Below are 72,089 nucleotides of genomic sequence, written 5' to 3' on the forward strand. Positions count from 1 at the left end.
AGAAAAACTTGTCTTTCATAGTTTTTGGAACCCTAACATGCATATGCGTGCCTACGTATGCATGCCCTAGGGTTTCCGTGGCCTTTATTTTCCAAAAATAGTTTTATTCAACTCATAAAAGAGTTATATTTTCCATAAAAACCTTTTCCAAGTCAATTTCAATTTGATCGGGCCCTAAACCAACCTTGGGCTTCAGAATTTTACCATTATTGGGGAACGGGGGCCCAAGTTGTAAGGGGTACAAAATGTGGTGTCTATAGTGGGTTGCATTTGAGAGAAGGCTTGAGTTACTTCCTCCTTTAGCCTTGAACTCCTATTAGCAGCTTGGCGCTAATGTCCTCTATTATCAAATTTTCCCTCTACCCTTTGTAGTTTGTTTGTATTCTAAGGTTTAGAGCTAGTAAAGATATCACTAAAATATTTCGTAACTATTGATTTCATTTTACTTCACCCCCCCCCCCCCCCCCCCCAAATTTGTCACACCCTTGAGCGTCTTTGCTCCCATGGATAATGAGTGTATCTTCTTTTTCTTTGATAAAATTGGGTATTTTGTCCCCTTCCTCTAGCCATAGCACCCATGAACTTTATCTCCATATATAAATGTTGCTCTAGTTGTGTTTCCATGCTAGGTCCCAATGATTTGAAATACTTCAACCTATTCCTTTTTCCTGCAAGTTAGTATTAATTGTACATTCCCAAACACTGATTTGTTTATTACATTACACCAAGTAATACGTAATTAAAAGTTTCTTTGTTGCTAAGAAAGGGGTCTCTCACTTTCTTCGCTATAGAATTTTGTTGTCCCTTCTTGTAAGGCTTAGTGTCCCCCAGGGTAACACAATTACCGATAGGGCTAGTGGTTTTTTCTTTTGGGGGTTTTGGAAACACAGAGTGAGGAAACATGGATAATCTAACGAAACATCAGAGCAATCTTTCTCTAAATGATAAGGAGGGAGGGAAGATGTGTTTGAAGAAAGAAAGAAGCTCTAATGAACATACAATCGCAGCGAAGTTTCTTACGAAATGAGCCTTAAACACTGATGCGATAGTAAGGACTTTCAGTCCCCTCTGGCATTCCATAAATGGCTTCAAGGTTCGCAATATAGGAGATCATACAATACTATTTGTTTTTTATAATAATGAAGAGGTGGAAAAAAATTTGGCTAGTGAACCTTGGAGTTTTGATAGGCATCTCGTAGTTCTCCAAAGGCTAGAAATTGCTTCACTTGTTTGTGGCCTTGCTTTTAATATAGTTTCGATATGGTTCCAAGTTCACAGTATTCCAGTCAGTTATTTGAATAGAGGTGTTACTGAGGAACAATGCGAAGTAATAGGAGAAATGGATCGAACCTCAACCAATGCTGAGGTTGAAGGAGGCAGTTTCATTAAGGTTCATGTTCGAGTCAATGTGTCTCAACCTCAGTGTGCGAGTCTTGTTCTCTCGATTGAAGATGGCAAGGAAGGTTGGGTCTCTTTTAGATACAAGCGTCTTCCTAATATATTTTACTGGTGTGGATGCTTGTATCATGCCAATAGAGATTGCAACTTGTGGATAGAGAGCGATAGCACTTTAGATATTAGTGATCAGTAATATGGGGCCTAGATACGTGCCCCCTCAACCATGATGATTAAAAAATCCGTGGTAGTGGTACCAAGTTTCTATAAGTCTAGGAAGAAGGGCGGTTCGAAGGTAAAAATTTCAGAGGTTCAAAAACTAGCTCCGCTGTCTTGGGTGAATCCAATCAAGTCTACTCCAATGGGGCAAACATCAGATAAGGAAATCGCAGATTTTGGGGAGCATATCATGGGAAATTCAAGTGCTTCCGAGTCAACTATTTCAAAACTGCTTCCTTTTCAAATGTGGAAAATCCCGTAAATCATAGAGATTTACTAAATAGCCAGATTTTAGAGATTGATAGAGAGCTGAATAAATTTGATATCTCAGAAGGCAAGGAGAACTAGGAATGGCAATTTTGTCCCACCCCGCTTGACCCACCCCTCCTCGCTTCGCCCCGTGCGAGTTTTCCCCGCCCTGCAAAGGTGTTGGGGTGGGGATGGGGCAAGATTTTAGACCCGCACCACGGGGCGGGGTGGGGATGGGTTTACACTTTTTAGATCCACCCCACCCCGCCCCACCCCACCCCACCCCACCCCACCCCACCCCACATTAATAAGGATTCAATTGTAATTTTTTTATACCCTAAAACCCTACTATTTAAACAAAAATATCATTAGCTTATTTTATCCTACCTAACGTGGCTCTACCTCTTTTTTCTTTCTAGCAAAGTTGGAAATAAGGTACCAATTTTAATGTTTTTTTTTGTCTTTATTAGAAACAAATTTATATACTATTGAATTACTGGTTTCATTCATGATTCATACATCTTTCTCAACTTACTTTTCATCATGAACATAATATAATTTATTTTTTAATGAGGTACGGGTCTGAGGCTCTAAATATTTGTGTCTGTGTCATTGTTTTTGTAATTTTGTGTGGGCATTTGGCTGTTTAACAACACTGCTTCTTTATGCTCGTCAAAATCCATATCTATTTTACAAGCTGGGTTTTTGTTTTTTAATTTTTGGAGAACGAGATAATGAGGAATATGTTTCCCTATTGGTTTGATTGCAGATATGATGGCATCAATCATGTACTAGCTCTAGCTGATTGTTCTTGTTCTCCACACAAAAATTATATACAATTTAATTTAGTTTTCTGTATTTTTATTAAAAAACATAAGGTACAGGTTTGAGACTTTGTCCCATTTTCTATGAAATAGTCACAAAATGGGAGGAATTAAATAATGCACACTACTTAGTATAAAGGAGATTTGTTTTAGTGTTTTTTAGGCCAATGAAATATAAACATTTAGATAATATTATTTAATTTTTGCTAAAAATTAGTTTGATTTGATAGGATAAATTTATTTATAATTTCAAGTATATTTTTATTATTGAAACATGTCATTTTTTTTGAAAAAATGGTAATAGATGTAGGGAAAATTAATAAGAAATAAAGTTTTATGGTGTAGGGCGGGGCTTCGTGGGTCTTCGCGGGGCCTTAAGGGGTGAGGATAGGGCAAGAAATTTTCCCTGTCATGTGGGGTGGGGCGGGGATGGGGCAAGAAAAATCCATGCGGGGCGAGGGTGAAGATCTCATCCTTCGGCCCCGCCCCGCCCCATTGCCATCCCTAAGGAGAACGGTGAGATTGGTAATCCAAAAAAAGGCAAGTGAGAAGATTATTATATAGATAAGTTTAAAAGTCTCCCACTCAAATTGAAACTACTACAGGGGCACGTGATGGTCACCTAGCGAACTTACTTGACCCCCCATCAGTTTTATCAGATATCCAATAAGCAACCAAGCCAAGAAGGAAAGGATGTTCCCCATACAAAATCATGGACAACGATTACTAGAACTGCAAACAATGGAGAGGGTGGCTCTTCGAGTGAGGTTTGTTCTTTCTCTAAACGAACTCACATGGAAGTGGATTGTTGTGACTTACCTAATAAAAGAATGGTGGTTTCTCACAATAATGAGAATTTCTCAGTGGTGGAGGTTGCATCCCAGCCCCGCCTAAACCAATGAATCTCTTATGTTGGAACTGTTGGAAGCTTGGGAACCTTCAGAAAGAACAGGAGCTTGGTCATTTAATCTGGGTACAAGATCCTTTAGTTGTGTTCTAAGCTGAAACATGGCTAGATAAAGAAAGGCTAGAAGAAATTCAGGGTTGTTTGAATTTGGGTGGTATGATTAAAGTATCTCATGAAGTAAGAGGGTGTGAGATTGTTATTTTTTGGAAAAAGGATGTCAATTTCTCTCTAGGCACATTTTCTCCAAATCATATTGATGGACTCTTAAATAAAGCAAAGGAGGATGAATGGCGGTTCATAGGGTTTTACGGGGAATCTGATACAAGTAACCATCACCTGTCATGGACTTGTTTGCGAAGATTAAAAGCTAGAAATTCTATCCCTTGGCTATGCGCAAGGGATTTCAATGAGATTACTAGAAGTCATGAGAAACTAGGTGGGAGATTAAGGCCGGTTAGGCAGATGCAAGAATTTAGAGATGTGTTGACGAATTTGGATTTCGTGACCTTTGGTTTTGAAAGGGGGAAGTTTAAGTGGTGTAATGGTTAGCATGATGGTTTCACAGTATGGGAAAGATTGGATAGGGCGGTCGTTATAATGGACTGGTTAGAAAAATTTCCAACAACTAAGGTATACCAAAACATTTCTTCGAATCACAGACCAATCTTCATCTATCTCAATGGTATACCAAAAATAGACAAAAGTCGTGGCGCTTTGAACATATGTGGCTAGAAGAAGAGGGGTGTAGGGACATGATTGAATCAACATGGCTTCATGATGTTCCCAGTCATCCTATGGCTTGGTTTGAAGGTAAAATTAGTCAATGCCAATCCAAACTAAAATGGTGGAGTTGGGTAGCAATTGGGAACATCACACGCCTGTTGAAAGAGAAGAATGAGTGTTGTGTAAGGCTGAAGATGCAACTATGGCTTAGAGATCCATGAACCGGGTAATAAGGTTGAAAAGGGAGATAAATGATTTATTACCTAAGGAGGAAAAAATATGAAAACAACGTTCAAGGGCACTGTGGTTGCATGAGAGTGACAGCAATACTATGAAAGTAACGTGTATTGCTGTCACCCTCATATTTCTATGAAAGTAAGTAAATTTTTATCAGCATTTGTTTTAATGAAGTTCCAAAATGTGTTGATGAAGCTAGTATTGCAAACATTTTGGTTGATTTTTATTAGAATTTGTTTACTTCTTCTACCCTAGACCAGATTGATGTCACATTGGAGGCCACCCCTGTGGTTGTCATGGAGGAGATGAATTTGGAACTTTCTACAACTTTTGTGAGGGCTGAAGTGGATGCAACTTTGTAGCAAATGGAATCATTAAAATTGATAGGACCAGATGGAATGCCTCCCCTATTTTTTCAACAATTTTGGTCAACCATAGGTGATGAAGTGGCAGATGCAATTCTTACTTGTCTCAACACAAGTTCAGTCACCCCATCCATTAACCGAACTTTTATCACTCTCATTCCTAAAGTAGAAATCTCAATAAGAGTTTCAAAATATCACCCAATTGCACTATAATATTCTCTATAAGCTTATTTATAAAGTTTTGAGACCTTACATCATATAAAGACTCAAAAATCAAAGAAGGTGGGCTTTATGGCCATGAAGCTAGATATGAATAAGACGTATGACCAAGTTGAGTGGAAGTACTTGGTGAAAATTATGGGGAAATTGAGTTTTTGTGAAAAATGGGTCTCTCTTGTCTTTGAGTGTATTAGCACAGTGTCTTACTCAATTTTGGTGAATGGAGAACCTAAGGGAGATATTTAGCCATCACGAGGAATTAGATAAGGGGACCCATTGTCTCCTTATCCTTTCTTATTATGTTCAGAACGTTTGAATAGAATGTTACGAAAGGCAACTGCTGATGATCATATAAGAGGGGTTTTTCTCTATCTAAAAGGGGTCCAAGAATCTCCCATTTATTCTTTGTAGATGACAACTTTCCGTTTTGTCAAGCTACTATGTCAAATTTACAAGTGATACAGAGTATCTTAACTTTGTATGAGCAAGCTTCTGGCCAAATGCTTAATCGGGAGAAAACCACCGTCTTTTTCAGCAAAGCAGTGAATGAAGAAACAAAAGACTCAATCTCAAATTTTTTTAGGAATGCTTGAAGTGAAAGAATATGAGAAATACCTTGGCCTTCCGGCTATGGTAGGGAGGAATAAAAAAGCAAGTCTCAATTATATAAAAGAAAGAGTTTGGAGTAAACTCCAAAGATGGAAGAAGAAGCTACTATCTCAAGCGAGTAGAGAGGTTTTACTAAAGCTGTGGTACAAGCAATTCCTACATTCGCCATGAGTTGTTTCAAGCTACCATTAGGTCTCTGTGACGAGATTGAGTCATTGATTAGAAAATTTTGATGGGGACAAAAGGGTGAGCAACAAAAAATTCATTGAAAAAAATAGGAGGTCCTATGTAAGCCAAAATCAGAGGGAGGGATGAGGTTCAAAGATTTGGTGAAATTCAATGAAGCAATGCTGGCAAGACAGGTTTGGAGATTAATGAATGATCATAGCTCTCTTTTCTATCGAGTCTTTAAAGCTAAATATTTTCCAAGGGGATCAATTTTTGAAGCCTCAGCATCCTCGGGATCTTATGCTTGGCAGAGCATATTGAAAGCCAGGAATGTGATTTCGGCTGGAATGAGGAGGAGATTAGGAGATGGAAAGAGGATAAAATTTTACAATGAAAATTGGCATCCGGGTAATGAGTCTACTAAGGTTATATCACCATGTGTGCCTGCTTTAGAAGGTGCCGAGTCAATTTTCTGATAAATTTTGATACTGGTATATGGGACTGCAATCTGAATGACCAGCACTTCCTTTGGTTTGAAGCCCAACGTATAAAAGCTATTCCGCTCTGTGTGTCGAGACAAGTGGATAGTATTATCTGGCCTCGGTGTAAGAATGGCGAATATTCGGTTAAAACTGGGTATCAGCATCTGTGTGAGGATGAAGGTAGGGGTGACGAGCTCGAAAGTTTTGAATCAAAAGAAATTTTGGAATCTCATTTGGAAGCTTAGAGTGCCAAATAAAATTAAAACTTTTCTTTGGCAAGCTTGCTCTGAAGCTCTACCTACTAAGGAGAATTTGAAGAAAAGAAAAAATCTGGAGGATACTAGGTGCAGTGCTTGTCTCACGGTTCAGGAGTCTACATTCCATGCCATTTAGGGCTGTGAAAAACTTCACCAAATCTGGAATCCGTTCTTCGGCTGGATTCAAAAAGATTTTCCAGGTTTACAGGATTTTCAGGAGCTAATTCATTTAGTTGGCCAACAATCTCGAAGACTGGAATTGTATGCTAATGTGGTGTGGTTCATTTGGTTTCGCAGAAACTGGGTGAGAGACTTAATGAATGTGCTTGGCCCCTAACAGAATCTTTAAAGCAGCATGTAGCTACCTATCGGAATTCCAGCAGAAGTTTCCAATGCACACAACTAAGCCATTACCGGGGGTAATTAAATGGAGACCTCCATCGAGTGATATATATAATGCAAATTTTGATGGGGCTGTGTTTGAAGACTCAGATGAAGCAGGAATAGGGTTGTAGTTCGCAATGCCAATGGGGAAGTACTAGCGGCCTTATCTGAGAAAATCCCCTATCCATTTTCAGTGGAGGTTCTTGGGGTTTTAGCTGCAAGAAGGGAAGCTCAGTTTACTGTGGAATTGGGCATTCAACAATCTGTCTTTGAAAGGGATCCTGAGATTATGTGTAACGCTCTGAAATCGACTGATTTTGATCATTCCTCAATTAGCCAATTTGTAAAAGACATTTAGTTAGTCTGGATGGAGCATGTTCCACCTGACATTTCTAAGTTTGTTGTTTCTGATTCTTCAGCTTCTTAATAATAATGCATAGTCTTTTTCTTAAAAAAAATAAAATTAAATAAAATTAAAAACTGGTCTGTTTGAATCATTTAAAGCTTTTTATGTAGCATCTTATATTCTCATAGAACCTGAACATGTAAGCACTACCCTCCTAATAAGCTTGTTGGATTATTAGATGCATAAAAAAAAAATTTTGATAGGATATGCTTTGAACATGCATTATATTGTTACATTTAGTAATAGCGTTTTTACTTCAGACCAGATTATTTTATGATTTGTTTGGATGGATGTAGTTTAATAGAATAATTTAGATATCAATTTGCGTTTAAAATTACTTAAATTGAGTATGAAATAACAAATTATTTCTCCAATCATAACTTGTAACAATTTATATTCAGTCATTTATAATAACAATTGTTTTTGGGAAAAGCCAAAAAAAAATAATAATAAAAAAAAAAAAAAAAAAAAAACTCAAATCATAACGTGTAAAATCTATTTTTTAAAACTCAAATCATAATGCGTAAAATCTTTCCAGGTGCCACCGATCTGACCATCACTCTCTCTAATCTTAAAATCTCATTTCTGCTCAAAATCTTACACCTGATCTGACCATGCATCATGGTAGTGGCTTCTCTCTTGACCAACGACGAGCAGATCAAGGGGCTGATCTTCAAGGTTTTGATTATGGAGGCCATAGAGTCTTGATGCAGAGAAAACGATGTGAAATTTTTCTCTCTTTGGTCTCTCTTGGGACAGTTGGGTCCGTTGATGATTTTGGCTTGGATTCTTGTTTAATGAATTTGGACAGTTGGGTTATGTTGATGAAGCTGGGCAATTGTGATGAATTTGGGTTTGGACAATTGGGTTATGTTGATGAAGCTGGGCAATTGTGATGAATTTGGGTTGATTTGGGTTGCGCTGATGAAGCTGGGTGATTGTGATGAATTTGGGTTTGATGATTGGAACGGGTTCATTCTTCCTACTAGTATTTAATTTAATTCTTTTCTCCTTTCTTTTTTCATTTGTGTTCCTGTGATCTGGGAAGTTTGAAGAACATGAAGAACAAGATGCAATATTCTTACGAAAGAATAATTAAAAGTAACCAAAAAAAATTTAATAATTAAATTAGATTTAAGGTCTTTTTAATTTAATTTATTTTGTTGTTTAAATTTTCTAAGATGGCTTTTTTAAAAAAATTAAAATGCTGACATGTCATTTAAAAATTATCAACTAAAATATCTTATTATTATTTTATTAACCACATCAATATTTACTGTACAGATAGGACGATCCATTTGCCATGTAAGATTTTTCTATTGACAGCAAAAACCAAAACCAAAACGTTTTTTTGATTTCAAGGATTGAGGTAGGCACAAAATCAATTTAGGGCCAAAATAAGAAAATGTAGAGACCAAAAGTGTATTTGCATCATTAAAGAAATCATGCATCAAGAGCATATAAAATGGGTTGTGTTCATGCATCTTTCCGACGTTTGGAGCCTATCAGTGAGAGGTCAAACAGTCGATCCAAGTGAATTTGGTTTCCAGCTCTAGTCCTGATTCAATGACCATCAATTGTTTAAGGTCCCCCCCCCCCCCCCCCCCCCCTCCCCCCACCCCCCAAAAAAGGAATCTAGAGCATTCACTGAAGCACCTTAGTCACAACGTGATAAATTATTAAAGTTTAAGTTACTTTCTATCCAAAAAGTGAAAGTCAAAAGGTTATGTATAATATGTCATACATTGAAGACAGCTCACTACTAGAACTTCAAAAGGTTATGTATAATATGTCAGACAACTGTGTTTAAAAAGACACAGATGGGAGATACATTCTAAACTTCCCATGGAAAATGCTGCCAGCTTCAAGTAAATCACGTATGGCTGTCAACCCTCATATTATAAGATACATTCTAAACTCCCCATGGAAAATAATGCCAGCTTCAAGGAAAACATGATAGCCCCGGCAACCATCTTCTCAGAAACACAATTCAAACACACCCTAGAACTTGAAATCCTTCTTCTTCGACTTACCTTCCTTTTCTTGCATCTTCCGCTTCCTTTTCTTCTCATTCTGCACAAATAACATCTCAAAATTAAAAATTAACGGAATAAGAATAAAAATCATAAACCTCTCATCCTGGTAGGTACATCTTACCCAACCCACCCCTCCCCTCCCCTCCCCTCCTTCCCCCACGTGGGGGTGGCACCACAGCCCAATAAGGCACCTTTTTGTCAAAATTTCCCTTGAGAAGCCCCAATTTTCAAATCAAATTAGTAAAGACATAATAGGCTCACCTCTGCAACCATGTCACTGAAATCCTCCCGCTGACTCCGCTGCTTCTCTTCCTCCCTTGCTTCCTCATACCTATGAAATGAAACGAAGTTGGGAACTCGTTATGCCTTTAGGGGACATTGACATTAACAATAACATATAGGAAAATGTTACTTACTTAGCCGGCAAAACATTCTCCATGGCTTCCAACTCTTCTGGTTGTAGAGTTACATCCACCTTATCTGATTTCTGACCTCTAAGAAGATCAACCTGAAAGAATATGACCATATCAGGCATCAGCAAATTACGCTCCTACATAGTGATAAATCAAGACCTAATTGTTGGAAAGTGAACCAATTACCGGTGTTCTAGTGCAATTACCAAATACTCTACATCAAGTTTACACATCTATCACTGAAACCTTCCAATTAGGTTGCTCTGTAGGTAACTAGAGGCCAGGGTTCTTGTACCATACAATTCATGTGCAAAGGCATTGAAATAAAAGTAAAAAATTCAGAATTCAACCATTTCATGTAGCCCTTTGTTTTTCAACATTAGTTACTATTCTCTAGCTCACGTAGAGTCATAGTACAAAGCCCATTCCTTCAAGGATAAGCCTTTCTAAAAGCCTTCTATATGCAGGGTCTCCATAGGTTACACCTATAAGAACCTGCATATATACTTTGCTTGTGCTACTTATAATCGTTATTGGTTTAAGCAGATATCTCATTCTCAATCTCAAATTTTCACATCTTATATCACTACAATACAGGAAAATTAATTTTTGACCGGACTCATAAACTTAAAGAATGAGTTATCATTCTATGCGCTTTTCTTTATAAGAGTTTTCATCATTCTATGCTGCTAAAGCTTAAATCAAGCACACCAGCTTCTTCAAGGGGGGAAAAACCAAATGATTAGTTTGGAAAAGTAACCATTTGTGTTACCAATATCAACAACTTGCTTGCAGAAGACACATTCTTACCCTTTTGGCAGTTGCCTTGTCTTGGGTGCCAGAGTTAACCACATATCTGTAGGCACAAAGGTAGATCAAAACAAATTTAGAGACAAAATCAATAAGATAAATAAAAAATACAACCAAAAAGAGTGATGTAAAACAAGAAGATTGCATACGTGTGTGTTGTTCCAAGCAAAGTACCAGGGGCAATTTTCTCTTCTTTTTCTTCAAGTACCTTCATAAAACACAAAAATAAGACAAAGTTCAGATAATGTCATCCATTGGAGCATTAAATACAAGGAAAAAGTTAATATAAGAACCAGAATCTTGAATCACAAATACTAACTTGGTAAAGTGGCCGCTCAGTGTCCTTTCTCTGCTGCTTTCGAAGGTCGATAACATCAGGTGTCTCAACACCAGTAGGAGTGCTGGTAAAGAAGAAAGGAATTAAAACATGGAAAATGCAAAGTACAATACACGAGTCCAACAATGATCTATGTTACAAATTTGCTTCAAAAATGTGTAGAGCCCTAGCCAGAAAGAGCTGAGGAACCTAACCATAAAACCTTCGAGAACACGCTAATGTGAGAAAATGCATGTCATGAACAGGAATCAAGAACACTGGTATTGAGAGAAAAAAAATACCTTGAGAGACTATCTACAGATTGAATGCCAGCCTCTAAGTCCTCTTCCTCAATCAGTTCTTCCTCTTCCTCTTCCTCTTCTTCCTCTTCCTCTTCCTCCAAATCACCCCAATGCTTGGTCTTATCAACTGGTTCTTCCTAAATGATAAAGACAGCACATAATTAAAGCAATCATAATATTCTATAATCTAAGGGTAAACCACTCTCACATCTGACCAGCCAATAATTTAAATTGGAAGCAAAAATTTGATTTGAATTCGAATTTGATGCAGCCAACATTTTGCTACAGCCAACTTTGACAGCTTCAGATATAAAAACTAAAAACACAACTGAAATTTTAATCACAATAAGAATAACTCATGTGAAAGTACCTCATAATTGGGCTGTTCTTGTTGCTGAACGCCGAATACATCTCCATACAAAGGACGTCCAAACTATATTCACAAACAGGGAGAAGTGAACTTGTTAAAACACTGATTACACTTATAAAAAAACCAACGTACATAGGGAACAAAAGGAAACAAGAGGAAGATATCAAGGTTAGGAAACTTACTTCATCAACAGGAGGCTTGCCCCAGCCACCAGGATGGTAACCAAAGCTAGCTCCAAGCGGGATAGGAGCATTAAGCCCAGGAATTTTCAGATGTGGGTAGGATGGTGGAGGACCATATCTCTGGAAGAAAATCAACCGTTAACAAAATATAAAAATGGTAACACACACACACAAACTCTACCAAGCGCAAGATATTCGGTATTATGACCTGCATATTGATGAGCCACGGGGGAGGAGCACCCTCTGGCATTCCAAGGGCTTCTTTTAGTTCTTGCGACAGCATGCCTGGCTTCATTTCCCTTAACTTCACCTGAATACCACAAAACACGCACACATACAAACAGTGTGAATAACAGCTAATATTATTAAATACCAAAAATTACACTTGTTTTTGTTTTGTCAATATTAATATAAGCTACAATTGTTACCTATCAAAAATATATATATAAGCTACAATTTTTAAATCTAGAAACTCCAAAAAATACAATTGAGAAAATAGAAAGAAAACATCAAAACACACGTATATCAATTTACTCTGTGTGCTCGCGTGTGAGAGAGAGAGAGATCAATATAAGAAATACACCTCAAACTCTTTGCCTTCATGGTACAAATCTCCAAGAGTTGTAAGCTTTGGTTTTGTTTGGTATTTAAAGAATGCATCATGGAGAACCTAACAAACAGAAATCACACTCATTGATTAGACAGACAATAATCATTCTGAACATAAACTGCAGCAATACATGCAGACAAAAATCGCAAAATAGTTGGGTAGGGTAAATTACAATAAATAAATAAATATTAAATTTAAAAAAAAAATACAACAAAAAAGAAAAAGTGAGACAAACCTGATAGTCAATATCCATTTTTCCCATCTTTGGCTGCATCCGCTCTCGTTGCTTCTGCTTCAACTTCTTACTGTCCTCTTTTTCAATGTAAGCCTGTATGAGACAACACAGAAACAGTACAACAGGTCATTAGCAGCATTACCAAGATGCACATTTTGGAAGATGAATCAACATAAAACTCAGACCAGAGAAAAAGAAGAAAAAAAAAACCAACAAGATTTTAGATCTTACAAATCGGTGTTAAATGTGTAGGCCTAATGAGGAGAAAATGGATAATTTATTTCTAAATAGTGATATCGCTTGGGAAATGTGGTATCTTATGTTTCACTTGTTTGGGGCTAGGTGGGTCACACCAAAAACAGTGTTTGAGTTACTGGAATGTTGGAAGGGACACTTTGGCAAACAGCATAATATTCAAATTTGGAAAGCCCTTCCTTCAGGTTGGAGTGAACAGCACACAGTTTTGAGGGGAGTGATTTTTCTATGTAAAACTTCTATTCTTAAAAGCACTCTACAATTTGAAGACAGCCATCTCTTCCAAAAATTTCATGGAGTCCTTTGATCTTTTGAGTTTTAGATTTTAATTGTTTGGGTCATTCTCTTGAATACATCCCATGTACAAGGGCCATGCTCTTCTGTGCATTTTTAATGTATTTATTACTTATCCAAGAGAAGAAAAAAAAAATTTATTTGAGACTCAAAACACCAGGAGAAGTTTCAAGATTTAACAATAGAAACACAGCTGCAAGGACCGTGGAGATGGGAAAAAAAAGTAACAGGTAAAAATAATAATAATAATAATATAAAGTCAAAAACATCCAACAATGAAAATTTGTTGACAAGATAAAGTTAGCCGTACAGCTTCACAAAGATGATTTTATTATTCCTCATTTCAGAAAATCATGAAGATGAAAATATTATTAAAAAAAAAAAAAAAAAAAAAATTAACTGCAAAGATTGCACGAAATTGTACTTACCTGTCTGATTTTCTCAATTCCTGTTGCCGCAATAAAATCAGGAAGCTGAAATGGCTGTTTCTCAATACCACGCTTGCCCTGCAAAAAAGAATACCCAATGGCCGATGAGACACAAGTAATTGCACTAGCAAAATAGAATGATAATTCTGCAGTAGTAAAAAATTTTCAAATTTAAGAGGAATTCAGCCCGAGCATTAGGCACAATGGAAAGTCATCTGTAAATTCAAAACAGATTAATTAGCAACTCAAATGTAAACAAATCCCCAACATATATCATGCAAAAGTACTCTGTTATAAAACTAAAAAAATTAATTTTTCCCCATATATGGCTTCATACAAATATCTACGCCCTCCCACCCACACTAGCAAATACATAAACAAAGAAATCATTTAAGGGTGCCCATTGCCAAACACCTACAAGTCCAGGCTCCATGATTGTCACAGCAGCTCCCCTGCAAGAACCACATATATACATATAAGAGAAACCTTATCGACTTGATCTTCCTACACCCTATTCTCTAAATCCCACAGGTTCACTATTTCCACAAGTCATGCATGCACATTTTAATTTTTAACCCATTAGTCTTCAATTCTAGTGATGCTTACTAACCTGCAAAAATTTACGTTTCTGACACCAATGCCTTGGGACAGGCACAGTGTTCCTGTATGATTTCAAAAACACCAACAACTTTGGGTCTGCAGAGGTTGCATCCCACACCTGGAAATGAATAAAATGTATATAAGCACAGAAAAATAACAAGGATAATAAGAAGAAACAACAAAGCACAAGCAAATATCCCTACCTCAACAACATCAGGCCTTGAGCAAATTTGCTTCAGTTCAGCAATCTTCATCCGCCGTTGTAGCTGAAAGACGAAAACAGAAATCCTTTAGTCTTTTAGGACAAACTGTTGCAATCATAACGACTACATGAAACTATACAAAACATCAATTGATATGTTTATTAACAAGTCATATATACCTTCTTCTTCTTGTTTGACACGCCTTTCTCTTTTTGTGGGTTATCCTGTTCTTCCTCTTCTGAGTCTGAGTCGGCCTTCTTGGTTGAGGCTGCATTTTCGGCAGACTCATCCTTATTATCATTATCCTGAATGGGTAGAATAATTAATGCATCATGTTAGGCTCATACTTCTCCCAGCGGAAAAATAGAATAACTTTAAAGTCAATATTACATAAAAAGAAGGGACGGGGAAGGATTCCTTTAACCTGAGTAGCAGTAGTTTCACGGAAACTGAATTTGCTAAAAATCTTTCTAAATTCTTCATCCATTCCATCATCAAGCTCAGCAGGCTCTGGGACATACTCCACTTCAACTTGCGGAAATGTCTACAAATTTCCAACATATAAGAATAAGAAAAACAAACATGTTCAAAACCATGTAACAGAAGTTCCTGATTTATAATTCATTGTACAACATGAATATGGGTATTATATTTATAAGATCTTAATACTCTTTTTTCAAGCTAATGCAAAACCAGCTTAAATTGAAAAGGAAATACATCTTATCTTATTCAGTTTTTCTTCTCTGGTAATGTGAAAACTAAACCTAAATAAACTCTCAATTGAACTCCATCAGAAAGAGGGAGAGAGATTACTTCCAGTTCTATCCAGATTTCAAATATCCAAATAGAAAGTTTTACCCCCATAAATGATTACACCTTAAAGAGTTCAAGCTTATATTCCTTTTTCTTCGAGTTCAAGAACAATTACTTCAGTGCTCAATTTCAAATATATTCGTGAAATATATTCTTATTCTTTAATTTAAATAGTTTTTTAACAAATCTCATCAAGTGCTAGTTTCCTATAATCTTTCTCTCGTTTTCCTTCGGTTTCTAAACAAACAAACAAAGCAGGAAATAAATCACAAAGAAAAACTCCATGCTCCACTCAATTCAGCACACATTAAAAATTAAAAAATAAATAAATAAATAAAACCCTAACTTCAACTATCAAAAACCAAAATCCACAAAACATAAAGCATTTTTGCTATCACTCCCATACAAAAGAAAAGAAAAGAAAAGAAAAGAAACCTGTTGAGGATCGTTGGAATCAGCGTCGCTGGAGGGGGCTTGGGAGGCCATGGAGTTCTTCTTCTGCTTACGGCGGCGACGACGTCGTTCGGTATCGCGGGACTTCTTGGTGGGGTTAGGGTTAGGGTTAGGGTTAGAGGACAGATCTCCATTGGCGACGGCGCCGTTGGAAAGTAGTAGAGTTTCCGCAGCCATAATTATAACTTCCTTCCTCTCCTCGCTTCGCTGCGCTTCACTTCACTTCACTTCAGAGAAACGTGAATTTGTAACGATGCGAATTCTTTTTTTTTTTTTTTGAGAAAGGATGCGAATTCATTCGTATGGAAAGGACTGCGACTTCTGTCCTGTGTCATTCATAATTCATATTCATAATAATAATAATAATAATAATAATAAATGGGCCTTTTTACGCATCCATCCGATCCACACTACGGCACGTGTCAATATCTCCACTCGCTGTTTTTTTAATCTATATATCTACGTATTATATTATATCATATTATATTATATATAATAAAAGTTGGGTTTAAACGTTGGTCAAGTGACTTCACTAAATTACAAAAATTTTAATAAAATTTTAGATTTTAAAAATAGATATATACATATTTTTTAGATAAATATGACAAATCATATCATATCATATTATATTATATATATAATAAAAGTTGTTTATTAAAAAAAAAAATATATATATATATATATATAATAAAAAGTTAGGCTTAGACCCCATAGTTACGCCAAGTGACTTTACCAAATTATAGAAATTTTAATAAAAGTTAGGCTTAGACGCCATAGTTGCGCCAAGTGACTTTACCAAATTATAGAAATTTTAATAAAAATTAGGCTTAGACGTCATAGTTGCGCCAAGTGGCTTTACCAAATTGTAGAAATTTTAATAAAATTTAAGATTTTAAAAATAGATATATACATATTTTTTGATAAATATGACAAATCATATCATATCATATCATATTATATCATATTATATATAATAAAAGTTAGGCTTAGATGTCATAGTTGCGCCAAATGGCTTCACCAAAAGTTACGCCAAGTGACTTCACCAAATTGCAGAAATTTTAATAAAATTTTAGATTTTAAGAATAGATATATTTGCAGAAATTTTAATAAAATTTTAGATTTTAAAAATAGATATATACATATTTTTTGGATAAATATGACAAATTAAGTAATGAAAGAAAGTAGTATTTCATTTACAACTATAATAGTTGTGTCTATCTAAAATGTTATCAACAAAGTCTAAAATCAATAAAATAGAATTACCTAAGGATAGAATTTAAATAAAAAAAGAGAGATAAAAAAAAAAGTTAGGCTTAAACACCGTGATTACACCAAGTAGTTTAACTAAATTGCAAAAATTTTAATAAAATTTTAGATTTTAAAAATAGATATATACATATTTTTTGAATAAATATGAAAAATCAAGTAATGAAATAAAGTAGTATTTCATTTACAACTATAATAGTTGTGTCTATCTAAAATGTTATCAACAAAGTCTAAAATCAATAAAATAAAATTACCTAAGAATAGAATTTAAATAAAAAAAGAGAGATAAAAAAATGTAAAAGAAAAAAAAATTAAATTTGCATTTTTTTTTTCATACGTCTCTTTAAAAAACGTAAAAGGAAAAAAAAGATAAGCTTGCATACCAAGCTCCCGTAGTTGAGCACATAATAAGTTGGCAAGAGAATTAACGAAACGAAGGATTCAAGCTTATCAATTATTGCTGATCCTATGGGTCAACCATCTGGTACAACCAAGCCTAAAATCATAGGCCCCAACACGTAATGTAGCCCAGTGATCTCACCAAGGAGGGAACACATCATCTTTTTTTTTTCTTTCTTTTAGTGATAAATTTGCTTCTTATGTCATCTTTTTTCTAATAATAAAGTAAAATATATATATATATATATATATTTGACTTTCACTTAAACTACTTCTTTTTATTCATATCATCTTCTTCACAACCTAAAATTCTCACTATATATACATAGAGTTTTTTTATGTTTCATTATTTCTACTACGTACTTTACAATTATTTGCTATATTCTTCCTTTCTCCCCTCTGCCCTACCTACAACCTTGCAAGTAATTTTTTTTTTCTTTCATCAAACGGAATAGATTTTGTGTATTTGTTGCCTTTTTATTGTATATAATATGATTTTTATCAACAAGTTTTATAGATAAGCTGAAATTCTATGTTTGATCACACTTTTTGGTGTTTCTTTTAAAAGTCAATATAGCAAGCAATATATTTGTATTTTTTAATTTCTTATTACATGATTATTTTTTGTTGACATCATTATTTTATAGTGGATTTAATTTGTTATAGCTTTTGTTTGGTGCTTTGTTCCATGTAATCTACATTCTTTAATTAAAAGCAAAATTTGCTGTCAAACATGAAATTGGATACGAGAGAATCCATCCGTCCAAAATTCTATGTAAGTTTATCTTTACTTAACTCTTTTTTTTTAAGCTCAAAAATTTGGATATTTTTCATTAATGAATTGAGGTTTTGGCTTAATTTTGTTTTCAACCGTTTCAATTATTGAATTCATTATTTTTTTTCATGTGTAATATTAATATTTGTGTTTTTTTATGATAAAAAAAAAATAATATGTGTTCTTAAAGGCTAAAACACAATGCAATTACAAACATTACTTTAAGTTAGGATGTTATATTTATTTATTAGTAAGTTAGAATGTTACATTAAGTTAGAGTATTATATTTTTATTTATTATTAATTCAGAATGTTACATATGGATACATATGTTGGTTTAGATTTGATATAACTTATAACCATTTGAATGAAATCAACACTAAAACAAATGATTTAAATATCAAAATAAGAAATAAAAATTAAATTTCTTTTAAGTGTACAAGTACAATTTATTTTTTAATATTAAATTTTGAATTAATTCTTTTTTCATTTTATTTGTTATTAAATTTAATTATATTATCAAAATATTTTTTTATTAAGCCGTGCATCGCATGGGCATAATACTAGTATATATATATATATATATAAAATAAAAATAAAAAAATAAAAAACCGAAACCTTTGACCTCTCCACAATTTTCCACATCAGCATTACTTTTACTTAAATAAATAAATAAATAAAACAAAAATTATGATTTTACTATAAAACCGGATTTTACTATAAATAAAATTATGATTATACACTTATACTATACTACTGCATATAGAGTCAAATTTGAATAAACAAGTTATTTACTAGCTTTGGACTTGCGTATCTGGACTATAGCTAGCCATGATATATATCTTCACGGTTGTTTAATCCAAAAGCATCTATATATATATATATATTGACTCTCAAAAAAAAATCTATATATATATATATATATATAACTCTCTTCAATTATTGACCAAATACTTGCACATATACGCATACACTAAATCTTGATAAACTCGAATTAAAAAAAAAAAAAAAAAAAATTAGTAATAGTAGTAGTAGTATGATAGGACTCTTTTAATCTAAGTTAGTATAAATTGATTAGTGTATTTTATGATTCTATCAAAATAGTCAGTCGAATTTGGGTTTAGAGTTTACACTCTTTCAGCAAAACTATATAGCTATGTAATATTTAAACGTGCTTTGTAGTCACAATTAAGTGAGATGATGTGCAATAAGTATTAAATTTGCAATTTGTTTTATTGCAATTGTGTTTACACTGTGTTTGGGGTTTCTATTCTTTTTGTTTCCCTATCTTTTTCATATACCAAGATTATGGCTTCTCCGATTTTCGGTAAACAATTTTTGGTTATTTTTATGGTTAACAACTTAACATGCATGTACATATATATATATATATATATATATATATTATTGAAAATATAATGAGATGTTGATGGTTAATACATATATATTTCAGGAATCAAGAGTAATATTCTTTTTTATTATCTGAAGCATTCGCTCCAATTAGTAAGGCTTTGGTAATGTCACTTTGTCTTGAATCTTCAAGGTGGCTATGTGTAAAACTATAAGTATGTAATTTTTATTTTTTGATGGTCTTATATATATATATATATATATATGAATTTTTATTTTATTTCTTTTTAGGCCGGTTGATAAGCAAGACTTGGAGGAGTGAATCATCTTCATTGGTAAGACAAAATACAAGGAGGGTGGAAAGTCATGTTCATGATTAAACATTCAAGGTACGAATTATATTATTCATGGGAAATTTAAATTGAATTTTCAATTTTAGAATTATTGCATGTGTTGCAAATCTATATTTAAAGTGAGAAAATTTTACATAGAAACATTTCTAGAATGATGATTAATTTTCTGTGGTTAAAATGAATCTTTGTATATAGAAGTCTAATAAATTCTTTTGTTTTAATGGCTACTTAAAATGGTTTAATTGATCTAATACGTCATTGACCATTGCTACAAAGTACAATCATATACAAAATAAACATTTTTAGATCTAAAATTATTTGTTAACCAGTAACGTTGGCCTGTTATAGTTTATTATTTGCATATGTGCAAAGTTTAAATATAGTAATTGTCATTGTATATTTAAAACTTTTATGATTGACCTCTTATAGTATGAACCCAATACAAACAATCATAATGTTCATCCACACATCTCTTATATTTTAACTTCTCTGTGTTCATGTAGAATATGAGTATCATCTAATATTCTAGATTATAGAGTATAAGAAATATATTTATTAAATAAAAAATGATATATTTGCCTATCAAGATTTGTATAGAGTTAACATTCATTTATTACATTTTTTTTCATCTACATATTTTGCAGCAATTGTATACAATTGTTTAATTTTCCTTTGATGTTTGATTATATTTCAAATGCAATTATACTTTTGTAGAATGCTTAAAGTGAATATATATAATTTTTGAAAAACTATCATGTGCATTACACGGGTTAGCGACTAGTAAAGTCAGATTTTGAACGCCCATGTACTGATCATCAATTCAGCAAATCTCAGCGTTACTCCAAAGAACATAATAGCACAAACGAGTTAGGTTGTATTTAGATATCGCTTATTTTGTTAAAAATTGAAAACTGAAAACTAAAAACACTATGGTAAAATAATTTTTAAATGTGTGAATAGTGCCGTGGGACCCATTTTTAATGTTTTTCCTTAATAAAGTACTTGTGAGAATCGTGAACAGTGCATGGAACCCACTGAACAGAACATATTGTCTCCTAAAAGCTGAAATGCGTGCATAAAAAAAAAAAAAAAAATGCAAACACAAATGCAACTGGTGAAATGCCAATCCAAACGCATACTAAGGTCCATTTGGATACTGCTTATTTTGCTGAAAACTGAAAATACTGTAGCAAAATAATTTTTAAATATATGAATAGTGCCGTGAGACCCATTTTTAATTTTTTTTCCTAAATAAAGTACTTGTGAGTCTCGTAAACAGTGCATGGGACCCACTAAACAATGCATATTGTCTCCTAAAAGCTGAAACGCATGTATAAAAAAAAAGAAAAAAAAAAAGAGGAAAACACAAATGCAGCTAGTGAAACACCAATCCAAACGCATACTTAAAGCATAGTTGTTTTGCACATGCAATGAGAGTTTTTTAAAAAAAGTTTAATATAATTTTTTAATTTAAATTTATCTATTATTGTATTAGTGAGGTTACACAGGAAGAGATTTTTAAAAAACTAAAATTTAATGAGAGATATATTTAAATAGAGAGTGTGCTAATTTTAATTTTTAGGAAAAAAGTTTCTCCTGTAGTTTTTTTTTTTTTTTTTTTTTTTTTTTGTTGAATCACAATTTTAACCCTTTTTTATTTTTTAAGAATAAGGATTATCTAATTAACTTAGGGGTATTTTTGACATTTTCTAAAAGTATAACTAACTTTCTAAATCTTCTTAATATATAGAGAAGAGATACATATGCTTTTACTTTCACATCTATACATCTATACATCTATATTAGTAGGTAAAACTGAGAGAAAATCCAATTAGATTTCAAATTGGAGTTCAATTAGAATATAATTTTGTGCCAAGTGAGTTAATTCAGTGTAAAAAATGAATTTCAATTAAAATTTAATTTTGCGCCATGTGTCCCATCTAATCAAAGTTTTTTTTTTTTTTTTAATTTTTGTGCCAAATGAGTTAATTTAGTGTAGAAAACGAGGAGTCTAATATAAATAAATCATAAAAAACATAACCATATATCTAACTCTATATATAAAATTAGAGGAAGCAAGAGTTTGAATGATTTTATATTTATGAGTCTTTTTTGTATAACTAAAAACAATTCAAATTTATAAGTCATTTATGTAATATACCATGACTATGTACAATCCATTATTAACTAGATTATATATATATATATATATATTTGCTTTTTTAAACCAAAATTTAGAGAAAATTCAATTAGAATCAAAATTGGATTTTACTTTTGTTAGCTTTCCATATAAATTAAATTGTTTAGATTTTTACTATTATTTTTTCTCTAAACTAATGAGCATATTTTTTATACTATTTCTATTCAGATATTTTATATGCGAAGATGTACGAACTGAAAATAGTAGACCGACCCCGAACTACAAACCCACTCATTGAATAGTCTCTGCTCATCTTAGCCCACTTGGCCGAGCTGAGATGGGTCGGGCCGAACATACGAATTAAGTACCCCAAGATATGCCATGAGTAAGAGATAATGCTTTGGGAGAATCTATCTACCAAGCAATAAACGGCGTCAAGCACGAGTTAGTAAGAGGTCATGTTAACTATAGGAAGTGGGTCCCCACTAACCAGTGACATGACATGAAGGGACCCACTAATATATGAAATATCCTTTCATCATGACGACCCCACTAATAGAGAGATATAAATAGGGGACGAAAGGCAGGAGTGAGGGGAGGGGAGAATTAGGGGAAGAGAGAGACATGAAAGTAGTAAGGAAAAGCACATCCCGGGGAGAAGGGAATCCTATTCGGATTTCAGGGAAGGGGCTCAACTGCCTAGTAGCCATCTCGGCCGAGCCAAAAACCAAAGATTTAGGTGTTAGAACTTCATTAGTGACCTGAGTAAACACTTCTTGGAACTCTCACTGTGGGATATGCCCAACCTAGAGTACAAGTAAATTTGGAGCCAAGCCTAAAAGCCTAAGGTTGTTGGGAAAGGACCACCACAATTGACACTATCTGTGGGAAAATCCTGCCATGCTGAAGGTCTAGAGGTGGTGGAGGCAACAACCTGATAGAGGGCTAACATGCAAGTGAAGGGTTCGTGGGCTCCAGTGGAAACCAATCTAAGGGCTTATCTCAGGCCCTTAGGTTGGTGGAGCAAGAGCGTACGAGGGAATGCCGCGGCTACGAGGGACAAGGGACTCAAGATGACTCACATGCAGCGTCGTCCCAAAGAGAAAGGATACTCTAATACGTGCTAAAGGGTTCGAACCATAATGACCAAGACTGTAAGCTAGAAAATCTATGAAGGCAGGTTAGAGAGTTGGAGCTAGAGGCAAGGAGTAGGCACTAAAGGAGGGCTCCTAAGGGGTTGTCCCATGACCATGATTCGATAAGCGGTCATATTGGGAGATCATCTCACCAAAGTCACTCTTGGTTGCCAAAGGTCAGGTTGAATGAGTCTAGGGATAGAAGTTCGGTATCACCGATGAGAGAAAGGGATGGGCACCCAATCGCCGCCATGAACGCCGTGAGCCAAGCACAACGAAAGATAGCCCAGTCACATTTTTCTGAGGAAATAGAACGCATCAAGATGCCAAGGCACTTCACTTGCCTTCCATTCACCTATTAGAACGGCAAGACGGACTCGATGGAACATGTAAGTCATTTCACCCAACTTATGGCACTTTATTCCTAGAATGATGGGCTTCTATGCAAAGTGTTCCTTTCCAGTCTCTACCCCACGATGATAAGATGGTCCAATACTCTAAAGAAGAGATCCATTCACAGCTTTCTCAAGCTCATCGAAGCCTTTGGAGCCAAGTTTGTAACTTGTAGCCGAGAACCACAACCTATCGACGCACTTTTATCGATGGCCATGGGGAGTAAGGAGACACCCTGGTCATACTCGAATAGGTATTGGGAGCCGTATCGCAAGATCGGGGGAGACAACGAACATATGGCCACAAGTACTTTCAAACTGGGGCTGCCCCTTAATTTCAAGCTGAGGGATTCCTTAACCATATAGCCTCCCTAGAACATGCATCAACTGATGAAGCAGATAAAAGAACATAAGAGACTAGAGGATGATAGGAAACTGAATAAATGGAAGGCTCTTATAGCATTTCAATACCGGAAGGAATCTCGAATTGGGGGCTTTCAATAAAGGACCGAAAGAGAAGTTGTGGGGCAAAACCACATTAGCCGAGCAGAAGGTGTAAACATCACTTTTAAGGAGCCTGTAAATAAAATCTTGGAAAAGATCAAGCATGTGCCTTATTTCTGCTGGCCTAATAAGATGAGCGGAGACTCAACCAAGAGGAACCAAAATCTTTATTGCACCTATTATCGGGATAAGAGGCATACCACTGAGCAGTGTAAGACGTTCAAGGATTACTTGGAGTAGTTGGTGAAAGTGAGGCATCTAAGGGAATATGTGGTCAGTCAAGGGGGAGTACTACAGGGCAAGTATCAGGAAGCCGAGGAGGGACAATGCCACCTCCTCTCGGCATCATCGAAGTCATACACGCCACATTAATTAGGGTTAGCACTAGCTGCCAAAGGGGGATACTTAGCATAACTCCTCAGCAGGAACCAAAGGCAGTTAATTGTCCTAGGAAAAAGCTCAAGTCGAGTAGGGAAAAGATAGCTTTTAATGACAATGACCTTGAAAGGTTCCTTGTAAAGAGAGTTATGATCGACAAGGGAAGTGGGCGCAGAGAGTATGTACCCCAATCTGTATAAAGGGTTAGGTTTGAGAGATGAAAATCACACCAAGTATAATACCCCCTTAGTGGAATTTGACAGGAAGATGGTGATATCCTCAGGACAGATTAAGCTCCTTGTAGTGACAGAAGAGAAGGAGGTGATGGTGAATTTTATAGTGGTTCACGTATTCTCGTCGTACACGGTGATCCTAGCACGACCGTGGATCCATTCCATGAGGGTTGTGCTATCTACGCTGCACCAAAAGATGAAGTTCCCTACCGAGTAAGGAATAGTAGTGGTGAAGGGAGATCAGAATGTAACTCAGCTATGCTTTGTGGCTGCAATCAATCATGAAATCAAGTAGAAGAAACATGTGGAATCAAATCCTTTATAGCAATCACAGAGCCCCGAGCATCCCAATGGGGTTGACAGTGTAAAGGAGTTAGATGAAGTCCATATTTTACCCTATGAAGACAGGTACTTTTGGGTGGGTAAAAGCCTTCCAATTAAGGATCGTGTGAAAGTATTATTGTCACTAGTCCAAAACTTTGATGTCTTTGCATTGAGCCCATATAAGGTGCCCCAAGGTAGACTTGGAGTTTATAATGCATACGCTAAATGTGGACCTCTTGTATCCCCCAAGAAGCAAAAGTCAAGGCGATCAGCTAAACCCCACATGGAAGCTGTGAAGGAGGAAATGGAGAAGTTGAAGCAAGTTGGGGCCATAAAAGAAGTATTCTTCCCAGACATGTTGGCCAATACTGTGGTGATTAAAAAGAAGAATGGGAAATGGAGGGTTTGCATTGACTTTACAGATCTAAATAGAGCATGCACTAAGGATCCCTTTACCGCCTTGAAGATTGACCAATTAGTGGACGCCACGTACGGCCATCCGAGGATGACTTTTCTAAACACCTTTCAAGGGTATCACCGAATCGCTCTGGCTCCCAAAGATCAAGAGAAGACATCCTTCATCTCTCCAAAAGGTAATTACCATTATAAGGTCATGCCCTTTGGTTTAAAAAACGTCGGGGCAACTTACCAGCAAATAGTTACATGAATGTTTAGGCAGCAGATCGGTAAAACAGTGGAAGTGTATATTGACGACATGGTAGTCAAAAGTAAGAAGTCAAGGGAGCACATGCCAGATTTGACCGAGGTATTTGAGATATTAAGGCATCACAGATTACGCCTCAATGCCGCTAAGTCTGTGTTTAGGGTGGGATTTGGGAAGTTCCTTGGTTACATGATAATGTGCTAAGGAATCAAGGTCAACCCCAACCAGATCAACTCAATCCAATAGCTCAATCTCCCAAAAAACCCGAAGGAAGTACAAAAGCTTATAGGGGTGATAGAAACCCTAAACTAGTTTGTGTCCATGTCAGCTGACAAATGTCACCCTTTTTTCCAACTGCTCAGGAAGTGGAAAGGATTTCAATGGAACGAGGAGTGTGACAATGCCTTCTAGAGCTTGAAGCTCCACCTAGCTCGCCCACCTATTTTAACCAGTTTTGAGCCTAGCAAAGACCTGTACATGTACTTTGCCATGTCTAAGCATGCAGTGAGTGCAATACTAATAAGATTTCAGAACAGTATGCAAAATCCAGTGTACTATGTCCGCAAGACTTTGGTAGACTTAGAAACCCAGTATTTTCCTCTAGAGAAGATAGCTTTGGCCCTGGTGCACGCCATGAGGAAATTGCCACCCCACTTCCAGGCCCACACGGTGTATGTTTTGATCAATCATCCCCTGCAATCCTTGTTGAGGAGGTCGGACTTCATAGGGACAATAGCTAAGTAAGGTACAAGATTGTGATCTTTCTATGTCAGGTATTGTAGACACCTCATTTTGTACCCGGTTAATAAACTTTAGTCCCTGGTCCTAATGATGAGATTAACATGTCTACAAAGGTAATTGAAGTTATTTTGATAGTTTGGAAGTAATCACAACTCAAAAGTGCTCAAATTGCTTTGAAAACGATGCTGAAAAATGACCTTTGCTCACAATTTTGACCATAAATTTTGATCCATAAAGAATATTTGAGTGAGGTTCATTTCATTGGAAAATAGACATCCTGGGCTTCAAGTTGAACACAAATTTTGCCTAATTTAGACTTAAATTGAGTGAGTTATGACCATTTGAAGTTAGGCCTTCAAAATTGTCAAAATTAATTTTTCTGGGAACGCATGCGTGCGCAGGGATGCATGTGTATGCAGCTTCAAACCTGCGTATGTAGGCCGCTTTCTAAAGGCACAAAACTTCATGTTTTAGGGCCCAAAGCCTCCCTCTTTGATGGGGCCCGACCCTTAGACCCTTTGGAACATCCAAAACCCTAAAAATGAACCTGAAAACCCTAGTTTAAACATATAAATATATCCTTATGCCGCCAAACTAAAACCCTAGCAAGAGAGAGTTTATTTTTCACCTAAACTTCTCCAAAACACTTTTCTAACTCTGATTTTCTGCACACACAACCACTATGAACGTTTTTAGGTTCTTCAAAACCTTTTTCTAGTAGTCTTAAGGCAAAAATGACTTTCTAAATCCTTTCAAAACCTTTTTCAAAACAATCTTTTCAAGAACATATTTTTATTTTGAGTTGTGATTACCTATGAACTATTGAAATAATTTGATTCCTTTGATTGTCATTTGATCTTGTTGTGTAGGCACTTTGATTGTCATTTGATCTTGTTGTGTAGGCACTGAAGGGCCAGTTAAATATCAATCAAGTTTGTGTTCCATAGCAAAGTGAGTCTCTCTTTGTGGCTTTTCCTTAATTTGGATATTTTATAATTTGTATTTTTGTTGTTCTCACTTAATTTATATGTTATTCATGCTTAGAAATATGTTTTGTTTTGTTTGATTTTATTTTATTGTGTCTCATCATGTTTTGATTGGAAAGTTGATATGATTGGATATATTAATGAACATGTTTTGATGTGCTAAGTGTTGCTCCTATTTGTTGTTATGTCCAAAGCATGTTTAGGAATAGATTTTGTTTTGTTTATCCGTATTTTTCTTGATCTTTAATATCTTTGTTGTTAGTTTAGGTTGTTTGGTTATATATTATAAGCATGCTAGGTTTTGTTTGATTGTTGTTTGTTTTGTCTCATCATGTTTTGTTTTGATTGTTCTGTGTTGCGAATACTTATGTATGCGTATGCATCCTCATGCCTAGAAACCCAGATTTAGGGTTCTTGCTATTTTGTTTGTTTTGGTTAGTTTTAATCACATGTTTAGGTCTTGTTGAGTACAGTTTTCACATGTTTAGATCTTGGGTTAGTAGAATAACATATTTCACATGCTTGGATTGATCTCCTTTAATGGCACCCAAGTCCAAAAAGAGTTCTTACATCCTCTCCACCGATGCTTTCCATCTCACTTGCTAGAATGGAGCGGTAAGGCTAACAACGGCTCCTTCCTTGACCTATAGATCACAACAACACCTTACAAAGGGTGCAAGGACCGAATCAATAAGTTTTTCAAACTTTTCTCATTTTTCAAGTTTTCCATTGATCTTCCATTATGATATGTTTTTTAGGCCTGTAAATGCTTGGGTTTTGCTTTGGGATGGGTTTAGATGAAAACCTAACACTCTAGGAGGAGTAGAAACATGTTTAGGTTGAGTTTTGGTTGAGAAAACTTGGAAAATATCAAAGAATAACCTTTTATGTTCGTTCTTGCGTGCGTAGACTTGTTCTTGCATGCATAGGCTTGTTCTTGCATGTGTGTATCTGCTTTAGTTTATGTGCTTGCAGGTTCCTCCCTGCGTATGCATGCAGAATTCTATGTACGCAAAGTCCTTCCTGCACGTGCATGGCACTAGGCAGAAACCCTAGTTTAGGCATTTTAGCTCATTTTTCATCTTTTTTCATCTGTTTGCAATTTTAACATCATCCTTCATCATTTTTGCACTCAATTGTATGTCCCATGTCACATTTCATCCTTTTGTGCATCCAATATCATTTTCTCACCATTCCCTTCACCTAATCATGAATTTAATTCCATTCTCTTTTTGCAGGTTTCAGCCCCATATTCTGGTAGGGGAGTACCAGCTAGCTCTTGGTGTGGTACAACATCTTTACTGAGGAGACTCGAGGCCATGTCCGTGCTGCGAGTTTTGAGCCTATTATCTGTCTGATGCCTAAGAGGTCTACCAGTGCTGTCTTGGTGTAGACCTTGGCTGAAAGGTGGTGGGACACTACCCACACCTTCCACATTGCTGGCTGGGAAATGATCATCACTCCCCACGACTTCCACTACATGACTGGCTTGCGGTTTGATGGGGTCCTAGTTAGTCTAGAGGACGAGTCAAGCATTCGGTTGGGTGCAGACTTGTTGGGGAGGAGGTATGCTACGAAGACTATCCGCTATATTGATCTTGAGGCGGACTTCATGCATCGTCCATAGGGGATGACTGAGGAGTGCCTCTAGATGGCTAAGGTCTTTCTACTATACCTATTCACAAATGGTGGGTAGAAGGTGTCATTGAGGTGGTTGGCCCTTTTTCAAGACTTTGAGAGGGCTCGGGCTACTAACTGGGGGTCAATGTGCTTGGCCTATTTCTACTCCTCTTTGGACACTCTCAGTTGGGGGACACTGTGTCAGCTAGTGGGGCCTTGGAAGCTCCTTAAGATCCTAAGATTAGTTTCTCTCTCTTTTCTCTTGAAGTGCATGCATTCTTATAGTCATATATCCACATGCCATATAAGTTAAGGTTATGTACCATATTCTTGTTAACTGTATCCATACCTATATCTTGGAAATTGTTACCCTACCATATGTGTCTTGTAAACTATACCATATCTAAACCTTGCAAACTATCATCTTGCAAACCGTACCATAACCTCTTGCAAACTATCATCTTGCAAACTGTCATTTCTAAATCTTGCAAACTATCATCTTGCAAATTGCTATTTCTGAATCTTGTACAGTGTCATCTTGCAAACTACTATTTCTGAATCTTGTACACCATCATATTTTTAGCGTTGGGCCGTGGAGTATAGTCTCATTGCTAGGGGGTTATAGTGGACTTGAGGAGGGTCACCTCGCTAGAGGGCCACTTCAGAATTGTACCTTTTTCTATTAAATAGTAATGGATTGTTTCACAGATCCCCACATGTTTCGCAAAAAATTGATTTTTGCATCAACATTTTGGCATCAACTACCCCCTACTAGTAAAGGGAAAACGGAAGTGCACTATTGTGCACCAACTGAAAAAGCCCCTTTCCTTTTTCAAAATAATGGTTCATAGCTCCAACCTAGACAAGGTGTTTTTATGCCCTTTTTTTAGGTTGGGTTTGCTGGATACAGGATCCTCGTAGTAGGCTGCGTTTTCTTATCTTCTTCCCACCCTAAGAGTAGGAGTAGCACAAAGAGAGGGATTGAGATTGAGGAAGAGATGCAGAAAACATCAAGAAGGTGCTCAAGTTCCAAGATATTGAGTACTATGCACTAAAATATGATACCCGATCCGTACTCGCATTCTATGAAATTAAGTAAGATGGAGTAAGTAACCGAGTTGTACTCAAGATCTATGAACTCGAGTATGGTGGACTAGTACTTGAGCCATACTCACGTTTAAGGAGCTCGGGTACTGTGTATGTAAATAACGCAGTACTCGAGTACAAGAAACTCGAGTTTACTCAACAAAGAACTCGAGTTTAGGACCATCGAGTTCCAAGTGGCATCTTTAATGTGCAAAATTCTAGCTCGACCAATGCCACGCTGGCAAACTTAGTAGAAACTCGAGTTTAGTGAACTCAAGTACTATTTAAAACTCGATTTCATGAAGCTCAAGTACTGAAAAAGTGGTAGATTGCTAAATATTTTCAAAATAATGTTAGATTGTCACAAAGTTTGTAAAAAACGTGATATTTGGCTATTTTCATTGATTGATACCTATCAAAGTTTGAAGTTGGTAAGTGCAATTGATTCCATCAAGTTTGCTCAAGAGATTGATATTCATGATTTTATTATTGAATGTACAAATAAAGGTTTGTATGGGTTATTACGAGAAAACCATTCTTCAATGGCAAGTTATGGACAATTGGTAGAAGAAACTTTGCAATTCATGAGGAGTACCAGCAACAACATGTTCCTTGGTGGATTCTAAATAAGGCAAATTTTTTTTTTTTTTGCTAAAATGGATAGATGTATTAAATGGCCTAAATGCCCCAAATACAACAAAGAAACAACATTTTTGCTAAAATGAATAAATGTATTAAAAAGAAAGATCCAAATACAACAAAGAAAACAACAATAAAGAAAAACAACAGATTAAACAACATACTCCATATCAATAACCTTGAGCACAAAATCAAGAGCCTTAATGGTAAAACACATTATTACCTTGCACGCTAGGGATAATATATATTATATGGCTTGAGGATTTACCTTCCTTTATTAATGGCTAATGTATCTTTTAAATAACTTATCATCAACAAAATTTCTAAAATTTTCAATAATAAGAAGTGTAAGGTGGTGTGCCTTGTTTGTAATGTTGGGCTACTTCCTACTACACTAGGCCCAAGTTTTCTGGATAAGGGAATTGGAACCGGTCCAACTGAAACCCACCTTGGTCCAACTTGTGCACAAACTACACCACGTTTGCTAGGCTTTGGTTATATGCCCATGGCAAGCAGAGCCGCTATAAAGAAGTTATGACAGACAAATATAATACGGATAACATAAGAAAATATAGTTACTACTTTTAACTACAATAAATAAAAGTGAGCAACAAAAGGCTCTCCGTACACAAAATAAGCTAAGTGAAGGATAAACAGAGTGAGCAAAATCAAAGTGTTAGTTTGCCATGCAAAGTAATACACGGGATTGAAACCAAGAAAGGGACGACCATTCCCTCAACATGAGTAATCTCAGAGAAGAGATTAATTGTTTTAAGAGAACAGGCCTAAATGGTCTATGCCTAAATACATATCTTTTGCCTTTTATAGAGAGTAAGGCTATTGAGGGAGAGAGGAAATCAATCTATTGGTGCATGTCTGCCGTTCTAAACTCTATTTTTCTTTTCCTCTCCTTACTACTTCTTAGTTTTCTTTTTCTTTTGTTTTACTTCCTTTCCTTCTCAATGCTTACTTATGGGTTATGTTTTTTTCCTAGAAATTCCTATTATTGTGATTTTTTTAATCCCCCCTTTCAGTGCATAGCGAGGGGTCCTTTATATAGAGCCTGCTGTGACTGGTATTTACTATTTTAGCCCTTAACTGTCTTTGTCTGGTGTGGGTGTCCTTGCCGACCACTTACTGGTCGTCAGTTGTTTAGCCACCACCACTTACCTGTACTAGCTGTGCCACTCCCCTCTGCCAAACAAAGAAGGCTATTTTGTTTGTTTGCTTGCTGTGGCTTTTCTACTCGTTACAGTGTGTGTGCTCTCTCTCTTTATCTCTCATGGCATACACCTAGTAGTTCCAACTCATCCTTACTTCTTTTGGGTGACATGTTATCCTAGTAGGACATTTCCCCCAAAAAAACCTGAGCAAGAACCCTAGAATATGTTTTTTTCCCTCTCCCCACCGCCAAATCATGCCCTTTGACCCATGACCTACCACTTCCTATATTGGCTAGGTATAGGCTAGTGGTGCTTGGGTTTTGCGCGTGCTTCACCTTCTTCGCCTGCTGTTCATGCATGTGCTGTGATCTAGAGATTGGTTTGTACGTTTTGCCATGCGCTTTTGGCTTCTTATGGCGTGGGTTGTTTTTCGATCTGCCATTCTTTATGACTTGCTTCTTTTGGGGGTTGGGCCTTATTGGATCATGGGTCTTTCTTCCCTCGGCTTATTCTGTGTTCATTCCGTGGCCTTGTTAGCATTTTCCTACCGTACCACTTTGCTATTTCTGCTGTAATGTTGTTTGACTCAATCTTGCTGGACCTCTTTGGGCCTACTGTTTATTTCCCTCCCAGTGACTTAGTGTGTTCACTGGGCTTTTTTTTACATTGTTTGCAGGACCCTGTGTCCAATTTCCCTCTTGGGCATCCTTGGCCCATTTACTTTCCTTAGGCTTCCTTGGCCCTTTTCCAATCCTGCTTTTCCTATCCCAATTACTTTATACCTCATCCTTAGGGCTGATGGGTCTTCCATTAACCCCTTACTTTCTTTGCTTGCATTATTTTGGGCCTGCTGTGGCCCATTCTTGCTTTTCTACATATTGCCCATGGGTTTGCTTCTTCTCTCTTTTTGGGCCCATTTAAGCCCGTTTGCTTCCTTAGGACCCACTTTATGAGCCCGTGAACCATTCATTCCTGCCACTTGGGCTCAATGGCTTTTTCTTGCTTGCTAACTTTGGTCTGCCCGTGTTGCTGGGCCTTTTCTCTTACTAGGCTTGTAAAAAATGAGCCTCAACAAGAAGTTAAAAAATATATATATATATATATATGGACATTATCTAGATTCAACTATTACTTTGACTACAAATAAAGAAGTAATGTATTAATTGCTTAAAAAAAGGTAAGATATCTTTGTTTAGATATTAATAGTTTACTTTCCAAACTACAACAACCCCAAATTTCAGATCTAACCATTTGACAACTCTTTATATAAGTTTTTTTTTTTTTTTTTGTCCCTTTTAATAACTTACAATTTAAATTAGTTTTTTATCTATTAATAATAGTCAGTATCAACCCACCACTTAAAATTTGTTATAAAAATATTATAAACATAATTTTTTTTAAATAAAAGTTTATTTGCTTAGTTTTTTAAGTTATAAATTTTGCTTTTTTGTTATAATGATGGCTTGTTAATTCAATTTTCATTATAGACACGCATATCTCTTCATCATCTCTAATTTTCCTTCTAATTTGAACTATTTGACTTGTTATATTTTTTACTTAAAAAAAAAATTGATTTGAAAGGGTTTCACTTTATCTGTATTATTTAAAATTATTTATTAAGAATATTTTCGATAAAAAAAAAAACCTAACTTTACTCCATTTTAATTTGTAAAAGAAAAATGAAAAAGTTTTACCCAAAAACATCCTTAGACTTTTCCCTTTTATATATTGGAACAATGTTTTTCCAAATTCCATAAAAAATAAATAAAAAGGTTATTTCCAATAGAAAGAGAAGCTGACTAAACACGTGAAAAAGACGCGGAACTTGTTGTCGGTGCAACAACTACCGTTTGTTTTAAATCAACCGTGTCGGATTACAAGCTTTGTTTGGAAATATCCGTTGTTTCCTACGAAAATATAGTATGGAGGAAAAAAGGGCCCCACATTCCTCGCTGGCAGGAAGGAGAGAATGTCCTCCTCACCCATCCTTGTGAAAAAAGTCAAAAGAGCAATTTTGGGCCCCACCACCCTTTAATACTAATAACAGCCCCACCATTTTTAACAACGTTTTTACTTTACTTCTATGCCAATCCCAGATCTAACATTTTCTTTTCTTTGTCTGAATATTGTCAGTACAGATTACAGAACACCACCACCAAAGACCATTGTTATTTTTACATTTGTATATTCATATATAAAAGCTAAAACTCACACAAACATATATATATATATATATATTATAGAAGAGAAAGAAAGAGAGAGAGAGCGAGATGGGCTTGGTGGGTGGTGAGGAAAATGGGAATGGAGAAAGGGTGGGAGAGGTTCATATTGGAAGCAAAAACAAATACAAGAGGATGGATTCTGATTTCGTAGAGGAGGATTTGGCATTGAACAGTGATGGCATGGTGATGACAAAGAAGAATTCTAATTCCAAGAAATTTGTGTTTCTCTGTGCCATCTTTGCCTCCCTCAATTCCGTGCTTCTTGGATATGGTTTGTCTTTCCTTTTTGTCACCTTTTCAATATGTTCTAACTTTGATCTGGTTGATCATTAGAATTTAGAACCCACAATGATAATATCTCTTTTTTATTATTATTATTATTATTTTAAATCTCTGATCTGATTATTTAGTAGAATCCCGTGTGATGTAATGTTAAAATTCTTTTCTTTTTGGAATTTGGACTCTGGGGATTATGGGGCTCTGAAATAATGACTGTGACTGAATATAGATATGCATCGTGTTTGTTTAATCTTGCATAGTATGTGTTATGTAATTAATGGGGAATTGTTTGGTTAGAACCTGAAAATGAACATGAGGGAAGAAAATGCTCATGGGGAAAAGTGGTAGAATAAAATCAAGGTGAAATTTCCTCTTAATGTGTAAAGACAATTACTTTCCTGTTAAGATGTTGCAGACCGTGAAGGCAGTTGGCTCATGTGCCTATAATGTGCTTTCCTTATCTCCTTCTTGGACTAAAGGACTTTGTTGTGGCCAATTTAGATAAGAATGAATGCACATGGAGATCCAGGCATGCCAGTTATCAAAATGTTCCAAATGAAGAGAATATTTTATCCAATGTCAGTTAGTGCAAAACTTTTTTTTTTTTTTTTTTGATCAGCAGTTACTGCAAAACTACCAAGTAACAAACTTTGTTGATCAATTTAAAACATTATCAAAACTAAAATATTTTCTCCTAATTACTCTAGACTGTTGAGTTAGCATGGTGAGTTGCAAAATTCTACCTAAAGCAATCAAAATGTAATAATGTTTTTGGGCTACATGTGTATATGCAAAAATTGACACTTTATCAGCTTTGTTTGTATTGTGTTAGTGTGTATAAGGTCATATGTAAAACCTTTATTTGCACCAGTCTTCATTATTGTTTTGTTATTGAGGCTGGTTAATTGAGTGTACTCCAAATCTGTGGTTACAATATGTGCTAATTACTTCGCAGATGTGGGTGTTATGAGTGGAGCAATTTTATTCATTCAGGAAGATCTGAAGATATCAGAGGTGCAAGAAGAGGTTCTTGTTGGAATTTTAAGCATAATTTCCTTATTGGGTAGTTTAGCTGCCGGGAAAACGTCAGATGCCATTGGTAGAAAATGGACAATTGCATTTGCAGCCATAATCTTTCAGACCGGTGCTGCTATAATGACTTTTGCTCCTGATTTTCGAGTATTGATGATAGGTAGGCTCTTCGCTGGAATAGGAATTGGCTTTGGTGTCATGATTGCTCCTGTATATATTGTTGAGATATCACCTGCCATTGCCAGAGGATCTCTTACCTCCTTTCCTGAGATATTTGTAAATTTAGGAATCCTTCTTGGATATGTATCAAACTATGCCTTTTCAGGACTGCCCCCACATTTAAGCTGGAGGATCATGATTGGTGCCGGAATCTTTCCCTCAATTTTTATGGGATTTGCATTGTTTGTGATTCCTGAATCTCCGAGGTGGCTAGTTATGCAGAACAGGATTGAGGAAGCAAGAGAAGTGCTGCTAAAAACCAATGAGAGTGAAAGAGAAGTGGAAGAAAGATTGGCAGAAATACAGGTAGCTGCTGGGATGGCTAATGCTGAGAAGTATGAAGCCAAAGCTGTGTGGCGTGAAATATTATACCCTTCTCCTCCAGTCCGACGAATGCTAATTACTGGCTGTGGAATCCAATGTTTCCAACAGCTTACAGGTATTGATGCAACTGTTTATTATAGCCCTACAATCTTCAAAGATGCTGGAATTAAAGGCAATACTCAGCTTCTTGCAGCAACTGTTGCTGTTGGGTTTACCAAAACTATGTTCATCTTGGTTGCTACGTTTCTTATTGACAAAGTGGGGAGAAAGCCTCTGCTTTATGTGAGCACAATTGGAATGACTACTTGCTTAATTGGTCTAAGCCTTACTCTAACTTTCATGGGGAAAGGGAAAATTGGGATTGAATTAGCAATTTTAGCAGTTTGTGGAAATGTAGCTTTCTTCTCAGTAGGAATTGGCCCAATTTGTTGGGTTATGTCATCTGAAATTTTCCCTCTAAGGCTAAGAGCTCAAGCATCTGCCCTTGGGGCAGTTGGTAGTAGAGTCAGTAGTGGTGCAGTTGCTATGTCCTTCCTCTCAGTGTCACGTGCAATTACAGTAGGGGGAACCTTCTTTGTTTTCGCTGTATTTTCAGCCTTTTCTGTTGCTTTTGTCCACACATGTGTTCCAGAAACAAAAGGGAAGACTTTGGAGCAAATTGAAATGATCTTTCAAAATGAGGGAGAATGGAATAGACAAGAGCTGGAAATGGGAGATATACAACAGTTGGTACAAAAAGAATGAGGGGTGGCATGCATGTCCGACTACTAAAGAGAGAGGTTGTAATTCTAAAACTCATTCAACTAGCATGGAATTATTCAAGAAATACTATGAAATTAGCAAGTTCACATCATGAGGGTTCGATTTAATGTTGTGGATAAGAGTCAAGCACCGTAACAGAACTAGAAAGGGTCAAAATTTTTTCTTATAGAATTACAAAATTGTTCTTTGCCCTTGCTTGAACTTATTAGGAGCTTGATTTGTACATTTGCTCCTGTATGATTCTTTCATATTGGGTCCTGTAGAGAAGTTCAGATTGCATTGATTCTTCAACAAAGAAGTCTGTATCTTAGCGTACTGTTTTTTTTTTTTTTTTTTTTTTTTTTTTTTTTTTTTTTTGATTTTTTTTTTATCTGTTCTTGCCTATTGAGCTGCATAATTAATAATGCTGGACATTGAGCCATACTTCAATAGTAATGGTGTGGAAGTACAAATAAATTATTGCATTGATTCTTCAACAAAGAAGTCTATATCTTAGCGTACTGTTTTTTTTTTTTTTTTTTTTTTAACTGTTCTTGCCTATTGAGCTGCATAATTAATAATGCTGGACATTGAGCCATACTTCAATAGTAATGGTGTGGAAGTACAAATAAATTTTAAAGTGAACTCATTATAGCTAATAGGGGCTTGATTTTTAGCTTGCTATCTTCTTTAAGTATCAAACTTGTTGGAGAGAATTCTAAGAATTGGTCTTAACATATAAGTTTTATTCTGCAGGCATTGACAATCTTCATTTCTTGATTTCTTTGGCCCTAAATTATCAACATGGGCATTGCTGGAGACATTTCTATTTTTAGTTGAATTGGAACATTTTTCATTCCTGGTCAGATTTAGAACTAACATGCTATCTCTACTAATCAAGCATTAGGTTTTTCAAGAGACAATGGGCTCCTAATGTAGTGTCAGATGTGACCTCATTAAGAGGGGAGAGAAAAATATATGTATGAGAATTGAGAACTAGTAAAAAGAATGGAACAAAGAGGTCAGGGAGAAAGTAAAGATGAAAGTGTAAAATAGAATTGAATGCATAATCTTGGTATCCTTATAAAATAAAATAAAAATTTCCCCTCACATTAAAATAAATTATGTTTGACAATTCATTAATTTCTGTATATGTTTAGGATGCGATTACATTCTCCATGACCAAACAAAACAAGTATAAAAGATCTGCAGATTATGTTGGATTAATGATGCAAGTTTTTATATATAGAAAAATCTGGCTTTTATTCACTAATTGAATTTTGATTCATCTGGTATGTAATTTGGCTTCCACCGTTGTCATCGTCCCCCTAGATCTATCTACCACCTTTTGATGCACCACCACCGATCGACATAATACCACCACCACCACTAGATTTATGCACCACTGCCGATGTATGTTGATCATTGATGAGAGAGAGAGAGGGTCAGAATAATTTTTTTAAAAAATTTGGTGTATTACTATCAATGAATAGTGTCTCAGTAAGTGAATTAAGGTATTGTCCATTCATTAGCAATTGGGCGATATATATATATATATATATATATATATTGATAGAATTGTGTAATAGATTGTTGAGCCCAATGCAAAGTTCATTTTTACGGGTAATAGCTATAATTTTGGTTAAATGTTAGTTTGGATAACATGCTGTAAATTCTATTAGTAAGAGCATCCACAGCAGTGGAGCTATTTTTTTAGCTATTTGGCACCACAAAAAGTCACTTTATCTATTTTACTTATTCATTTTACAAAATATCATGCAATAGTGGATCTATTTTAGCTTTCAACACAATAAAATAATATATCTATCACAATAAAATAATACACCCCATTGCAAAAAAAAAAAAAAAAAAAAAAAAAAAAACCAATCATCTGAGGATTCTGAAGAACAGTAAACAAACCCAAAACCCCAACCACCTCCACTGCCACCCACAACCCACAACCACCTCCACTATCCACAGGCCACCATTAACACAACCTAAATCCATCAAATTTGTAGCAAAATCATCTCAAAAACCAACCAAAATCACACATAAAAACAACCAAAATTCAACAAACCCACAAATCCAGCAATAAAAAAACCCAAAGATAACCAACAAAAAAAAAACCCACACCACCGCCACAGCCAACAACCACCCACAGTAATGGCTTGGGACAACCCACCACCACCACGACCACGAACACAGACCACAAACACAACCCATGAACACAACCCAACCAACAACCCACCACCACCACTAACCCACCTCAACAACCACCACCCACAACTCTGATTAAAAAAAAAAAAACCACCACCACTAGGTTTGGATCGCCGGCGGCTTGGGACTTGTGTTGGCAACGGCTTGGCAGGCAGTGGCTAAGGAGTGGTGAGGAGTTGAAGGAAGAAAGAAATAAAAAAATGAAGGTGGAGAAGAGAAGGTCTAGGTTCAGTGAAGAAGAAAGGTGAAGTAGTAAGAAAAAATAGAGAAAAAATGGCTGGACGAAGGAACAAAAAAAAAAAAAAAAAAAAAAAATTGAAAGGGAGAAGTGCTGGGTTTGGTTCGATGAAGAAGAAAGAGTCAATGTGAACAAGAAAGAGAAAAGAAAGAATGAGAGAGAAAAGCTTAATTTAATAAAAGAGGAGAGAGAAATCAATTAAAATATATATATATATATATATATATATTTTTTTACCTTTGAGCTACAGTGCACATCTATCTTTAGATGTGCACTGTAGTTGAGAAGCTAAATTTTTTAGCTTTACCTCCATTGCTGCAACTCTCCTTTTGTGATTAATAGCTATATTTTTAGCAATATAGCTATTTAACACCATTGCTATGAGTGCTCTAATGGCGCAATGCTATCGGAAAAATGAAAGGAAATGAGATATTACAATTGGGCTCTTTTCTTCTTCTTCTTTTAATTTTTTTCTTTTTACTTTATTGTGCAACTTAAAGTTTGAAATTTAGTGGCCTGATTTGATCTTGTAAAATCATTAATTGTTGAAATCAATGTAGAAAAAGGAAAGGATATTAAAAATTAGAATGAGGTATTGTGGAATCGGGAATTCCTCCCACAGTCAATGAGAGATAAAAGGGTCTTCTGGTAGAAAGAGGCAATCTAGGTCCACAATCGAGGAAACCCATGATACCTACTTTTCCCAAGGCCCATTACTGAGGTTATCCCTAAAACCATATTTCCCGAGATCACAAAGATTGCCCAGGGAACAACTTTCTCCCTTAGCTGGGATCACCTGTCACCCACACTCCCCACGAGTAACATAACGAAGAAAATGCAAAGCCCAATATAACAGTCACCTCCACATTAATGGGATCCCCCACCTAATGTCAGCCACATTAAATGCTAAATGACTAGCATGAATAGTGGAAACACCCCCAAAAGTCTTTCTTCATGATCAAGAAATGGCAGGGCAAGAAGGTGATGGGACAAGTATTCCTAAACTTTCGAAGAATTAATGGGTCAGACTTTCAAATAATAATAATAAATAAATAAATAAAAAAGAGAAAAAGGGAGATTTTCCAAGAAAGAGAGGGAGTTTCACAAAATTGTTTATCTTGGTGAAACAAAAGGGAAAGAAAAATTCCACATCTCCAAAATTGAGCAGATAAAGTCTCAATCATCACAATTCTAATTCAATTTTCTTTGTCCATTTCAAGAAAAGTCCAAAGTCTAGATTAAGCGAATATAGTTCTCAATCAGCTTCTAGATTTTCAGATTGAGCGAATACAGTTCTCAGTCACTGCAAAGTCCAGATTGAGCAAATATAGTTCTCAGTCGGCTTCCAAATGTCCAGATTGAGCGAATATAGTTCTCGGTTGACTTCTAGATTTTCAGATTGAGCGGATATGTTCAAAGATGCTTCCAAATTTTCAGATTGAGCGGATATAGTTCCCAGTTGCTTCCAGATTTTTAGATTGAGCGAATACGATTCTCAGTCGCTTCTAGATTTCCAGATTGAGCGAATACAATTCTCAGTCAAATTTTAGATCTCTAGATTGAGCGAATATAGTTCTCAATCACCCCCACATTTCCAAATTAAGCAAATACAGCTCTCAATTGACTCCAAGATTTTCAAATTGAGTGGATATAATTCTCAGTCACCTCTAGATTTTCAGACTAAGCGAATACAATTCTCATTTAGTTTCCAGATTTTCAAATTGAGCGAATATAGTTCTCAATCATCCCAAAGTCGAGATTGAGCGAATGTAGTTCTCAGTCAAATTCCAAAGTCCAAATTGAGAGAATATAGTTCTCGGTCGAATTTCAGATTCCCAGATTGAGCGAATAGAGTTCTTAATCATCCTATCTAATCAAGCAGATATAGTTCTCGATCGTCCCAAGATTTTCAGATTGAGCAAATATAGCTCTTTGTCGTCTCCAGATGTCCAGATTGAGCGAATACAGTTCTCAGTCGGATTCTAAATTTTTAGATTGAGCGAATATAGTCCTCAATCACCCCTGATTTCCAGATTGAGTGGTTACAGTTCTTAGTCACCTCCGGATTTCTAGATTGAGCGGATATAGTTCTCAGTCATCTTATCAAGTCGAGCAGATATAGTTCTCAATTGCCTCGAAATTTCCAGATTGAGCAGATAGAGTTCTCAATCATCCCACCAGATTCACCAAATCGAGCGGATATAGTTCTCAGTCACTCCAAGATTTCCAGATTGAGCAGATAGAGTTCTCAATCACTTTATCAGATTGAGCAGATAAAGTTCTCAGTCACCCTAAGAATCCTGATTAAGCAAATACAATTCTCAATCATTCCAGATTTTAGATTAAGAAGATCTAGTTCTCAAACATTGGCGTTCAAGCCTCTACCCAGGTTCATCGATTAACAAGCAGTTTAGATGTTTGCGTTTCTCATTTTTAGTAAGACAATAAAATACTAGTTCTATGTCCTAAGGTTCTAAGTTCTAGGGCTAGGAAATCATTGAAAAATCAACCTCAATTCAATTATTGTTACTAAAATTAGCGTTTTTGTTTTACATTGACATTCGCTTTTCAAGCTTTGTCAATGAAGGACATTCTGTAGACACTCAATTTTGTACCCATAATTTAATCTTGGAAGATAACTAAAATGATCACTCTGAATACCCAAAAATCATAATTGCATTTCATGCATTAAATCATCTATCACATGTCATAAAAATAATCTTGAGACTCTAATGATCGCGATGATATGCCCGATTCCCAATCGGACCATCGGATTGAAAGATAACACAAGATCAAGTTTTCACAGTTTGCATGCATCTTATGTGAGTGAAGCTAATCGGGTGTGATTAATTGAAATTAATTCTAATTGGTCAACAATTAAAATTAATTAAGTAATTTATGTGATTGGCTGTTGGATTTGATCAAAGATAAGCTTGGTTGCATAGTAATAAAATGCATAACCAGATAATAAGGGAGTTGCTGATAATTAAGTTTTTTTTAAATAATTATCTTTCAGATAATTATTATTTTAAGGACCTGATTATCAAATTAAAAGGGATTTATTTTGGAATACAAGTTTAAAAGACGTCCAAGTGCAATTCTCGACACAGAAAACCCCTAAAAAAGAGTCCAAATCGAACCAAAAGAGGAAAATGGGCCCAGCACTCAATCGGCAATTGGCACTCTAGGAGTGCCAATCAGCACTTCCACAGTGCCGATTGGCACAACCTCGAGGTCCAGCCTAGAAACTTTTAGATCAGGTTAAAACACATCAGATTTAATTTTTTAAGGATAAAATTCGATCTAACTCGGGCCTGCTAATTTTCTAAGCAACCCTAGCTTGTTTTTTAAGCACAACACTTCTATAAATACAGAATTAAAATCAGAATTGAGCACCCCTTTGCTCTTAACGTATAAGAAATTCTGAAAGTTCAACTTTAGGACTTTCTTTTCTGTTAAGTACAATCTCTTTAGGACTTAGAGAGACTCACTCTCTCTCTAACTCTAAAGTGATTTCCCCATTCCCTTGCAAAATTTATTGATGCATTGATGTAGGTAAGCTTCCATCTTTTTATTAATTCTCCATGCCTTTTCTAACATGTTCTTTCTTTTGTTTGTTTTAATTTTTCTTTTGAGTGATTATATGATGAATGTCTATTTATGTGCATGTGTTTTGTTCTTGTAGTTATGTAATGCATATGATTAAATCCTAGATCTGTTGCTTTATGTAAAACAAAAATCAGATTTGAAGTTTTAAATCAAATCTCTATTCTTTTCCTAAACCAAAAAATAGATCTGAAGTTTTAAATCAAATCTCTATTCTTAACCTAAACCAAAAATCAGATTTGGATTATTTTTCAAATCTCTATTCTTTTCCTAAACCAAAAATCAAATCTAAATTTATTTTTCAAAAAACCAATTTTTTTTCTAAACCAAAAATCAAATCTGAATTTATATTCAAAATCTCCATTGTTTTCTAAACCAAAAAATCATATCTGAATTTATTTTTAAAATCTTTATTCTTTTCTAAAACACGAAAATCAGATCTGAAATTTTATTTTAAAAAATCATTCTTTCTTATTTTGGAAAATCAGATCTACAATTTCTTTCAAAACCTATTATGTTTCTTAATTAAACAATCAGATTTGAATTTTTCTCTTGGAGGTTCATTCTATTCTTTAATTAAGAAATCAGATTTGGGAACTCTTTTTAAAAATTCATTCCTTGTTATTTTAAAAAATCATATTTGAATTTTTTATCAAAAAATTCATTTTGCCTGATAATAGATTTGAAACTTCTCTTAAAAAATCATTTCCTATAAATAAAATTCAAATGTGATTTTTCCTTGCATAAATGCAATAGATCTAGTATTTTGCATATTAACCAACCATAGATATAGGAATATTGACGTAATAATTTGCATGTCATTTTTTTAATGGGTATTCAAAAGATTATTTAAGAGTCTAGAAGACCAAACTCTATCTGGGCAGGATGGGTGCCTAACACCTTCCCATCCTGTAACATAGCTCCCGGATTTGAGAATCTTAGGTTCGTAGAAGAGTGTCTTATTTTCTTTTGATAGATTGTAACTAGGAAACAAAGCCATTTATAGTTCTTTCTATCAAGTTGTACTTATTTAAATTAATGAGAATGTGTACTATTCAAGACATTTTGTAATCTTTTATAGTTTTCTTATTTTACTTACAAAATAAGTGGCGACTTCATATGATCCTGAAAAGGAAAGGTGCCAATGCCTAAACCCTTTTCTGAGAGATAGTCCGGTCTCTCATAGGCCCACAACCGAGGTAACCCGTGATACCTACTTTTCCTGAGGCCCATTATTAAGGTAATCCCTTAAACCATCTTTCCCGGGATCATAAAGATCGCCTGGGGAACAACTTTCTCCCTTGGTTGGGACCACCCGTCATCCACACTCCCCCCAAGGAACATGACGAAGAAAATGCAAAGTCCAATGTAATAGTCACCTCCACATTAATGAGATCCCCCACCTAAAGTTAGCCACATTAAATACTAAATGACTAGCTGAACAGTGGAAACAACCCCAAAATTCTTCCTTTATGATCAAAAAATGGCAAGAAAAGAAGGTGATGGGACAAGTATCCCCCAAATCCAGCTAAGAGCAGGATAGCCAGAGGATGAGGGGAAATGTTTATAAAAGGAGGAGGACACCAAGAATGGAGATCCAGAAAAAAGAGAGGACTTAAGTAAGAACAAGAGAGAGAAAGATAGTTAGAACTTTTCAATTGTATCTATCACTTAGAACCCATCTTTGTACCACAGGAACATCATTTCTTCATATGTAAATGCATGATCCAACTATTTTCTGTCTTTGATTAACTACTTAGTCTTCCTATTCTTTTCTCCCATTTGTTAGAAATTAGTTGTGTCGATCAAGAATTCTTGTATAAGACCTCTATAAAGTGTTTTTAACTCCCACACCATGCATGTTGAAACTCTAAGGGACGTGCCCATTTGTGTTACCAAAGAAAACTTGACTGGCAACAACTTGAGCTAAAAGTATTAATAGATTTTTTAACAATAAAAGATAAATTATTGACAAAAATGAAATCCCAACAAATAAAAGAATTAAAAAAAAAAAAAAAACCTTTTAGTGGCTTCTACTATTGAATTGATTTATAGGTTTCTTATCATGGCAGGGTGGATTCAAAAAGGAAGGAAATCACCTTGAGAGATGGGTTGAGAAGATGCACTACAACACTGATGGCTTCAAGATGGAAAGAGTCGAGCATGCTATTCATGTCAACACAAATAATGATGAATGCTAGCAGGGTGTGAGTGCATCATCCTATGTAAGACACAAATACGGTTTTGTACCTTGGGAGTACGCCAAAGTTGAATGGATCGAAGATGCAGGGTTGGGAATTGTAATCTAGTTTAGGTCCAAGAACCAACTTGTGCGTCTTGGGGCCCTACAAAGGTCTATGCACCAAACATTGAGTGGAGTTAAGGTACGAGAATCAGAATCAGCCAACCTCCATTATGTGTTGATAGGAAATATTTAATTAAAAAAACTTATTAAAAGAACCCTAATCCCAAATTCTAATCACACAAAGCATTAATTAAAAGGAACATATGTAACATGTCAAAGATTACATTAAAACATAGAAGGAAATACATTAAAACCTCAAATCAAACATACATTATTAGACATTGAAAGTCAAATAATTAAATCAAACCAAATAAGCATGCATTGACAAAAAGGATTTTATACTTAACATATTCAAATCACATTAAATATGAAATAAAAGAAAAAGGAAAAATCATGGCAATCAATTAACTATTATAATCCTATAGATTTGAAGTAAAACAGACCAAAAACACATGAGAAATAATTAATTCAACCAAAAACATATTTTTCAGCCTAATCTAGATTCGTGGTATATACGCATACATGACCTTGCATACGCAGATCGTAATCCCACATACATAGTCTCGATGATTCACACACATATTGATATACATCTTTTAAATTAAATTAACCTAGGCTAATAATTAAATTTAATCAACCTATATTTCAAATTAACATGTATAACATAAAGATCATGGTCATCTTAATAAATCAAACAAGAACTCAAAGAAACTAAAACTAAATAAATGATTTCATGTTATTGACACAAATAAACTCATGTATAGATTGAATTATAGAAACAAATGTAAAACCAAAAACTAAACAAATCTAAGACATGGTTAGATTAACATCATAAAAATAAAATAACATTAAAAAAAAAATCAAATAAGAACACACCTAATATCAAACAAAGAATGGATCCTATGTAGCACAGTAAGAAGTCATAGAAAAAAGATTCACCTTTCTCATCCTAAGATTGAAGAGTTGGGGTCTTAAATATGCAAAAATATAGGGACTTGGAAGTAAGGTTGCATACGCACCCTCGTGATTGTGCATACTCAGTTCAAAGCCACATACATAAACTCACTAAGAACCCTGAAATTTTACTACATTGATGCCCCAACATCGAACACTCACAACATACTCATTTTAAATCCAAATTGGGAAATTTGGGTTCAAATTGAAGCCCAAGAGTCTAATTTCCAATTTAAAAACTCTCATTAAAAAAATTCTTTAGGCTCAAAAGTTATGGTCAAACCAATGAACAAATGTTATTTTTTAGCATCATTTTTAAAGCAATTTTGAGTACTTTTGAGTTGTAATTACCTTTGAACTATTGAGAACACTTCAATTACCCTTGGTTAACATATTTCAAGCTCAACATTGAGGCCAATGACTAAATATTATTAATGGATACAAAATAAAGTGTTTACAGCATGTCATAGAAGTTGCGCAATTGGAATGATCCACAAATGAATGAGTTAACTCTATATCAACTCTTTCTCAAAAAAAAAAAAAAAAACTCTATATCAACTAACAACTACAATTTGCCTTAATATGTCATAAAGAGCGATAATTTTTTTTTTTTTTTTTTAAATTAAACCATTTAGATCCCTAGTAATGGCTATATACCAATTTAAACAATTTGTTCAAATTTGGTTCAAGTAATTAATTAGCCAGTTTCATATTCACATGGATAACATGAATCACAGCAAATCTTAACTCAAACACCCAAATATAAGATGTGGTTACAAATAGAAAAACCCACAAAGGGGGGAAAATTCTATGAGGCACTAGTTAAGCAAATTAATTCATGAATGAAGGTAGTTGCAATCAAAACAGTTACAAAACCCTCCTAATTCTATGTAGATGTACTTGTTTATGAGCTTCCCTCTCCTTCTAGTAACCTGCTACACCAACCCTTTCTCTTTTCTACTTTTTGATTTTGTAAGTTGAGATGCTAACGACAAATCCAATTTCTTGGATACTTCAATGCCACTTGAAGTTTTGGGATAACATTTATGAATTTCAACACCAATCACAAATCTAAGACACACAAGGGAATCAAGAGTGTTTGACTTGGGTCTCCTTTCAATGGGTATGACAATTTGGAGAAGGTGAAGTTATGGAGGCTACAAGAAATATATGTCTATGGAATTTGGGTAGTCTTACCCTTTTCACCTATATTTTAGAGTAGATTTTGGTAGATATAAGGGTCACTCAAGAGGCTTGATTGGATAAGAAAACAACAAAGAAACAAAATTTTCTCTTAGGTGATGAATTGCTCAAGCCAATTTTAGGTCAATTTTGAGCTAGATTTTTAACCTTAACTAATTTTCAAAGTCTAGAGCACTTGAACAAAAACTCACCTAACATTGGAATTTTACTTGAGCAAAATTCCTATTATTGCAAATTGTACATTAACATCTTTCTTGATCATTTTTTACACAATGTAATACAATTCAAATGTAAATACAAAAGGAAATTTGATACAAAATTTGGCCAACACTTAAAAACCAAACAAATTTGAAGTGATGTAATGAGGGGAGAGAGAGAGAGAGAGAGAAAGAGAGAGAGAGTCATGCTTGTGCCGCTAAGCACATAGAAAACCCATGTTGGCATAACCTACATGTGGCGCTCATGTACTAGTTCTAGTGAAGTAGTAACTATGGTCATTATGGTAAGTGAATGTAGATGCCTTAATTTGCAATCTTCATTTAACTTCATCAAGGGCAAAGCTTCCTTTCACAACTCAAGGGAAAAGTAATAATTTTAACAATATAAGTTTCAAATTCCTCATGTAAAACATATCTAGAAGTCCTAACAATCAAAACGATGTGTCATGAGCTTCAATCAAATCATTAGATCGAAAGTTTCCACCAAATTAAGCTCTAATGATTGATTGATCCTTTAAAGAATTAATTACAACTAATTATGTATCGTAATCACATTGGTTTAATTCTAGGACAAGGGTGTACTATTGCACATGAGATTATGTGATTTTTATGGATAATTGTTCTTAATTTTGACTTTTAAGTAAATATCTAAAAAATGAGTGTTTGATTAAAATTTATTATTTTCTAAATCTTCATTATCCTTAACCAATCCCAAATGTCTAAATTTTTGGTTCAATACTCAAATGAAATTCAAAACCTTGTCAAAAAATCATTAAAAACGTAGAAAGTCGCAATAATTTTAAAATCCATACTTGCGGTGATTTTTGGCATAGTAGAGTTTTGAATTTGGTCTTGAGTCTTTTTAATTTAAATTCTTTCATTTTGAATTGTATTTCAAATGGCATCGGTTTAAAGTTAATTTGAATTTTGAGTAAAAAGTTATGATCAAAATACTGACGAATGTTGAAACCTAAAAATTTAAATTCAAAATCAAAAAAATTTATTCTTATCCAATAATCTTTTTAAATGAGTCTCATACTCATCAAAATCTCATCACAAGACCATTTCATCCCTCTATAAATAGAAAGGAGGGTGGAATCTCGGTTCAAGGCACCTTAATCCCTTAGAGATATAGATTAAGCAACGTAGCACAGTCATTGTGCATCCGGTGATTCTTCTTTCAAATTGCAACGAAGTCGTTCATTGTCTCTTCTCTAGAACTTTAGTGAACTCATGTTGACACCCCATTTTGCAACCCGCATTTAACCTCACATGGAGGGTAAAAGAGTAATTTCACCTTGGAAATATGCATCTTAATTATGGCCATTAGATCTTTAATCTCATTTCACCAAAATGATCTTGATGTTTTAACGATCGAATCGACTGGTCATAAGCCCTAATCGTACCATCAGATTGAAAGTAATCATTAAATTAAGTTTTAATGGCTGAGATGCACCATCACAAATTGAGTCCGACAATATGTGATTATGAACAATTGATTCCAATTGGTTATGATTATAATTAGGGGTGTTCACCAAACCGCATAAACCGCAAAAACCGCCCGCAAAATGGCATAATCGCACCACACTGCAAGTAATAGTGCACCACACCGCATTGTGCAGTGCGGTTTGCGGTTTTATAATAAGAAAACCGCACAAACCGCACTGCACCGCACCCTCTCTATATATTAATATATTTATTTATTTTTAATATTAAATATATTATTAATAGTTTAATAACCTTAGTTTTCAAAAAAAAAAGAAAAAAAGTTTAATAACCATAGCAAGTGTTGACTAGAAAAGTCAGCCAAAAATAAAGAAAAACTAGCTCAATAATTTAAAAATTGGCCCAAAAAAAGGGAAAAATTAGTTTTGGGCTGAGTAAGAAAAGCCCAAAATTTAAAAAATATACTGATTTCAAACCGCATCTTATACATAGTATCGCACATATGACCGCAAAAATGAGGTGCGGTGCGATTATGGTTTTGGCTAAACTCTAAACCACACCACACCGCACATGTGACCGCAAAAATAAGGTGTTGTACAGTTATGATTTTAGCTAAACCATATCGCAAAGTGCGGTGCTAAAAATGACCCAAAACCGCACCGAACCGCACCGCAAACACCCCTAATTATAATCAATTTGAGATTAATGACATGTCATAATTTGATTGGCTAAGACTATATTTTATGGTAAGATTGGACACACTTAATTAATTAGATAATTAAACATTAATTATTCAATGAGTAATTTGTGCAATTATCTTTTAATTAGGTTAAATTTAGAACTAATTAAGTTTGAAATGGGAGTGATTGGAGCCTATTAATGTTAATTGGAAACTAATTTGAGACCTATTAATGTTAATTATGTTGAAATTATTTTCTAACAAATGACCTTTGCTCACTATTTTATTGATATATCTCAAAATATTTTGAATCTATGAATGAGGTTAATTTTCCCAAAAATGAGACATCTGAGGCTTCATTTTGAGCACAAGAACAAGACAATTCCGATCCGAATTGAGTAATATATGATCTTTTGAATTTGGTTCTACAGGCTGTTACAGTAGCTACGGAAAAACCAAATTTTGCTTACTTCTTACTCCTTACTCTCACCCATCTCTACATTTAATGCACCAAATTTCCCCAAAGTCTAAAATAAGGTCTAGGTTCATAATTCTTTTTTATCCTTTGTCAACCCTCATTAAATGACATTCCATTCATATTTTCTCTACCACTACTATAAAAACCCCCCTTTTCTCCTCTCTTGAGTTCTAGTGAAGTAGAGTAGTCTTGTCATATCTTGGTCTTCTTGGAACTCAAGGTATTGAGTGAGACTTACTTTCCCTCTCCTAGTTCTTCTTTTCTCCTCCACCCTAAGGACTTCCACCAAGAGCCTCCTCCTCCATCGTGTAGATCTTGCATGCAAGTATAATCTCTATCCTTAACTCGTTTTTCATGTTGTTATAATGTTAATTTAAGATTAAAGCATGCTAGTGTTTATTTAAATTCTTTGAATATGTTTGAATGTTCTTATGTGTTCTTCACATGTTTTTTATTATTCATCACATGTTCATACATAACACTAACTTTGATCTTAAATCCACATAAAAAATATGAAAATGATGTTTGTTTAATAGTTCTTTCAAATCCTTAAATCTAGGATACTACCATCCACACATATTCACTAGAATTTATTTTTCAATCCAAATGCAATACTTAATAGATTGAATTAGGGTTTATCACATGTACACACATTAAATTCAACTTGCAAATTGATTAAATACATATTGGATGATGTGATATGAATGTTGGCCACTATAATTTAGAAAACTAGTTTCATCGGGCAAGGTGGGTGCCTAACACCTTCCCACCTTATAACATAGCCTTCAAGCTTAGATCAAGGGCTGATAGATCAACGCTTATCCGTGTAATTTTCAATTTCTAAATTGTAACTAGGAAACAAAGTAATGTACTTTATCTTAAATTGTATTTAGGACTAAAGTCATGTAATTTCCTATGATTAATGTAAATTAAATTTCAAATTAATAAAATGATAAATTTTTCAATTATGGTTTTCTTATTTTTTCCAATAATTAAATAAGTGGCAACTCTATTGTATAACCCTTAATCTAAAGGGGAAAATACAATCAATTGAACCTTCATTTTGGGAGGCAATAACATGACTCCACCCATTCACGTGAGTTTGGCCCAACACCTAAAAAAGGGCTGGGGGCGCGGTCTCTCACAGGGGAACAATATGTTTCAGTACCGGTTAATACTAGTGTACCGTTTCGGGGTTACTGCTATATATATATATATATATATATATTAAAAGTACAAATAGTGTGGTATGAAACTGCAATGATCAATTTAATCAAGTCATGCACAAATAACACGAAGTTAAGAGACCTATCTTACTAATAGAAATGAACATATATGACTCCTCACCAAAATGTTTACATTGATTGAAAACTGTTCATTTGGCTTCCATTTTTCACACTTTTTAATCAATACAACCCAATTTTTGAGCATCGAGGCCATGAAATTTTTTATATTTCTTTAAAGGATAAACCTTTGGCTTTGGCATCATACAAATTGAATACATTTTACTCCACTTTTTTCTAGTCTAACTAGTTTTTGAAGTAAGGCTTTCTCAATTCTTTCTCCTTTTAGAGATTGACATTTGAAGAGCTTTTTAACAAAAATTAAATGTGAGGAAATATATAAGAATAAGTCTACGCATGTATCAAGATCAATCAAGACTATTGGCTAGACATTCATGATAAGCTTGAAGATCTATTTACAACAAACAAATATAGATTTCTAGATTTCACTCACATGTAATATGTGTATACATAACAAGTTAAGCTCGTAAATACACTATGCCATTAGTATAAATGTACTAGGCCAAACTCTATATGAGATATGTGCTAAAGCAAACATGATCAAACTTTTTGATTTTTCACTTTTTATGTGATTTTGAATTTTTTACACATAAAACAAAAGCATAAAAGTAAGATTAAAATAAATAAAAAATGCATATACAAAAATGCAAGATGCACAAATGCATGAGGATATAGCATCTAATGCATGTAGAGTCCTACAAAGATCGAAAGAATTAGATCAAGAACCAAAAGAGCAAAAGTTCAATCATAGGAACCCTTCCTCACCCAAACAAAACAATTGTTTGATGTAAGTGTCTCATGAGAAGAGAGATGAGGGTTGGAAGAATGAGAACCAAAGATGCACATAGACAAGGAGGTAAGAGCATTAACAACTTGTTTTTAACAACATACAATTTTCCCCTAAATTTGGTTTTGCTTTCTTAGCACAACTTCCAAGAAGTGCAAGTTTTTCTTTTCTTTTGATTCTTTTAAGAACTTGAAACTTAAAGCAATGAGGTCTTAGATGACCAATAGCACCACAATAGTGACAAACAATGTGTTTTGGTCCACTAGGCTTTTTAGGGAAGGATCTAGCAATATGATTTTGTTCTGTCTTCAACATAAAACATTGAGGTCTAATATGACCAATCACACCATAATGGTAGCAAGTAGAAACAAACTTAGATCCACTCAAATCCCTAGGATGAGACCTAAACAAAGGTTTTGGCTTAAGAACCTTTCTCTCCATTTTATGGTTTCTTTTGTGTGGAGGTATGTACACTAATTTGTCTTTAGAGGTAGAACTCACAATAGGCACAAAACCGGGCTTCACAACATGATTGCAACAAATATTTTCTTCCTTTTTAGCAATAGGTTTAGCAATCAAACACTTGGCATACATCTTAAGAGATTAATTTTCACATTTAATTTCATCAACAAGCTTGTTAGATAAAACAAGTTTAGCATCCAAGTCCATATTCAAACATTCAAACTCTTTTAACTTTTTACAAGAATGTTTAGCAAGTTTCTTATACTTGTCAACCAATTTGTTGGATTCATTAAGCTTAACAATCAAATCATCCTTTTCACAAATAAACTTGCTCAAATTCTCATGAAACTTCTTAGAATTTTTCTTTAAGAATTTGACATTTGGAATTTTAACAACACCTAAAGAGTCATGTAACATGTCATCAGAAGCATAAGGATAAACACTCATAAAAGCATTGTCACATACACATGGCATGTTACAATCAACATCATCCAAAACATGCAAAGAAGCAAACAAAGCACTATCCATGGCTATTAACATAAAAGGTCAAGGATTATACTTAAGTAATTAAACCAAAACAAGTGTACCCACTATGATACCACGTGAAAGCTCAAATAGTGTGAAAACACTATTGCTTGTTTAGATCCCCAAATTAAAACTTATGGTTAGATTTGTTAGGGACATATTTTATGTAACTAGCTAATCCTTTAACAAAATGCACTTTACTTATAATTGGGTAGATCTAGGATGGGTTTAAGACTTTAAGAAACATGTTGTTCAAGTCAAGTATTAAAATCATGAAGATTTGACCAGGAAATAAGTGAAGAAGAGCTATTCATTAAAACTTGACAAAATTCTTCCTATCGAGATTTAATGTTGAAGCTTGACAGATTCTTAACACAAACTGTATCTGTCAAGAATTACGAAATCAGTCTTTTCAGATCTAATTACACGCATATTCCTATGTATTTGTGTAGGGTTTATTTTCTCACAACTCTAGATATATATAAGGATTATTTTAAGGGCCGTCACAGTGTGATGCAAGAATAATACATGCTACTACATTGTTGATGAACTGAAGAATTTTACAGCCAATATCTTCTTCAAGTTGGTAAGTTAGTCACGTACTGGGATTCGTGCATCATTGGTTAGTCATGTACTGAGATCCGTGTGTTGAACGGAGAGATTGCTGCTACAATATAAGTCCAATTGGATATTGGAGTAAAAATTCAACTGTAGGTTGGTGTTTCGGGATAAGCCAAAGGGTTTGGTAAGATTCCTTATACTTGTAACCGCTTGTGATTGATAATAGTGGATTCTCAGGAGTGGTGACCTTAAATTCACCCGGTGGGGTTTATAAACAAATCACCTGTGTTAAATTTAATTTCCGCTGCATTTAGTTATTTTGTAATTTTTTTTGTGCTACCACGCTATTGCATGTAATTTGACTAAATTAACTTGGGTAATTAATTAATTTGCAAGGGGTTAATTCATTTTGCCCTATCAAGATTGCTTTTACCCTACTTAACTAAGTGCAGAATAAGAGTAAGTGTAATGCAATGAAATAGGAACAACTTTCTAAGGCATAAGCAAATACTATAAACAATAAAAGTAAAGCTTAAAGAGTATGGAAAGAGAGATGCAAACTCGAGATAACACTGAGACATGTTATTGAAGAGAAAACTGAAGAACTTGGAGATAAACCTCTCCACGACCCTCTAAGTAGAAATGATCCACTAATGAATAAGTTGGAGTACAAGAATACCAAAAAGACCCTCTAAGCCTAATCTATCCAAAACACTTGAACCCTTCAAGCTCCAACTATCAATGGACTTCTCAAAGTCTTGTCTTTACTAGTTATCCGGATCCCGCAATACTGCCCGATTACATTCACCAAGCCTCACTGGCTTATTTTGGCAAATACCCAATGCTTCTCAACCTACAAAACAATATCTACACTTTGAATATGTGTGGGTTGTGTTTAGGTACAAATCTCCTCTCGATGTATAACAATGGGAGAGAAGAGAAGAAGAGACTACAAGAATTTCTCTCTTGAGGATGAGTAGCTCTCTCTAACAAGGTGGGTATTGTAGAAACTTTTTTCTTCAAAATAGCATCCTTACAATTTTGTGGATAATGAAAATATATATAGTATGAGTGAAGGGTATAAGAGTCACACTTATCATCCAAGCAAAGAGTTTCGCAGGTCACTCGCGGGGTTAGCCAAGTCGCGAAGTGACTCGCGAAATATAGTTTGGTACTTGACTCTTTAGCTTCCAGTATATGCTTCTCATGTGACCTTTCGTGGGTTATCCACTCACGAGTAAGTCATGAGCAAGCCCAAAACTTCACTGTCTTGAGCACTCTTTTCCGTCTTGAGCAATCTTCACCAACTTAATACTAAACTCATTACAAATAAATCCCACAAAATATAAGGAAATAAATTAAAGTAATTACAACACTTTTTGTTATGAAATAAAGCCAACATAAATATTATGCGAAAAATCATAACTTAACAAACACACACACACATATATATAGACTAATTACAACTTACCCACGTGTGGTTTGGCAGAAATTTAAGTTGCCTACCCATGGTTTAAAATTTGGCACTTTAACCACCTGAGGTTAACTCAATTAGAGTTCCATTACCACCTTTGTTAAAAATGAGCCTAAATATGTATTTTTGCTCTCTTTTATGTCTCTTTCCTCTCAAAGCATAAAAAAAGAGAAAAAGGAAGAAGAAAACAATATCAAAAGGTAAGGTTTTGTAAAAATTAAGAAACCAGAGTTATTGGTCTAATGTAGAAGAAACCAGAAACTCAATTGAAGGAATTGTTGATCTAACATGTTGGACATGTTGGAAGTCTGGTTCACTAACATCAAGAGAGTGGGTATACCCAATTATGTGGTTGTTGCTTTGGATGAAGAGATTGCCGATTCTGTGAATCAAAATATGTTCTGGTGTATAGGAGAGATCCATATGAAGGTATTGATTTAGTTGCGAGGACAGGAGGAAACCATGCTGTCTCAAGGTTGAAATTTCGTGTTCTTTTTTTTTTTTTTTTTTTTTTTTTTTTTTTTGCTGAATTCTATTAAATCAATAGTTGCTTTTAGCTGGGTAAAATGGACGGCATAGCTCGTGTCTGCATTTTAAAACTTTCTTATTTCAGTCAACACATATTTAATTAATACTGAACACTCACCTGAAAAGCATCCTGGAGTGGGTGAAATGAATAGCTAAAAGCACCGAAATTTCATATTCTAAGAGAGTTTTTGCAATTGGGGTTTGTTGTTCTTCTAACAGATGTTGATATTGTATATTTGCAAAATCCTTTTCATTATCTTTATCGAGATTTAGATGTGGAATCCATGACTGATGGTCATAATAATATGAAAGCTTATGGGTATAATGATGTCTTTGATGAACCTGCAATGAGTTGGGCTCGATATGCTCATACAATGCAGATATGGGTCTATAACTCTGGATTCTTCTATTCAATTGAGCTTCTAGTTTCTTAATCATTAGACCAATAACTCTGGTTTCTTAATTTTTACAAAAACCTTACCTTTTGATTTTATTTTCTCTTATTCTTCTTTTTTATTTTAATTTTTTAGGTTTTGAGAGGAGAGAGATATAAAATATGACAAAATTACATATTTAGCCTCATTTTTAACAGAGATGGGTAATGGTACTTGTAAGAACCAAGTACAGGAACTCTGGGCCTTAGGTCCCTTGGGCTCACAATTTATTTGTAGTGGGTTTAAGGATTTCCTACAACGGGTCGTTCTCGGCAGAGAGACTCAAAGCAGTATTCAGTTGAAAGGCTCTCTCCTTGACTATTTTCTCTCCATTTTTCTGAACCCCCTCTTCTCCCAACTTTCTTCTATTTATAGTCAAGGTTAGTGGGGAGATCATGATTACAATCACCGTTAGTGCTACTAAGGGTCCAGTATTATCTGGTTAAAGTGGCCGTTTAGGTGGAAGGGCGGTGCAGCATTTATGATCTTGGGACTTGTTTCCACTTGCGCCGATTATGTTCGGCACCTCGCGTCCCCGTTCATATCGTGTCCTTCCCGGTCATGACTCAAGCGCTCTTCCGGGAAGGAGTAACCGGAAAAACTCCGGGAACATTGTGCTCAAAACCTGTTTTTACCTTAAGGCAGTTTCAAGAAGGGTCCGGGCCCAAGGACAGTACGGGCTTTGGAAGCTCGGCACCGGGCCTGCATCCAGGGCCGGTATGGACTTGGGCCCGGGGCCCAGACGGATCTGGGCCCAAGGGAAGTATGGACTTTGGGAGCTCGGTGCCGTACAATAGCCCCCCCTTGATTCATACTCGGTTGCCGAGGAGAATCAAGGTGCTGTTTAGGGCCTTTTGATCCCAGGAGTCTTCTAGCCTTGGGCTTCTGGCTGTCACTTCTAATTAACATTCATCTCAAAAGACGCGCCGTTTCGCGGCGCCAGGCTCAGTCATCATTATTGCCTGACGGTTCGCAAACCGAAGCGGCGTGCACGTCAGTTACGCTTGGCATTCGTTGGGTCGCTCGTAGGCTGTGCCCATTTATTGCTTGATAAAGCGTTTCCTCTCCCCCCGTTTCTTTTGGCTCTATAAATAGTCCTTCTCCACACATCATTCCATTTTTCCTTCGCCTCTGATCTTTAGCGTTTACTCTCTGCCGACCATAGTTCTGTGTGCTTGCTCGCTCAGCGCTCTTTTCCTCCTTAGAACCCACAGTAAGTCTTCCTTCCCCTTCCTTTTCCTTCAGCTTTGCTTTTTTGAGTTTATTCTTATAGTTTTAGGCTTTATAGATGGGTTATTCTTACCTCCTAGATACCCCGGCTGCGTTGGCCACCTTTAGGAGTAAATTTAGCATTCCCAGTGACGTGGACGTGGCCTACTGTCACGAGAGTGATATGGAATTCCACCGAGGGCAGGGTACAGCCTTCTTTCCTTTGATGTCCATCTTAGAAGGTGGGGTTAGGTTCCCGGTAGATCCCCTCCTGATAAACACACTCATCTACTATGGGTTGTGCCCCGACCAGCTTCCCCCCAATTTTTACCGGGTAGTTAGTTGTGTTAGCCAATTGAACCGAACCTTTAACTTACAATTAGACCAACATGATATTAACCAAATGTACAGCCTCTGTGGGAGCAAGTCCACAAATTATTATTTAAAGACGAGGGATGCTCGGGTACGGCTGATATCTTGCCTACCCGATTCGAACAGGAACTCCGCCGGGGAGTTCGTCAGGGTGCGCGGCACTTGGTTTGCCGGGGAGATCCCTTGCCCTCTCACACGCCGTGAAGTGGGTTCGTACCCTCCCCTTCTTATAGTTGTTTGAGTAAAAAAAAATTTGTTTGTTAAAGGCTAACGCGTCATCTGTTCTTTCGCAGACGGCAAAGTTTTTGCTCAGGATCTCAGAGCAGTCCACGTCAGGGACCTAAACTTCGTCCTTCGTTCCGAGATCTTTGTGCATTGGGACGGGCAACTCCGGGCCTCCCACCTGATCCTCGGCGTGGAACCGGTCTACTCTACCTGGCAGCCTTTCAAGCAGGCGTTGATAGTAGACAGCCCCCTGCTATCGTACATAGACGTCCGGTACGTGAACTTCTTGCCGCCGAAGCTTACAACCGGGGAAGCGAGGGAATTTGGTCGGCGGTTCACTACCGCGGATGAACTAGCCCCCCTACGAGACGACTCCGCGGAACAGGTATCCCGGCGCCTTAGAGAGAGAGCTCACGAAGCCTTACAACAAGGGGACCAAGCCCAAGAGCAGCCCCATCCCGAGGATCGACCTGCCGAGAACCATCAGCAAGTGACAGACGCGGCTAACCTGCTAGCTGAAGCGATCCAGCCCGGAGTAAGAATGGTGGCAAGGAGAGCAATGACCCTAGACAGGTTCGTGCCTGGTGCCCGGCCGACCAACCAGCCCCCGCCTACTCAGGGTCGGGGTCCAGTTTCTCAACCTCCTCCCCTCTCGCAGTCCGGACGTGCCCGGAAGAAACAGAAAGTTACCGAGCAACATTCCACGGGTCCGGGGGACGCCGTAGTTCAGACTCCTCCCCGTCCAACCGGCGGGATCGTTATCCGCGAGCCGCCAACCGAGGCTGGCACGGGGGGCGCGTCTTCCTCCCAAGTGGCTCCAGCTTGGGAGCCTAAGTTCCTTTTGGACGGCAAGCCATTGCCCTCAACCGCCTCCATCCGGATGTGGGATAAGGGCGAGGGCGGACGTATCGCCCATACTTTGGCTGGAGCTCTTCAACTCCCCGAGGACGTGCATGCTTTCGAGGATGGGTCCGAGGAGTCTGTGGGGCGCCGGTTAGAGTGGCACGCCATTGCGGTAATTCTTTTATCTCTTCTCTTTCGTATATATATATATAGATTTCCCCGGATTTCCTTGTTAACCCCCGTGCTTGCTAGGCCGCTCAACTGGCTCATATCGTGGCTGCCCGGGCTCGGGAGCTTGATGAGGAGAATGAGCGTGAGAAGGAGGCGCGGGAGGCAGCAATGAAAACTGCTAAGGAAAAGGCGAAGATTGCTGATTCTGCCGAGAAGAAGGCTGCAGCCGCGGAGAAGTTCCGAGCATCGGCTGAAAAAAGGTGTGCCGAACTCCTGGCCCAGCAAAATGAGACAGAACTTAAGCTGGCCGAAGCCCTCAGCCTCAACACTTCTCATGCTGATGAGATAGCCGATCTCAGGGCCGGCTTGGCGGCCGCGGAGCAGAAGTGGTACGATGTAGGTTTCGCAGATGCCGAGAACTCTGCAGAGCCGGTGGTTACTGGGGCTCGGCGTATGGGTTTTGAGGCCGGATGGTTTGCTGCTCTTCAGGCACTGGGAGTTCCTGAGGATTCACCGCTGAGGGACCCCAGCCAAGTCCCATTCCCGAACCCTGAACCTGCCGGCCAAGATGCCCCGGCCGCTCTTGACGAGGAGGAGACGGCTAGTATGAGGGAGTTGGTTGAACAAATCGACTCCCATGCTGAGCCCGAGGAACTGGAGGCGACGAGCATACCTACCGTGCAGGAACTTCTTGACGAGGCCCAGCCTCTCACCCTGACCGTCCAGCAGGAAGTGCCCCCGCCGACTCAACCCCTTAGTTGACTTTATTTCCTTTTTATTTCATTTTTTATTTGCCTATGTCACCGGGATGTGGTGACCGAACCGTTGCACTATTTTATTGGTTTTATTTTGCCCATGTCACCGGGATGTGGTGATTGAACAATTTGTTTTTACTTGTTTAATTGGTAGTCCGTTCCCTTTTCCTGTTTCAATTTGTTGAGTGAAATTACTTCCGTTTGCGCTTTGCTTGAATTATACCCGTGCTATGGCCGTTTGACAGAATGTTACCCCGGAGAGCCTGTAGTTTTGAGAGCGCTATTTGGACTTAATTTTTGTAAAAAGGCATAGGTTTTTATTAGGTTTTGGTTTGACCGAGAATGGAGTTTTCGTTATCCGAGCATTTGTTTTCAAGGTCTTCGTTTGTCCGAGTATTCGATTTTAACCGGGAACTAGTTTCGTATATTTAATTCGCAAGTTTCACACATGCTCGGTGATTTTGACTGGGCCGAGGGTCAGGTGTATGCCCTTAAGATTTATTCGTCAGATTTTCACATGCTCGGCGATATTGATATAGCCGAGAGTCAGGTTTCTGTTCTTAGGATCTTGTTCGTAAGGTTTTCACCTGCTCGGCGATATTGATCGAGCCGAGTGTCAGGTTTCTGTCCTTAGGATTTTGTTTGTAAGGTTTTCACCTGCTCGGCGATATTGATCGAGCTGAGTGTCAGGTTTCTGTCCTTAGTATTTTGTTTGTAAGGTTTTCACCTGCTCGGCGATATTGATCGAGCCGAGTGTCAGGTTTCTGTCCTTAGTATTTTGTTTGTAAGGTTTTCACCTGCTCGGCGATATTGATCGAGCCGAGTGTCAGGTTTCTGTCCTTAGGATCTTGTTCGTAAGGTTTTCACCTGCTCGGCGATATTGATCGAGCCGAGTGTCAGGTTTCTGTCCTTAGTATTTTGTTTGTAAGGTTTTCACCTGCTCGGCGATATTGATCGAGCCGAGTGTCAGGTTTCTGTCCTTAGGATCTTGTTCGGTTTTCACATGCTCGGCGATTCTCTTAATGCGCGTTACTGGTTCAAAAACAGCAATGACAAAAAGGTTCATCATACTCTTAATCTTCACAGAATACAAGTTTTGACTTACATCGAGGGTTACGCGTAGAATTTCTTCAGGTTGTTGGCGTTCCATGGTCGGGGGAGCGGCCTCTCGTCCAGGTCCTCCAAGTAGTAAGCTCCTGCCCCTGCGATGGCTGTGACTCTGTATGGTCCCTCCCAACTTTGAGCAAGCTTCCCTGCAGCCACGTCCCGCATGTTCCCTACTACCCTTCTTAACACCAATTCCCCAGCGCTGAATTCCCTGGTCCTCACATTTCGGTTGTACCTTTGCGCCAGCTTCTGTTGATACTCGGCAAGACGTACGGTCGCGGCCTCCCTGCATTCTTCTAGCCAATCCAACTGCTCCATCATAAGGTCGGCGTTCTGCATGGGGTCGAACCCGGCAACCCGCGCGCTGTACAAGCTCACCTCGGTTGGTATTACCGCTTCTGCTCCGTATGCCAGAGAAAATGGGGTTTCCCCCGTGGATCTCCTGGGGGTCGTTCGGTAGGCCCACAAAACACTGGGTAGCTCTTCTGCCCACCTTCCTTTCGCTCCATCCAACCTTCTCTTGAGCCCGTTCAAAATAGTCTTGTTCACTGCTTCAGCTTGGCCGTTGCTCTGGGGGTATGCCGGGGTCGAATACTTGTTCTTGATGCCGAGCTCGCTGCAAAATGTCCGAAAAGCGTTGCTGTCGAACTGTAGCCCGTTGTCTGTCACTAGGGAATTCGGCACCCCAAACCTTGTAACTATGTTTTTCCACACAAATTTTTTCACGTCGGTATCCCGGATATTGGCTAAGGCTTCAGCTTCAGCCCACTTTGTGAAGTAATCTACGGCCACCAGAACAAAACGGCGGTTCCCCGTCGCTCGGGGGAATGGCCCGAGGATGTCGAGCCCCCATTGTGCAAATGGCCACGGACTGCTGACAGGGTTTAGATGTCCGGCAGGCTGATGGATCATTGGGGCGTGCCTTTGACATTGTTCGCAACTTCGAACATATTCGGCGGCGTCCTTCTGCATCTGTGGCCACCAAAACCCCTGCGTCATTGCTCTGTGTGCTAAAGATCGTCTCCCGGCATGCCCGCCGCATACTCCTTCATGCAGCTCGGTTAGAAGTTCCTGGATTTTTTCAGGATGCAGGCACAAGAGGTAAGGGCCAGCGAAGGACCTTCTGTACAACTTTCGGTCCGAAGACAACCAATACCTGGGAGCCATTCGTCGAATCTTATTGGCCTCGGCCTCATCCTCTGGAACTTTATCTTCGGAAAGAAAGTCTATGATTGGATTCATCCAGCATGATCCGGGCACCGCCACTTGCGCAACCCCTACTCCAGCTTGGTCGAGGGCAGTCTTCACACAGATGCTCGGTTCCCTTACCAGTTCAATCGTGATAAGCCTTGGTGTGTCCTCGGTAGCCGATGAGGCTAAAGTGGCAAGAGAGTCAGCATGCTTGTTTTGCGACCGGGCTACCTGGGATATTTTTACCGTTCCAAACCGACCGATAATCTGCTTTGCCGTACTCAGATAAGCTTTCATCCGGGGATCCCGAGCCTCGAAGTCACCAGTGATCTGATATACAACCAGCCGAGAGTCCGAGTAGACTTCCACGTCCCTGGCGCCCAGATGCAATACTGCCCTCAGTCCGGCCAACAAGGCCTCATATTCGGCTTCGTTGTTCGAGGCTTTGAACCCCAATCTGAAGGAATGTTCCAGTCGCATACCCTCAGGGGTGATTATGACAATACCGGCCCCGGCCTCCATAGCGTTTGCTGCGCCGTCCACAAATAACCTCCATGGGCGAATCTCCGCACTACAGATTACCTGGCCTTCGTTCTTAGGTGTAAATTCCGCGATGAAATCAGCGAGAATCTGCCCTTTCACCGAGCTTCTAGGTCGGTATCTTATGTCGAACGATCCCAACCGAGTTCCCCATTTAGCAATCCGTCCTGTGAAATCGGACCTCTTCAACAGTGACTGTAATGGATACTCGGTGAGGACGAACACTGTGTGTGCCTGGAAGTAGTGTGGCAACTTCCTCGTGGCGTGTACCAAGGCCAAAACCAACTTTTCAAGCGGCAGGTACCTTGTCTCGGCATCGACCAAAGTTTTGCTTACGTAATACACCGGTATTTGCACTCCCCGGTCCCTTAGTAATACAGCGCTTACGGCATGATTGGTTACTGCAAGGTACATAAACAGATCCTCCCCGGGCTCTGGGGCCGTCAACCTCGGCGCCTTTGCCAAATACTCCTTTAGTTCTCGAAAAGCTTCATCGCAGCTCTCGTCCCACTGAAACCCCTTCCACTTCTTCAAAAGTTGATAGAATGGCCGGCAGCGATCGGCAAATTTGGAGATGAACCGGTTCAGGGCGGCCAACATCCCGGTGAGCACCTGCACCTCCTTAGGGTTGCTCGGGGGTTTTAGGCGATTGATTGCCTCTATTTGATCGGGGTTAGCCTCTATTCCCCGAGTGGAGATCAGATAGCCTAGGAACTTGCCAGCCCCTACGCCGAAAGTGCACTTTTCGGCATTGAGGCGCAGCCCGTGTCGTCGTAGTATCTCGAATATTCCCCGAAGGTCTTCAATATGCTGCGACTCTTTTCTGCTCTTTACTACCATGTCGTCGATATAAACCTCAACCGTGCAGCCAATTTTGTCCCGGAACATCCTTGTCATCATACGTTGGTAAGTGGCCCCGGCATTCTTCAATCCAAACGGCATGACCTCATAGTGATAGTTCGCGTTCGGGGATATAAATGCTGTCTTCTCTCGGTCCTCGGGTGCTAAGGCAATCTGGTGATACCCTTGAAAGGCGTCCAGGAAACTCATTCTCGGGTGCCCGTACGTGGCATCCACCAACTGATCAATCTTGGGCATCGGGAACGGATCCTTGGGACATGCTCTGTTTAAATCGGTGAAGTCCACACAGACTCTCCATTTACCGCTCTTCTTCTTTACTACGACAGTGTTTGCTAGCCATCTTGGGAAGAATATTTCTTTTATGACCCCGGCTTCTTTCAGTCGCTGGACCTCCAGGTTTACTGCATCGACGTGCTCCTTTGATGCTCTTCTCGGCTTCTGCTTTTTCGGAGGAAATGATGGGTCCACATTGAGTTTGTGAACAATGAACTCGGGGTCTACGCCGGGAACTTCATACGGGTTCCATGCGAAGACATCTATGCTCTGCAACAGGAACAACAACACCTCTACCCTTTCCCTGTCACCCATGCTTGTACCTATCTGGAAGAATTTGTCACCATCTGGGAGAATTCTTACCTTCAGCACCTCCTCGGCAACGTCCGCCCCCTTTTCCTGGGGTATCTGTAATTGCTATGCTGTCTCCTTCTCGGCGTGCTCAGCTTGGCCGAGCTGTTCCTTTTCCCACTGGACCGCGGCTACGAGGCATTGCTTCGCCACCTTCTGACTCCCCCTTACCTCTGCAACCCCGTACTCAGTAGGAAATTTTACTTTTACGTGAAGGGTGGACGGAACAGCCCCCATGGCGTGAATCCACGGCCTCCCCAGGATCGCGGTGTAGGGTGCGAACGATCGGACTACTATGAACGTAACTACAACTTCCTTGCCCTCCATGTCCACTGGGAGTGAGATTTGCCCCTCGGGAATCACAATTCTCCCGTCAAACGAGACCAATGGCGTGTTATACGTCGCCAAATCCTGGGTTTTTAACCCGAGCCCTTCGAAGAGATCCGGGTACATGACGTCAGCCCCGCTACCCTGATCAATCATCACCCTCTTCACCAAGAATCCGCCTATCCGGGCTGTGACCACCAAAGCGTCGTCGTGAGGTTGGATGGTTCCTTCGAAATCATCTTCTCCGAACGAGATGTCCGGTCGTCCAACTCTCTTTTGTTTCTTGGATGATTCTCCCCCCGCGCAAGCCATTGTCATCACCATCTTCGCCGCTGCTGTCCCTCTCGGTGCGGCATGAATGACGTTGATCACTCCCCGGGGTGGTGGGGGGGGATTCCTTCTCTGTGGGACGCCCTGCTCGGTATCCCGGTCAGCGGAATCTGCTACGAACTCTTTCAGGTGCCCTGCCTTCACTAACTGCCCGAGATGATCTCTCAATACCCTACACTGCTCGGTGGTGTGCCCCTTGTCTCTGTGATAAGTGCAGTACAGGCTTTGGTTCCTCCGAGATGGATCGCCCCCCATTTTGTTCGGCCATCTGAAGAATGGCCCGTTCCTTATCCGTTCCAGTATCTTGTGCACAGGCTCTTTAAATAACACATTAACCCCTTCGAACTGCACCTCTGGTTCCTGCATTCTGAAGTCCCTTTTCGGCTTTGGCGGCAAGATGTTTTGCCGAGATCTCCCCGAAAAAGGAGCTTTCCCCCTGCTTTGCAGCCGGTCATCCTCCAAGCGTTTGTACTCCTCTATGCGTCTCATCAGTTGCCTCATGTTCTCCGGGGGTCTTCTTGTCAACGACTCCCGTAGTTCAGAATCCTCGGGGAGCCCCATCCTGAAGGTGCTAGCCGCAATCTTCTCGTTTCCCCCACCAATCTCATTGTAGAGTTCCCAGTATCGGCTGGCATAACTCCGAAGGGTTTCCCCGACCCTCATTTTCATGGAAAGCAACGCGTCGACCGGTTGTTGCACTCGGCTGCATGTTACGAACCTGCTGCCGAACTCCTGAATCAGTTCGGCGAAGCTGTGTATAGAACCTTTCCGCAACCCATTGAACCACCTCAGTGCGGTAGAGCCGAGACTGGAAGGGAATACTTTACACATCAATGCGTCGTTGTGCGCATGCAACGACATCATGTGGATGTAATGACTGACATGCTCCACGGGGTCTGTCCTCCCCTCATAGGAATTGAATGGTGGGCGCGCGAATCTGCTCGGCATGGGTGCCCGTTCAATCTCATCCGAGAATGGAGACCGGGCCGCCATCCGCAAGGCCCTGCTCATGGCATCCATTGCGGCGTTGTGGTGCTGCTGCTCCTCTGGCGACTCCGACCCTTGGTTATCATACCCATGTGACCGGGAACGGTCCCGTCTACGACGAATATCCCGGGGGTGACGACGTGACTCTTGAGAATGGGATCGGTCTCGGCGTTGTTGCGTGACAGGTCGGCTGGAACCTTCCTCGCCACGGTTCCTCCTATGTTGGGGGTTGTGGTACCTTTCCTGGCGCCGACCCCTTGCCTCCAGCTCCAAGTCCATTACCAATCTGCGCAACCGCTCCAGCTCCCGGTCTCTATCATCAGGTTGCCGATGTGCTGAGACGTTTGAAATCGTCCGGTGCGTTTGGTCCGATCCTTCTCCCAGTCCGGACCCTTCCTCTCCTCTTGAATGCTCCCTATCCTCCAGCCGCTTCTGCCTTCTCTCCCTCCACGTCGATCCCCGGGAAGATCCTGCGGAATTGCTCGGAACGTGCCCTCTTGAACGCTCCTCAGACATCTTCTTGCTTGAGTCTCACTCGAACCACAGCTTCGTAGGATGGCCCCACGGTGGGCGCCAATTGTAAGAACCAAGTACAGGAACTCTGGGCCTTAGGTCCCTTGGGCTCACAATTTATTTGTAGTGGGTTTAAGGATTTCCTACAACGGGTCGTTCTCGGCAGAGAGACTCAAAGCAGTATTCAGTTGAAAGGCTCTCTCCTTGACTATTTTCTCTCCATTTTTCTGAACCCCCTCTTCTCCCAACTTTATTCTATTTATAGTCAAGGTTAGTGGGGAGATCATGATTACAATCACCGTTAGTGCTACTAAGGGTCCAGTATTATCTGGTTAAAGTGGCCGTTTAGGTGGAAGGGCGGTGCAGCATTTATGATCTTGGGACTTGTTTCCACTTGCGCCGATTATGTTCGGCACCTCGCGTCCCCGTTCATATCGTGTCCTTCCCGGTCATGACTCAAGCGCTCTTCCGGGAAGGAGTAACTGGAAAAACTCCGGGAACATTGTGCTCAAAACCTGTTTTTACCTTAAGGCAGTTTCAAGAAGGGTCCGGGCCCAAGGACAGTACGGGCTTTGGAAGCTCGGCACCGGGCCTGCATCCAGGGCCGGTATGGACTTGGGCCCGGGGCCCAGACGGATCTGGGCCCAAGGGAAGTATGGACTTTGGGAGCTCGGTGCCGTACAGTACTTATACTGAGCTAATCTCAGATGGGTAAAGTATCAAATTTCAAATCACGGATAAGTAACTTAAATTTTGGCCAAATTACAGATGAGTAAGTTATAATTAGCCCTATATATATATTAGTAACATAGTTAGCTTTTTAATAAAAATAGGCAATATCTATTGAAATAAAAGTTCATCAATTTAAAAAAAAAAAAAAAAGTAAAAATGGGTGAAAGTGTGAGAGTTAAGTCCCTTTATGAGAATTCATGCATGTTCTTCATTTGTTCATATGAAATTCATAAATTAATCATATGTTAGATCTTAAATTGTCATTAAATCATGTAATAGTATGTTTGTTCTTGCCATGTTCTTATATTCTCAATCATGCAATAAAATGTTTCTTTTTTAAATCTTTTCTATGGTCATATGTTAATCATCATCAATCCAATGCCAAAACATGTTTTCCTTTTAATTTCTTGAGTCAAGATGAAGTCATAATTTTTAATCATTAATTGTATGCAATCACATGTTATGTTCATATGCTCAATCGCGTAGTTTTTTTTTTTTCCTTCAAGATAGTCAATTTCGTACCCGAGTGTGCTTCAGTTTGATTAAGGGAACTATATTTCAATGCCAGTCAATATCAGTGTACTGTTTCAGAGCTACTGCTATATATATATATGTGCGTGTGTGTGTGTGAGAAACAAAATTTAATAAATGAAAATTTACTATAATAAATATTTTGTAAAATGCTAAAAATATTACAAATTTTACTAATATAATTGGTAAATATTTATAACAAAATAAATAATTATTAAAATTATTTTTCATGATTAGTGAGATATTAATTTGTAAAATTTTAATAGTAAAATCTGTAATATTTATTTATACCATCATTTGTAACTCTCTCTCTCCCTCTCTCTCTCTCTCTCTATAATATATATATATATGAGGTCTAGTTAATGTGTCATCCATTTTGGGAAAAATTTTATAAGAAATTGAAAAAGTTGTCAAAATAGTGAATTACTTTTTCATTTTTCCATAAAAAAATTTCTAAAATGGTTTACTAATGTATGCCCTTATATATTCATCTATTAAAACCCTCCCCATGTTGTTTGCCATTACATGAGCCTGCTAGGTATATATATTAATTCCCTCCCCTTGTTGTTTGTCATCACATGAGCCTGCTTGGTAGTAAAGTCTTGTCTTATCATCATCATCATCATCATCATCATTATTATTATTATTATTATTATTATGTATTGTCATCAAGTGAAAAAAAAAAAAAAAAAAAAAAAAAAAAAAGAAGAAGAGAGAGAAGCTGAAAAAACGATCGCAAAGGAAAACAGATATGGGATTTGTGAGAAAACAGATATGGGATTTGTGAGGTAAAAAGAAATGAAGGAGCAAAAGATTGAGGAGCAAATTAAGAAAATGAAGAAAAGTAAGTAGTGTGAAGCAGAGAAAAAACAAATGTGAAGAAGCGAAGATACTGAGATAGGAGAGAGACGGATTAGATTGTGAAATTTGGCAGAATTCTGATCTTAGTTGACTGAAAAATCATATATCAATCGAGTTTCTTTGTTTTGTCCTAAAACCCATTTACCGACCAGAATCCGGTATTTCTCCTGGTATGGTCAAAACGACCCCAATACAACCGGTATTTTATCCGACAAGAAATATGGCATTTTTAATACTGGTACAAAAATCACTCCCTTGATTATAATTCATATCAATGGCATGCTTTATATTTTTGTGAAATATTCTTTGTTTGAGTGATATGACATGACATTAGCTACCATAGTCTAGAATAATGTTCTGAATACCATTCTAGTGATTGTTTTGGTTTGGTCATTGGAACATAATATTTCAATATTGGTGTATCATTTCAAAAAAAAAACTACTCACAAAATAAATATAATTTTAAAAAAAAATTAAAGGAATTTTATTTAAATTGGTTTCCATTCCCTGGATGCGATTCTCAAATGTTAGTTTGCACAACCATCATTTGAATAATAAAAATAAAAATAAAAATAATATGCATGGAGTAGATTTAGAATGTTTATTACAGTATTATAATACCATAACTGTAGATTTAAAATAAAAAAGTAAAAACAATAATATAAAATAAAAAAGTAAAAACGATAATATAGCTTTTTTTTTTTTATTATTTATAAAAAGAGGAAAAGCTTTTTTTTTTTTTTTTTTTTTGAGAATAAAGAAAAGCCTTATTTAATTATAAAATTTTATACATCAACAAGGCATATCAACCTGCAAGGGACACATTCTACTAGTCCCAAGGTTTTCCATATCCCAAACAAAAGGTGCATACACAAAAGCGGGACAGGTATCATAGATTTCCAAAAGTTCCTATTGTCGATTCCCCTTTTTTGCCAGTGCGTCTACACAGCCATTAGCTTTGCAAAATATGTGGTTCACCTAGATGGTCCAATTGTGCTCCATAAGGTTCTTGAAATCACATAATAGAGGGGTAGCTTCTGGTGAGATATTATCATTAGTGGTTACCCAAGAAAGAACTGTCATAGAATCAATTTCAATGTAAATAAATTTAAAACCCAAATCCCATGCCAGAATGAGACCCTAGCAAATAGCTCCCAATTTAGAAATATTATTAGAAGCAATACCCATGTTTAAGGAAAATCCAGAAACCCATGCACCTACATTATTGCGTAACAGCCCATTGGCCCCAACCACTCCAGGATTACCCAAAGAACTATCATCCATATTTAATTTAATAAAAGGCTCTAAGGGAGCAATCCATTTGATTATCCTGGGAATTCTAATTTTAAATCTCTTAACGAGGCAAGCTAAATAAAAAAATTATGTAGCTTACTAAACCGTTTTGTGAACAATACGAGGTTGGCAGCTAAAGTGATTATTAAAAATATGCTTATTTCTAGCCAGCCATAAGTTCCAACATAGGAAGGGGAAGTAAATTTCTTGGGGCAATGTAGTTTCCATATCCAATGCCACTAAGAAGAATTAAAAGGAACTTGAGCTTGTTGGTATAAAAACTTCAAGGCAGAATTGTCTGAACACACACCATTATTATGAGGCCGGACAAAGGAATCAAACAACCGAGTCAACTAGACGACTGGATTACCTTTAATAAGTTGTTCAAGTTGCATCAGGAGGGGAAAATGAAGACCCTCTAACCTCCAAATATGATTGGCCCACAAGGACCTTACCAAATTCATATGGCGTGAAGATTTTATACCCAAACCTCCCGCATATTTAGGACAAGTGAGGGTTTCCCAACTAATCGTGTGATAGTGTCTGTGGTGGGCCGTGTCACCCCATAAAAATTTACAATTTAACTTGTCCAGTTGCCGACTAATTTTTTGCGGGAGAAGGGTTGTTTGCATCACATGGATAGGGACGGAGGCTGAGGTGGATTGGATTAAAGTGGCATGGCCCGCAACAGAAAGATATTTAACTTGCCAACCTTCAATCTTCTTCTGGATTTTATCAATTAAGTATTGGTAGGCACTTGCCTTTCTGTGGGTAGTAAAAATAGGAGTTCCTAAGTAAGTTCTGATTTGAGTAGTAGTAGGGATATCAAAAATACCAGCAATTAGATTTTTAGTTCGCCTAGGCATATTTGGCAAAATCCAAAGGCGCGATTTTTACATACTAATGATTTGGCCAGATCAATTATAGAACCTATGCAAAATGTTTTGAAGATTTTGGCACTCCGTAATCTTTGCCTTAGAGAAAAGAAAGATATCATCAGCAAAAATAGATGCAAAATTTTAATTTACCCCTTAAACGTGACTAGATGTATAATTTTATCCTGGATCGCCTCTTCCAGAAGAATGGATAGGCGTTCCAAGCACAAAATAAACAAATAAGGAGATAGAGGATCCCTTTGATGCACCCCCTACTTGGGACAATAGCTATTAAGGGAGAGCCATTCCACATGATGTGAAAACGTGTTGAGGAAATCATATTCATAATAAGCTTAATCGAAGATGGGGGGATTTGGAAAAACTCAAGAGTTTCCTGAATAAACAACCATTCTAAGCGATCGTAGACTTTGTCAAGATCTAGTTTGAGAGCCACGTGTCCCTTGGGTCCAGTCTTGTGGACCATTGTACAAATAATTTCCTGAAACAAAATAATATTGTCACTCATCCTACAACCAGGAACAAATCCTGCTTAGCAAGGATTAATAATATTAGCAATATACGGTTTTAACCTCTATAGGACAATTTTAGAGACCAATGTATGAAGAGTGTTTCATAAACTAATTGGAGGAAATTGTGTGATCATGTCTGGGTGAGAAACTTTCAGAATAAGGACAAGATTTGTGGTACCCCAATCTTTAGGAATATTCGTGGTTTCAAAAATTTCTTGAATAACATGAATAATGCTAGGACCAAGAATATTCCAATTCCTTTGAAAGAAAATTGCATGATAGCCATCCAGAACTGGGACTTTCAAAGGGGGGAGAGAAAGAATAGTCCTCGATATTTCTTCAGGTAGGGGGATGCTAGAAAGCCATTGGTAGTGTTCAAGTAAAGGATTGTTTCGATGGTAATGTCTAACCATTGGGAATTGAGGGGCAGTGTGAGGAGAGGCAGATGTAAACATTAACATGAACGCGGCTATAATATGGGTGATTAAAGATTCCCCCAAAACCCATAAGCCTATGAAATCTTTAAGGGTCATAATATGAGACTAACTTTGACTTTGTAGAGTTTTAAGGTGAAAGAATTTGGTATTAGCATCCCCATAGTTCAACCACGTGATTCTAGATTTAAGTTGCCAAAAAAGAAATTCTTGGTGAAGAGTATGGTTATATTCATTAATAAGATGTTGTTCCAGCAAGTAAAGAAATGCTGAAGGTTTGCATGATATAGCAATCTGAATACCTCGGAGCCTAGCCAAGAAGTGGTGCTTTTTCCAAAACAAATTCCCAAAATGATTTTTATTCTAGTCTATGATGTTAGTAGTTAAGTGTTTTAATCGGTGTTGGAACCTAGATAGGGAGGATGAGGATGACAGGAGAGATGTCGAGGGATTCCAACTATTTTCCACCAGAGTTGAAAAGGAAGGATCAGTAAGCCACATATGTTCAAGTTTAAATGGTTTAATCGATTTGCGAATAATAGGATCAGTATCTAACAATTAGGGCAATGGTCAGATTTAGTATAAGGAAGATGATGAATTTCTGACCTAGGAAAAAGAAGCTTCCATTCA

The 72,089-nt window shown here is 37.3% G+C and overlaps 2 protein-coding genes, 1 long non-coding RNA gene and 1 pseudogene across 4 annotated transcripts; 3 read left to right on the forward strand and 1 right to left on the reverse strand.

Moving 5' to 3' along the window:
• Positions 1 to 2,587: 2,587 nt before the first annotated feature.
• On the forward strand, positions 2,588 to 2,674 carry LOC126732029 (small nucleolar RNA Z102/R77; annotated as a pseudogene).
• A 6,144-nt stretch (positions 2,675 to 8,818) lies between these two features.
• LOC126725915 (uncharacterized) lies at positions 8,819 to 9,381 on the forward strand. Its single transcript, XR_007655635.1, has 2 exons — positions 8,819 to 8,959; positions 9,161 to 9,381. It is a non-coding gene; the product is annotated as an uncharacterized LOC126725915 (long non-coding RNA).
• Positions 9,102 to 16,094, reverse strand: LOC126725914 (uncharacterized). Its single transcript, XM_050430928.1, has 18 exons — positions 15,747 to 16,094; positions 14,923 to 15,042; positions 14,678 to 14,803; positions 14,499 to 14,561; positions 14,306 to 14,413; positions 13,696 to 13,773; positions 12,719 to 12,811; positions 12,457 to 12,543; positions 12,082 to 12,183; positions 11,874 to 11,993; positions 11,692 to 11,754; positions 11,322 to 11,458; positions 11,023 to 11,104; positions 10,853 to 10,911; positions 10,704 to 10,749; positions 9,897 to 9,988; positions 9,742 to 9,811; positions 9,102 to 9,517 (listed from the first exon to the last, which is right to left on the reverse strand). The coding sequence occupies exons 1-18, from the start codon at positions 15,939 to 15,941 to the stop codon at positions 9,446 to 9,448; spliced, it is 1,713 nt and encodes a 570-aa protein (XP_050286885.1). The 5' UTR covers positions 15,942 to 16,094; the 3' UTR covers positions 9,102 to 9,445.
• A 17,896-nt stretch (positions 16,095 to 33,990) lies between these two features.
• On the forward strand, positions 33,991 to 37,767 carry LOC126725916 (probable polyol transporter 4). Of its 2 annotated transcripts, XM_050430931.1 has the most exons (3): positions 33,991 to 34,405; positions 35,369 to 36,767; positions 37,486 to 37,767. In XM_050430931.1, the coding sequence occupies exons 1-2, from the start codon at positions 34,183 to 34,185 to the stop codon at positions 36,730 to 36,732; spliced, it is 1,587 nt and encodes a 528-aa protein (XP_050286888.1). In that variant the 5' UTR covers positions 33,991 to 34,182; the 3' UTR covers positions 36,733 to 36,767; positions 37,486 to 37,767. The 2 variants fall into 2 exon arrangements, with proteins under 2 accessions (XP_050286888.1, XP_050286887.1); XM_050430930.1 differs by lacking the exon at positions 37,486 to 37,767 and having other exon boundaries at positions 35,369 to 37,066.
• Positions 37,768 to 72,089: the final 34,322 nt, after the last annotated feature.

This window comes from Quercus robur, chromosome 5, assembly GCF_932294415.1.
Source record: "Quercus robur chromosome 5, dhQueRobu3.1, whole genome shotgun sequence".
NCBI classification, from domain to species: Eukaryota; Viridiplantae; Streptophyta; class Magnoliopsida; order Fagales; family Fagaceae; genus Quercus; species Quercus robur.

Coding starts and splice junctions, on each gene's coding strand:
- LOC126725914 (XM_050430928.1), bottom strand. CDS start 15,941: ATGGCTGCGGAAACTCTACTACTTTCCAACGGCGCCGTCGCCAATGGA. Junction 11,755..11,873: donor GCAAGCCTCCTGTTGATGAA/GTAAGTTTCCTA, acceptor TTGTGAATATAG/TTTGGACGTCCTTTGTATGG. Junction 9,518..9,741: donor TCAGTGACATGGTTGCAGAG/GTGAGCCTATTA, acceptor TTATTTGTGCAG/AATGAGAAGAAAAGGAAGCG.
- LOC126725916 (XM_050430931.1), top strand. CDS start 34,183: ATGGGCTTGGTGGGTGGTGAGGAAAATGGGAATGGAGAAAGGGTGGGA. Junction 34,406..35,368: donor TTCCGTGCTTCTTGGATATG/GTTTGTCTTTCC, acceptor ATTACTTCGCAG/ATGTGGGTGTTATGAGTGGA.